Below are 60,604 nucleotides of genomic sequence, written 5' to 3' on the forward strand. Positions count from 1 at the left end.
ATGTTTTTCTACAGCATTTATGTCGAACAGTATTAACATTGGCAACAGGGAAAAATATACAGGTCTTTCTAATAATTCTATAAACTTTCTATACTCTATTATAACATCCATGGATACCATATTTATATAGACTATGCTGAAAAGCTCTCTTCATTTACAGTAAATCTAATATAACAGGGAAATCACTACCCCTTGGAGGACTTAAAGCAACTCTCATTTTAAAGAGTCAGATGAAAGCCAGGAAACATAAAAAGGTCAACCCACTACATCTGCCATCACACCCAATCCATACTAACAGTATACTTTAAATCTCTCACTTGGGATTGGGAATGAGGCTAGACAGAGGTAAAGGAATGTCAGGTTGGAGAAGATGGGGCATGGATGAGGCTTCATGGAGCAGTGTGTGATCACTCAGGACCAGGCATGAGGGATAAGAGGCTTGAAACAACTGCATCTCAAATTATGAGCCCTATAACTTGTCTGCATGAGATTTTCACACATTTTAAACCTGACACTTTACTGACCATGTGGGAAAGTGAAAAAAGGCCCTGAAAAGGCAAGAATTACGCACCGCAGAAACTCTACTAACATCATTCCTGCAGTCCTATGGATTGTACCTGCCGCTGACTGGATTCATAATCACACATACACAGATCGAATCTACAGCAGTTAGTGAAGGGACTGAAGAGCAGTATAATGTGAGCCGGTAGTGTCAGAAGGCCATTTCCACTCCCCTGCCCTGCCCCGCCTGCTTTTGATGGTTGCACTAATCCACTTCTGGCCCCCAGGCACTCTCTATTAGTGAGAAGTGAACACATCAGACTTTTTCCCGGGAATTAAAGAGGAGAATTCCTGCATGCATTCCTCTCACTTTCTTCTAACTTCACATTCTAATAAATAAGGAATCCAGAACTCTCAGTTTAAATTGTCAGCCACTGCTTCAGCTGAAGTCCAGGAATTAGGTTTTATTTTGCCACACTTTGTCAGTGAGACAACATAACATGGCTAGAAGTTGAATTGCACTCCTACCAGATGAATGTGGAACTCATTTTGTTCAGTATAAGTATGTGTGGAATGTGATTGGTTCGCTATATTAGCTACAATCTATAAAGTGAAGCAAATTTACGGAATAATTTTAAGAACAGCATAACAAATGACCTATTTTTATTATTCATCACTACTGCATATGACTGAAACATTTGTGTAAGTACAAACCATTAGACAAAACAGATAGCTGGGCAACTACCCATTAAAATAACTTTACTTTAAAAATATAATCAACCCAAAGGGTCTAGAAATAAAGGTGGTCGACCACTAGTGCGAAGTGCAGGTGAAACATCTAAGTGACATTTTCTATCTCCTTTCACACAGTCAGTTACTTTGAGATTTTTTTGTTCTTCACAGCATACCAAGCAGCACTCCAGAAGTCACACCTGAGAAAGACCTTTAGCTGGCCAAAACATTGGTCTTTTGGTTTTTTCACTTTCCTGTGTACAAAGGAAACAAAAAGGTGAATCGCTAGAGGATCTGGTCTTTTCAAATATTATTTGACACTATATTTTACTTGGCAAAATAATTAGGTAACCTGGCAAATCTTCACTCACTCACTCTGTTCACACTGACTTATTTATACAATTGAACCTGGGGTCCATTTTAGGGTAATGGCCAACGTTAGTCCTACATAGAGTACATCCATTGAAATTAATGAAATGGCTCATCATTTGTAAAGTTGTTATAGTGGTTTTAAATGTATTTGCATTTTGCATATTTTTGTGGTTTTTATTTTTTGTATATTGTTTTTAAGTGTATTTATCTTATGTGAACTGCCCAGAGAGCTTCGGCTAGGGGATGGTATACAAATGCAATAAAATAAATAAATAAATAAAATAAAATAAAATGAGTAACAACTAACTAAAGTCCAATTCATTTCAATGGGTCTTCTCTATGTAGGACTAACATTGGACACTACCCTTAGTAATCAATTTAAGAATAATTCTAAATAAGAATCATCCTAATGCGAACACATTTTCAAAGTTTTGTATCAACAGGTGTGAACAGCATTAGCTCTGGGGCCACTGAACAATCAAGTGTTTTTGCTTTTGTATTCTTACAGCATGTCGCCGCCTTCTTTTGGGCTGGATGCACTCTTGTCTGTAGGAGGGCCACTGGAATCCTTTGGGAGCCACTTGGCTATTGTCATGCTCCACCTCCTCTGAATCAGAGTCATCTTGCTGTACCAAGGAGAACTGCTTCTCTGGGTAAATTTCTTTAAGCTTGCTTTCAAAAAATATTTCCAGGCATCGTCCAGCCTCAGCAACCTCTGAATCAGGCTACAAGAAAAAAAGCATTGTACTTTGTTGTGATAGCATGCCATTCACCTAATAAGACCAGCTCTTTCTGTTGCTAGGATTATGAGCCTCTCATTTTTTTTAAAAAAATCTTTCCTTTTTAATTTTAAGGGCTTTTTTTCAAAATTAATACAATTTACACTTCGAAAGAAAACAGTTAATAATTCCATCACATAAGATCAAAGCAGTAGCTTGTCAAAATAAAGAATACTATGCACTGCATAATGTTGCCTTTCCAAAATGATAAATGAACCAAGGGGAGGTGGTGCACATGCAAAGGATGCATTCCTGTTAACATAAGAAATAAACAGAAACTACACACTGAAAAGGGGATTGGGTGTAACCACATCTCTAGAGAACTGAGAGCAGTGGGTTAATACTCCCAAGAGGGCAAGATACCAGACTCTACTGAAGCAGTTTTGTAGACTACAAGGATCTAAGGACAAGCCAAATAATCCTCAAAAGCCCTAGCCTAAGGGGTAGATTTTCAAGGTAGGTCATCACTGTTTTGTCGAACGGACAAAAGCCAAAAGAGAAAAGAAAGGCAAGTAAATACTCAAGGATCAGACAATGTGAGACAATGCTAATGGTCAAGAAGGAGACTAAATCAGTTGTCTTTTTTGTTTGAAATAGTAACCTTCAAAGTGGAGGCTCTTGCAGATAGACACACACATTCAAGCAAGAAGGATGCAAAATCACAAGGAGAAAGTGGCTACTTCTCTCTTCATCTCCATCCAAAATTATTGCAGACTCCATTTTTAGAATCAGAATATTCACTCCAAAAACATTACCAGTGTTTGTCCTATAAGCATCTTTTCCCCCCCGTCTAATGAGAAGCCACCCTCAGTTACTATCCAGTTGATATCTTACCCCTCTTCAGCCCTTTATTTGGGACATTCAGGGTCAGATTAAAGAACCAAGTTTCAAATAAAAATATTCATGGCAAGAAAAAATAACCACAGCCCAAGTTCCTTCCATGGGAGCTAGAGTGCACTGCTCTCTGGATCACAAGTACTTACATAGTTGAATGTTGCACAGTTCCAGAACATGAGGCGCACATCAGCTACCAGCTCCTCAGAGGTGGAATAATGCAATTTGTCATTTTTCTGCAGCTTTTTCCGGATGATGGACAAATCCATGGGCCTTTTGATGATCTGATAATAATGGCGAGCCTGTAAAGAACCTCACTGGCATAAGATCTTCGATAAATCACAATAATTCTTTAAACCTAAAGATATTCCTATCAAATAGCCAAGTATTTTCTGCACCTTGCATATAAGGCAGACACTCAGTTTGGATGATTAAACAACCCACGGTTTGTTTACCATGGGTTGTTTCCGAGTGGTCAAGTGTATGCTGGCTCCAGCCTGATTCTGCTTTACTTAACAACCCATGAATTTCCTGTTCCTGGCTTGTTCATCGTGACATCTGAATGGGTTGTTGTTGGGTTAAAACTCTGAGTTGCTTTTCCTTCAACAATCCGGACTTCCAGGTTTGGACATAAGAAAACCCAGGAAAGTTCCTGGGTTGTTTAGCAAAGCGGAAGCAGGCTTGCTCGCTTCCACACACTTAAAAAGCGGGTCAATGAGATAAACTTTAAAGGACAACGAGAAGATGGGACTATAACTGAATTAAGAAAAAAAATAGTGTCCTCTGCTCCTTGTAAGGGAAAATTAAAAGAGCCCAGCCTGTTTTGCTTAGAAAACAAGAGACTAAAAGGGATATGATAATACTCCACAAAAATATAAAAGGGGCAACTCTAATCATGATTATAGTCACAGGACAAGAGATGTGAGAGCACTCCTGGGAAAGAAGACTGCAAGGTAGGAAGTACCCTACCATCTGAGATCACACTTGTAACTACACAAGGCTTCCTTTTTCATATCTTGTGCATTTTGTATTTAGAGTGAATTGTATCTAAAAATTTCAGCTCTCTCAACTCTGGGGTTAGATTATTTTCTGGCATGATGGATGATACTGGCCATTCTGAACATTTAGGGCATGTCTACACCATACGGTGTAGAGGGAGGGAGGTGGGACGATCCTGGACTTACATGCTTCCGGGATCGTCACAGGGTGTCAAGACGCGGCGCATGACGTCCTGGGAGGATGAGGACGTCGCACCCGCCTTTTTGTTTTTTATCAGAAAAGAGTGCAGGAGCACTCCTACAAAAAAGTAAGTTTTAAAAAAAAATACTCCCACTTCCCCCACCCCACCCTCCTCAGGAGCTCCATGCCCTGGTCCTCGCATTTATTTGTGAGGAGCCAGCACGAAAACGGGATGCCTGGCCACACATCCCGTGGTCTCGGGATCATCCCAGTACCGCGGGAAAAGTTGGGATAGAACGGTAGGGCGATATCCCAGGGAAAGGGAGGGATCATCCCTCCCTGCCCCTGGGATCCCCTGTGCGTCATGTGGACACACAGGGATGATCCCGGGGAAATCCCCGGGATATTGCCCCATCTAGCCATGCCCTTTGTTGAAATAGCCTTTTTCATTGCAAAGGATAAGGTAAGGCCTGCCAATAGGATTGTTGAACAGAAATACTGCAGAGATTGCACACTGGAAAAGGTGATAAAAAGATGTGCAAGTAAAGCAAATATCCCCAGAGAGGTAATTTGAGTTTGTATAACACTTACCAAGGGGCTGACTGGTTCATGGAATGGAAGACTCAGGTTATTGCAGAACAGTGAAAGTACCAGTTTCTCACACTTCTGTAAAATGTGAGTTCACAATTACTTTTTGTTTATGAAAGAGCTGCATGGATATCTGCATTAATGTCTGCCATCAGTTAAGAGCTTTTGCACAGATATTTTATTTCTTGGTATTCCTACCCACCCACAATTCTAAACTAAGTATCCCGATCTGCAACAGAACACATAAACTCTTGGTGAATTCCCACTAAACATATAGCACCGTTATGAAAAGTGTGGGTTTCTTTTCCACATTGATTGTAAAGATCCATGTTATATCTACAATATGATTGCCATATAAATCTTTCTACATGAAACTATGCACATTTTTATTTTTTGCTTTCATTCACAAACTTACACAACATAATGACAGAGGGGAAATCACAGTAAGATAAAAACTGCTTTCCTAATCCAAGCTAAAATACAGCCCTTTAAAATGTCATTCGAATCAATGGAATGTAAAAGTGCCAAGATGACCTAGCTCCCGTCTTTACGGTGGCACTTTGGCGCTGTGAGGTGCCTCGCACCCGCACTTGCGTTCCTTCCCGGCATCTGCACGGGAAGGAAGGCAAGTGTGAATTTTCCAGCCCCGCACCTCTGAAAAAGTTTAAAAAACACAACAAAAGTGGGAGAAGAGGAATGGGACTGTTTCTCCCCCTTTTTTAATTTTATAAGCTTTATCTGCGGAGCTCTACATATACAAATAATAAAAATAAAAACGGGGGGGGGGAGGGACAAGGCAGCCAGAGGAGGATGCAAGAGGGACTGGGCGAACCATGTCTTCTCCCTCTGGCTGCCCATTCCTCCCCACCCACCCCCATTTCTTTTTATTTTTATTATCTGTATCTGCAGAGACCTACTCATTTTGGCTCTCCCCTCACCCCTGCACATAATGGGTCAGTGACTTGATCCTCCTGACTTGTGTTCAGTACAGATGGAGTCCACTCCATTTTATTTTTCATTTTCACTCCATGTAGTGTTCCTTCGGACATGTACACATACCCAAGAATCAATGTACGCTGTTGGAGAAGAAGAGAAGACCGGATGTTCCTTCTCTATATTCTTCTGTCGGTCCCTGGACTTACCTTCTGTTCATAGTCATCGAGGCCATAAAGTGCTCTTGCTGGTATGAGCGTGTTACTGTAGCTGAAACGAGTGTTTTCGCAGTCGTAGTCTACCTCTGGCTTCTCCATGTTGCGACAAAGTGTGCACACCCATTCACCTCTGAAGTAGAGAAGGAAAATGCATCATCAGATTGTTCTTGTTGATCACTGGGTCCCTGAATTAGTGACAGATGCTTTGACAAGCATTATGACGGGGAAGGAAAGCCTTGACAAGCAAAAGCCTTGACAAACATTATGTCAAGGAAGAATCCTCCTTTGCTGGCTGCCTCAAGCAAAAGAAGCCCCTTGTGATGGATGCTGCAGAAGCCTACGCAAGACGGTACATTCCTTAGGAATTAATGTGTTTAATCATTTAAGATATGGGGCGCAGGCATGGATGCAAGAAGCAAACAGCAGGGGCAGAGAAAAGAAGCTGTGATAAAGTTCTTTTTATCATTTGCCAGGTATGTAGAAAGCTGGACTATGGTAACATGAAAAAAAACACAAAAACAAACATCAGGTCTCTTCAGAGGCTCCTCCAACTTGTGATCTTCAATGTTTGCCTTGAAGATGACAAAAATTCTACTGAGAGTCTTCACACTGTGTTAGGTTCTTATGTATCTCATACCTAACTTGTATTAACATTCTTTGGTTTATTCAATCAAAATCCTCAAAAATACATTCTTATAAGAAAAATGCACAAGTCATACATATTTGTGTGTTCGGCATACAGCATAGGGGAAGGACTGTAGCTCAGTGGTAGAGCCCCTGCATTGCATGTAGAAGGTGATCCCAGGTTCAATCCCTGGCAACTCCAGGTAGGGCTGGAAAAAGCCTTGCTTGAAATATTGGAAAGCCTTTCCCAGTCAGTGTCCACAATCCTGAGCTAGATGGCCCTGTGGTCTGACTCAGTATAAGTCAGCTTCCTATGTTTGTTCCTGCGTTGGCACCAATTAGTCCAGAGTTTGGGTTAGGTTCTGCATGATGAATCTCATTGGTTTTAGTGACGCTCTGACAGGTACCAGTATTGTAAGATTAGATAGGACCAACCCACTCTTGTCTTTCGCCATTTCCCCCTACCTAAGATTGTTCTACCTACTTTTGCCTGAACTAAGGTCTCTCTGAAAAGGAGGGTGCACCTACTGTGGTGACACCACCACGAAGAAGTATCCACCAGTTGTTTGTTCCCTGTTTCCCAGTTGGCCTGTTGATCATCACATGAGCACTATCTGGCAGCAGGACCAATCCAAACGATAAGCATCTTTGAAAAGAACCGCTGAAGCCCTACACATAAAACTTGATGCAAAGAACTGGCCCTGAAGGTCTCGGATGTTTATACGTGAGCCAACCTGGAACAGATATGCCTTTGCTCCCTATATACTCACACAGGAAAGCTGAGCAATGCAGGAACGTGGCATGAGAGATGAAACACCTTTGGGCAGTAATCGCAGCACAGCAGCTCTCCTCCATTCAGACAAACAGCACAAAAATCCTCGTTCTCAATAGGGTGGTCTTCCTGGGTAAGCACCGATTTTTTCATACTGTTACTGAGCCTGTGATCTACCAATGGAAGCAGCAATTGCTCAGTCGGTTGGCTCATGGGGATCCTCCTTTCCTCCAGGTTCTCATGGCTAGGATTCAGCCTTTCAGATGGATTGCCTTGATTGACCTTGGATGGAAAATGAATTCTAAATTAAAGAAACGCTTCATTTTCAGCCCTGAAATACTGCTGAAGCTTAAATGCAGCGAATCAATGCCTCTGTGAAAGCAGCCTTAGCGCCTTCACGATGGAAGAACCCTATCTCACAGCTTCTCTGTAAGCCATAGCAGATTAAACATGGCCATTCCCTCAAATAATATGATATTGGGGAGCCATGCTGAGAGATGTCCCCAGTTACATTCATTAAAAATCATGCCTGAAGCTTTAATTGGTTTAATCAGTAAAGCTGAGATTCTGAAGCTTGAATGGCAGCATGCCCTTCAGAGCATCTGACCCCTCTTCCTGCTCCTCCTCCCTGTGCCAGATATATTGGAAAAGAAACTTTGGAATGTATTTTGCTTCCTGTTTGAGGATTTCATCTTTCGATATGAAAACACCCAAATGTATTTTATTTATTACATTTCTATACCACCCAATAGCCAAGGCTCTCAACACAGTTCACAAAAATTAAAACCTTAAAATACAACATAATAAAACATAATATTCCTTCTAACATTAAGAACCACATACAATTAAAATCAGTTGAAATTAATGGTGTTACCTCTTAAATCTGAATCTTCGACTGTACTGATGAAATCTGATCTGTTCATTTTTAAAGCCATTTTAGCTGTGATGTTTTGTTTTAACAGCATTTCTTTCCTATGCTCTAGATTCCCACAATAAGTGGGAACTTCTGTTTATTAAACTGTATGGTCTTGCACTTACGAAAAATTATCCCCTTCTTCTGGATCTTTGGCCCCTATATAAACCTTTCGCAAAAGTATTGATATTTAATCCATCAATCAGTTTAAAGCCAGATGGTTAATCAGCTTTAAAAGGTTTGAATTGGTTGGCCATAATCAATTTCCCAAGCAGTTTTCCTGAGACAAATGAAGTTTCTGGTTGCCAGTTCTTCTACTCCCATATGTTCAAAGACAATATCCCGTTGAATTCAGAAGATGGAAGTCGGGCTAACATTGTCCATCATCACGTGCTGTGCCAGAAGCATAGTTACAACAACTTCCTTTGGGAAAGGAAGAAAGCTTCCAGCTTTTGACCTACACACAACATTTGTTCCTTTAGATTTCCCAGGGTTAAAAGCAGCTTTGAGCAGGAGGAAAATGGGCATGAGGGGAAACGTTACCCCTATCCCCAGTATTGCTTTTCTGACCCTGTTCAGGGTCTTCTGTGGCTGCTTATAAGTAAACATAAAAACACTGAGAGATCTGATCATGGATCTTGCTTGTAGTTTGGCCCTAAGCATATCACCATACTCAAACCCACTGATCAACATCATCGGCTGGTCACTTCTTCCATGTCAGTATAGCCTGGAAGAAGTGACAAACTGCAACCGAGACAGTTGAATTGAGTTTACCTTAATAGCCATGCTTGAAGATTGAGAACCACATTCAATTATCAGCAGGAAAGTCCCATCATGTTCATCCTTCTGTGGCTGCAGTTTAAATACTGGAAGCTCTCCAGACTCCGATGTACATATCTTCAGTCGTTCCAGTCGCACGTAAGGGATTTTCACCTCTTTGGCACAAGCTCTAAAATCAATGTTAAATATTGGATTGACTTCATCAGTGTTATTAAGGATCATTCCTCCATTTTACCTTTATTGTTGCCATATAATTTGACAGGGTGAGTTGTTGTTTTTTATATGGCTAACCAGAATGCTGTAATAGAATTTTATTAATTAATGTGACACTTCAAGAACAACATTTCATACCTCATGATTTAGCACCAACAGATCCTCGTATACAACAATAGAAATTTCTGCAGAGACTGCTCCCTATACTGACTCTCCACTGGCCGCTGATGTCAGCCTTGGGTTGGGGAAAGGTAAAACAGTATCTACACTCAGTTCACACAACCTCGTAGTTGACAGTGTCCACCATATGCTGGACGGATGCACACATGTTTTCAATCCAGAAAGGTCACCGCATGCTTTGGATGCAGGATGGATTTCCAAAATTCATAAACCTATGCATGATACATATTTGTGGAGGTTGCCTTTGCTGGCTCATGGCAGTTATCTTCAGAATACTTAATTAGAGTACCATATTAATAAGATTCTGAAACTATATCTCAAGTTAATTAACAATCTTTACTATATAGCAATAGATGTGTACTAATTACACAGGCATCTACTATACCGCAATAATCCAAAAATGAAGGTGTTGAGCTTGGATATGGGATGATTGCTTTAGAAGTTACTGTATTTCAACCTCATAGAATCATAGAATCATAGAATAGCAGAGTTGGAAGGGGCCTACAAGGCCATCGAGTCCAACCCCCTGCTCAATGCAGGAATCCACCCTAAAGCATCCCTGACAGATGGTTGTCCAGCTGCCTCTTGAATGCCTCTAGTGTGGGAGAGCCCACAACCTCCCTAGGTAGCTGATTCCACTGTCGCACTGCTCTAACAGTCAGGAAGTTTTTCCTGATGTCCAGCCGGAATCTGGCTTCCTTTAACTTGAGCCCGTTATTCCGTGTCCTGCACTCTGGGAGAATCGAGAAGAGATCCTGGCCCTCCTCTGTGTGACAACCTTTTAAGTATTTGAAGAGTGCTATCATGTCTCCCCTCAATCTTCTCTTCTCCAGGCTAAACATGCCCAGTTCTTTCAGTCTCTCTTCATAGGGCTTTGTTTCTAGACCTCTGATCATCCTCGTTGCCCTCTTCTGAACACGCTCCAGCTTGTCTGCGTCCTTCTTGAATTGTGGAGCCCAGAACTGGACGCAATACTCTAGATGAGGCCTAACCAGGGCCGAATAGAGAGGAACCAGTACCTCACGTGATTTGGAAGCTATACTTCTATTAATGCAGCCCAAAATAGCATTTGCCTTTCTTGCAGCCATATCGCACTGTTGGCTCATATTCAGCTTGTGATCTACAACAATTCCAAGATCTTTCTCATTTGTAGTATTGCTGAGCCAAGTGTCCCCCATCTTGTAACTGTGCATTTGGTTTCTATTCCCTAAATAGGGAAGATTTAGGGAATAGACCTCAGGGTCCTAATCTGTATAATGGAAATATTTAAACACCAAAGTCACAGAGTTGTTATGGAAATGACTTTGGCTGCAAAGCATGTTACAGTTACACACCAAGGGTTGTATCCAATCCTGATTGTCCACCAGTGGAATGGAAACCACTGGCAGAACGGTCTTCCCTCCTCCCTTGTGGTTACCCGTATGCCCCTACCTCATCTGCTCCAGAGGATTGGGGGACCCTCCAGCGTAGATTTGGATGGCATACAGAGGGGTTCAGGGGGAAGCAACTGGAAGTCTGCTCACGCAGTGTTGGATTTAAGCCCAAATGCTTCACAGACAGCAATAATAATGTTTCTGCTTGTTGTTATATTGAGTTAGATACAACATGGTGCTAGTGGAAGTCCGCTAACATGATGGGACTTACTTCCTCTCTCCTCCTCTCTTAAGAACGCTTGTGGGGAGGGGGATAATTCCCCCCCCCATTCATTTTTGAAGTTATGCCTTAAATTTGTGTGTTCCGTGAGTTTTGATTACCTGTTGTTCTGATTACGTTTAATTTCCATTTCAAAACGTTCCTCTTCACAGTTATGGCAATCTACAAAAATAATAATAATGGGTAAAATACAGGTGAACGCATCCTGACAAACATTCATGATCTCCTTGATAGTTTAACAGACTAATCCTATGGGAAGGAGAGAGTCAATGGTAGAACAACCACCACTTCCTAAACCCTGCCAAGCTCATGCTGGCCTGGTTTGTCTTCTTCATATCTACCTTCGTGCCAGGGCATCCTAATATATTTGATTCTTTCTGGAAGAAAAAATGCAAATGATCTGTGTACTTGGAGGTTTCTTTGTTTTTCCTTCAATCTCAGAATCTAAATTATTCTCTTATGTTTTATTTTCTGGGGAAAGTTGCTAGCCTCATCAATAATTTTGTGTCTTATTTATTGTCATTATGTTAATCTCAGAATAAACATTTTTAATAAAATTTTATCATTTACAAAAAAAGTATACAGACATTAAAAATCTAGTTTCACATCTGTAATGATGTATATCTCTCTACCTTGAACAAAATGTCCTTTCTACTTGTGTCCTAATAATAATAATAACAACAACAACAACAACAACGAATTACAGATCCTACAAATTCATAAAGTTATTATCTGGGAGTGCAATCCTTTCCCCTTCCTGATGTTTATGGCTAAGGGTGGTTTAGGATTGTGCATTGGTGGCGCCTTGCAGTGCCCAGGCAATCAGTAAGCTCCCATTGGTGGCTCTCCTACCAGCAATAGTTGATGAAAAGCCAAAAAACAGGATGTCCTGAGAGTGGGAAGGTGCAGCCCCCATCTAAAGCAACTCTATTCCCTCGGATGGGCATAATCTGGATTTATCAGCTATGCCAGCCCTAGCATTGGGATAGCTAATTCCCCACCCCCATTGTTGTCATGGGCAAGGAGTGGGAGGTGGGAATAATGAAGGTGAAGATCCACAGGGGTGAAAGAGCCAGCAAAGCCACACGCATCTTCTACCCTGGCCAGTAGGAGCCAGCAAGGCTTGGGATACAGCAGGAGATCCACTACTCTGTCTTTCCCTCCAAAGAACCCAAGGTAGCATACATAATTGTCCTCTTCTTCATTTTATCCTCACAACAACCCTGTAAGATAGGTTGGGCTGAGAGTCAGTGATTGGCCCAAAGTCATCCAGTGAGCTTCATGGCTGAGTGGGGACTAGAATCCCAGTCTCCCAAGTCCCAGTCCAACATCCTAACCATGACAACACACTGGTTCCCATAGGATTGCTCTGAATGTCATTAATATCTAGTACTTTCTTTAAAATAAATTATATCACTGGATTCTACTTTTCTAATACCCAGGGAGCTTCAGCTATTGGGCGGTATAAAAATGCAATCAATCAATAAATAAAAAATAAAGTTAACCATCTCCAATTGTTCCCATATTTTCCTAATTACTTCTGTCCTACTGGGATTTTTTAATGACTTTTCTACTTTTTTGCATATGAATTTAAGTAATTTAATAGGCACATCATAATTTATCTATTATGTAATTACAGATAAAATCAACTATTGTTTTGATTTTCTACTTAATTTAATAAGTACATCATTGGTTCAGCTTTGTTATTTGACTAACTATTTGTTTCCATTTTTCTTGAGCAATAATCTTGCATTAAGTCAGACCACAAAAGAGACCTTCCACACATGGAAAAACAACTCTGGATCCAACCTTTTGATTTCCTGCTAAGAATCTGGAAGCTGCATTTTGAAAGTATTGTAGTTTCTGAGCGGTCTTCAAACTGTCCCAGATAAAACACATTATAGCAGTCTAATCTGGATGTGACTGTTAAACAACTATATTGTTGCATGACATTGGAAGAAAAGTATAAAAGAAGGGCTGCATTACAAGCCATTTTTCATACTGTGAAAACTGGCCTCATGAAGTCTGTTGCTGGAATTCCCAGGATTGATTCATGACTTGTAAAACACATACAGTATGAAGATGAAGTGGTGCATATGCATAGTGCTTTTTCTCCTTTGGATCATAGTGACCAAATCTCCCCCTGCTGCCTCCTATTTTGGCAGTTCTATGACCCAATTGATGAAGTATAAAAGTGCCTCAAATCAGATTAATTAAATATCTTCTTTGGGCTCACTTGAAGCCACCTAAAAGCCCAAGATCTCTTGGTAAATATAAGGTGGATAGCCAACCAGCCCTGGACAGTCACATCAAATTTTTGCATCCCATTATTAATCAGGGAGTTGCTCCGTGTTTGCTATGGGCAAGTATAGTGGACATCAAAAATCAGCTCCAAATAGATAATTTTGTGATGTCAGAAGCAGAATGCATTACAGCAACAACAATCCTAAGATAACCACAATATGCAATGGAGAATGTTAGATGGTCCACAGAAAATAAAGAAAAATCTGATACCTTCAATATGTCTTGGGTTTGGACTAACTGACTGCATGCAGGAAGTGTTGCTGATAAGTATGGGAGGGGAGGCACAAGGCTGAGTCTTCTTCACCGAAAGATTAATAGGCTCTTCCAGAATATTGTGGATAGAAAGAGCTAACTCATTAATGTCTTTGGACTCAGCAGCGGCACAATCACTTCCAAGCGGGTAACTCATAGGGCCAAACTCTTCACTTTCCAGCTTGCAATTAAAAAAAAAAGACATTGAAATGTACAAATTGGTTTTTATATCGGTTTTGACAAAATAACCATAAAAGACCACATTGACATTATTGAACATTGTTGCTCTGACATGCACTATCACAGGAACCCAGAGGCGGGGATCCAAAGGGCTGAGATTCAAAAAGCCATTTTTGGCACGCTTGGTAGGACCTTTCACCCACCAACCCACATGCCACATCACAAACAATCTCTCTCTCTCTCTCTCTCTCTCTCTCTCTCTCTCTCTCTCACACACACACACACACACACACACACACACACACACACACACACATGGTCTTGCAAGACATTTCTATGTAGTATGGACAGTTGCTGTTCAAGAAACAGAAGTCCAACCCCACCTTGGGCACATGGAACTAATGACCCTATGGTTCTTTGAATCTATGCCTGAGATTTTGCAGAGGCAAACTATCATACATACACGTAGATCTGTTGCCTCCATCAAAGTCAGTGCTTAGTCCCTGCATGCAAAAATGGTCTGAGTCTGAATTGGGACTGCACAGTTTCCCAAAGATGTGTTCAGTCCATTTCTCATTGAAATAAATTGGACTTCTACAAAAGAATGGGAGTTTATGCATGTATGGGATTTTCACAACAGCATGAATGGGAGCTGCATAAGACAACCACCATGATCTTGCACAAGTACCATTCATTTCAATGGAGAGATTCCAGGCATACAGTGCATTATGACATTAATCAGAATTACCATTCTGATCATGCTTCCTGCCAATGAAACTGGTACATCAACAATTCTTACCTTGCACACTGCGCTGACCAGGGGCATGCCACCGGAAGCTAAGCGGTCAATATTGTCACAGCTCAGGTCATTTGTACTTCTGTCCAAAGCCAGGCTGTAACGAGGCACAGCTTCAGGAGGCACATCAGAGGTATTTGGCATACTCTGAGCCTGGCCAGAAATTACAGTGGAGATTTCTTTGGCCTGTGGGTCAGCTGACTTGGATACCCGTGTAGACGACAACTCCATTTCTAAAGCATTTGGAAAGCCCACAATGTTCAGTGAAGCTGACCGCTGAAAAAGAAGACAATGTGTAGTTCAGTGTGCATGCACATATAGGTGTTCTTTGGATAGGGAGACTATCATAATTTATTTGAGTTATTCTAGCATTATATGTTTATGTCGCCTTGTGATAGTTGATCTTGTTGCACATCATTTTGGATGCTTGTAAAAAGAGCTAGGTATAAATGTCTCTGTGATATTTAATCAAGTAAGGGTGGAATTCTATGTATGTTTAGACAGAAAAACGTCATACGACTCCTAGCATTCACCAGCCAGCCATCATAAGGAGTTGTAGGTTTTTTTCCTGTCTAAACATACATAGGATTGCACCCTAAAATATTCCAATTAACCAAAATGTTGCCCCTAATTATCAATAAGTAGATAAAAACAAATTAATACAAGTATTTTGAAAAAAAACTGTAACTGGCAAGTGCCATCATAGAATCATATAAGAGGCATTCTTTCTTCTCTGTCATAGAGGAGGGAATGCTTCTTCTAGGATTAGGCCTGCTCCAACCCAAGACTACTTCATCTAAAAACAAAGGAAGCATACCTTCTTCCATTCTAATTATTGTTTTGCATGCAGATTTAAAGGATAATTCTAGTCGATTAAAACACAGACAACTAATCTACTCCAATATATTTAACTGAGTGACAGCCCTACTTGCAAATATTACAACAGAGAGTGTCATCAGAGAAGTGTTTTAACACATGCTTACTACTGCCCACTTACGGATGTTCACACATCCTTTAAATGACGTCATCCGCCTCCTGTCCGCCTCCTGCTCTTTCCACTTGTTTTTCCATTGCAAAATAAACCCCTTTTAATCCGTCTTTTAAAAAAAACACCAAAAAAAGGGAATGTGATGCTATTTCCTGCTGTGTGCAGGAAAAGCGGTGCAATTAAAATGGCCCCTGAATGGGCCATGTGGTCGTTGCTGCTTCCTCTTTCTCTCCCCGGGTAAAGAGATCACAGGTATTGTGGGACAGCAGCAGGAGGCCATACCAACGGTAGGGAAATGCAAAAATCCACCCGTCTGCTGACGCTCAGAAAGAAAAAATACCCTTTAGGGCTTTTCACTACTTAATATGAGCAGAGGTTATTTTCCCATAATATGTACCTGTCGTTCACGTACAGCAATTTAGTGTCTATTTCTCAAACATCCCTTCCAGCTATATTTGACTTATACTGAGCCTTATATTCTCAGTCATCCAAGTCTTTCTATCCATTCAGCTACTTCCATAGTCTGCAAGCTTCTCTGGTGATTCTTTTCTCTCTTCATCTGCCACCCACTGATTTCAATGAGGAGGAAATTACCTAAAATGGCTCCTTACTGGCATAGTTAATGGGCCCAAACCTGGGACCTCTCAAAAGAATGAAGGTGCTTTGATCCGGTCTATCAGGGGAACAGAGGAGCTACTGGGCATCCACAATATTGACACATTAAACAAAGCATCAGGAAATGGATGTGCAAAGTTTTGTGTGGACCTCAGAGCAGAGATTCTATCCATTCCATAATATTTCTGAATCTAATAGCGAAAGCTTTGGATCATCAAAAGAATGATCCATCCTTAACTTCCAATATGGTTTATTAGAAAGGACAGGGTAAGTGGAAGGAAAGAGTGCTTCTGGACCAAATGCACAGTGTTCTTTTCTTGTTGCTGAGACACCACAGCTGGATCCCATATTTCTGGGGTCAGGAGGTGAGAGCTTCAAGATCCCAAAGAGTCAGAGTGCCAACAGTAGCAAAATTTGGGATGGCATCTAGAGATCCCATGCCAGCATCCCCAAAGCATGGCACTGTGTCATGACTGAGCCATTCACTGAGACCGATAAGATCTTGCTCCAAAAGACTCAACAGAAACACAGCTAGCAAGTTGCAGAGCTACAAAGCACAGGTCTTTGCAGGAATACCTGATATATTTGAAACAACTAATACCTTTAAAGAGATTAAGCTCTACAGAGAAGTGGGCTTCTATTTCCCCTTATTACTGCTCCAGTTACAGGAAGAGTGTGAAGAGAGTATAATAGACTACATCAGTCAGTATAAAACATTAATCTTACTAAAAAAAGGAAAGAAAGGAAAAATGAGGCCATCAAACTGCCATCTGTTTCTCCCTGGAGGCAAAAGTTAACTCTGTGGTTATTTTAATAATGAGGAAACATTATGATCTTTCAGTAAAAAATATATGTGTATATTAAAGCTTCTGGTAAGGAGTTGACACATTCTGCACTCTGATCCACAAAGCTGCTGTCAAGTGTGAAGTGAACAATGCGCTGGGAGTAAGGCTCATTAAGATCCTATTAATTCTCTCCCTAAAATAATCATTCCTTTTGCCATTAGCGGGCGGAGCGGGTGGGTGGGATTAGAGAGGCTCCTCGTCTCCCCTACTGGCTTCTGCTGTACTGGATAATGTGTTAGGATTCTTTTCTTTCTTTCTTTTCAATGGCTTAGAGTTGCCTAAAAAGCTTTGCCATTTCCTTCCTTGAACAAACATACATAACAAATGCTGTCACACTGCAACTACTGCTGCTGCTACTACTGCTGCTGTTGGGAAACCTTTCCATTTTGACATTGTAATATATAACGCTGCAAAAATGTCTATTTCTGCCATTGCATATCTTTGCTGTCTGCTCCCCACCCCCAACTCTCCCCTCCTTCATTTCTACTTCTTTATCAATTCTCCACAAGGCAAAAGGACCGTCTCACTTCTGCACAGCTCCTCCAAACACACTAAAATATTAGTTGCAACAGTCTAGTAATAATAATGATCTTGATTTAAAAAAAAAATTCTACCATTGCTGTCTCCTTTATCTCACCATATTATGCCTCAAAGTTACGGTAGTTGACACCTTGTTCACTGCCCTTACTCGGTACCTTTAACAGCAACCTGACATGCAGACATCTAGCAGACGGGTTGGTGATGGGAACACCTTCGACTCCTACCTTTCTCAGGGTGCTGTTAAAAGCACAGGAACAAGGCCAGTCTTTAAAAAATAAAAATTGCCAGCCCTATTTGTAATAATGAAAAAGAGTTAATATGCCCAAAATCAGAGTTAAAAATTAACTGCATACTTTAAACGGCTCCATGCAAGCATGCATTATAAACCACAGAGGAAGTTGGAGATGGAGATGCCTACCTTTAATAAAGTCTTGGCTTGGGATTTGTTAAGACTATACAGATTCTTTGCAATTGCAGAGAAATTACTCAGAGCAAATGGCTGCAAAGTAGCGAAGGCTGCTGCTAAGTGGAGCAATCCCCCTGGCAGCTCATTATGCTGCAAGGTTAAACAAATGCACTAATTCAAATCCAGTTAACTCAAGATTAACTCAGAACCCACCGATCGCCTACATATGTATTCCAAGCTTCTTCTTCTTTTTGCTTGGCTTTCCCAAACAGTGTCCCGGATCAAAAGCCCCTCCTGTGCAGCCAGGGAGAGGGGGGAGCAGCTCTGGTTAATGTAAAATTCCAACCCAGAAAACGGAGCTGGTTTTACAGCACAAGGAGTCGAAAGAGCCAGCAGAACAAGCAGCATCATGTATTATTTATCTTCCTTTTCAGGTCAAAGAAATAAGCTTTGCTAATCTAGAAGACACTGTGAAATATTTCTAATATCAGTGAATGTAAAATGTACTGGTAACCAACACCAACCCCATTGGTTTAGCTGAGCTTATCCAATGGTCCGGGATACCTGTCCGATGGGACCAGAGTCCAAAGGACCTGATCCTAATCATTTTCAACTGATCTATCTCCCTTTCCTAGTACAGTTACCTTTGTGCATCACTGGCATAATGCCACTGTCTCTGGCATTTAGGGTTGCCAACTGACCTTTAAAAAACAAACAAACAAACAAAAAGCCAGGCTTGATTTTGCAAAGTTCAGGACAACTACCGGTACAAATACAAAAACGGGAACATAAAAGGCTAGTTACCAGGCATGAGGCTGCATAATTGGACACTGTAACCTGGAGGCACTGATTTTGCAGAACTAATCTTCTACAGCAGCCTTCCCCCAACCTGGTGCTCTCCGGATGTTTCGCACATAAACTCCCATCACGCCCGGCCACCATGAACAATGGACAGGAATGCTGGGCGTTGAAAGCTGTCTTAGAGGCAAGTCAAGAGGGGCATCGGGGCTGAGTTTGGACATTCTTCCCTCCCCATCCTATGATCACTGTTGGCACTTAGGTGGAGTCTCCACACCATGATCAGTAGGCTGGTTTTGTTGACCCCCAACACGTAGAAAACCTAGTGAGTTTACACTGATGCAGCAGTCCGTAAGCTTCCATCTTAAGCAGAGCAGCAAATTTTAGGATTGGGTCACAAATTACTACAATGATCCACCAATTTAGAAATCTCTGGGCCCACAATTGTGTCTTGTAAATCCTGAGGTGTTGGAATGCTATAAATCTCGCCTCTCATCTTACAAAAATTGCATACTCAAGGGCAGATTTAAGAATCCTAAGAAACACAAGAAGAGTTTCTACTGAAGACTCTGGAAGTATAGCAGGTTGTGGAATTTTCAGTGGTTAATGATGACGACGACGATTCTACAGAGCCCCATTGACACAGTCCCAAACAGCTATTCCTTCACAGTGTCTCATTATCTCATTTTTACTTCCTTTCTGCGCTCCCAGTACGGATGAGAAAAATCCAAATTCTGCACAATGATCTTAAATACTAAAGCAAAGTAAAGTAGTCAGAGGCAGAGCATATATTTTACATTCAGGAGCCAAGTTCAAACCCTGTCATAGGATCTGCGCTGGGCAGAGGGACACTCTGCATGACAGCTAGGGGCTGTCTATGTGCCCTATTACCCCTGCGGTGGTGCTGCATCGGTTATACAACGACAACACCCAATCGCAGCCATTACGGGGCTTTTTCCCGAAGCTGGGCATTTTAAAAGTTGGGGACTTTCCCTGACTTTTTGCTTTGCTGGTTGGTTGCCACAATCTCCCCACTGTCTGTTGGTGGTGGCCTCACTTCAGCTTTGGCCTGAGGGCATTCTGGGAGTGGATCGCAACCACTGATAGGTCACTAGAAGAGCAGAAGGGCGGGCATAGGGTGGGCTCGACGAACCAAATGGCCACCAGAAAGCCTGTGCTCCCTCCTGCTGTGGGGATTAACTGTCCACATCCCACAGCTGCGATGCTGCTGAATTTTAAGGGAACATGGGGCCAAAGCAGCACTGTGAAGACACCCCCTGATATCATTCAGAATATTATCTCATGCAGGAGTAGGCAACCTGGTGTTCTCCAGATGCTTTGGACTACAACTCCCATAATACCTGCCCATTGGTCGTGCTGGCTGGAGTTCATGGGAGTTAAATACAAGAGATTTTGAGGGCACCATGTTGCCTTCCTCTGGTCTAATGAACTGTAGTATGAGGGCCATTGACCTGAATAAGTATACAGCAACACCTTTTTTCTTTTCCTTTTTAGTTCTTCTACTAAAACCATGTGCATGAATTCATTGCAATGTGACTAGTAATCACAATTCTCCCAAACAAATAACAGGGAGCATACAACTGACATGGAGACAGACCAAAAGAGAACAAAATTGCACGTTTTACTATGATTAAATCAGATTCCCTATCATGTTCCTATTACTTCACTCTACCTAAAAAAGATGCTTTTCCTAAATCCCACCATAGGAAAAACTAATATTATATCGTTACTGAGCTGCCTGTTCACTCACTTTTAGTAGAAATACCTCTCACTTTGACAGGTATAAAGATATACAGGTGTGCCATATGACATTTCTCAATGCCTGCTGCAAGTAATTATTTCAATAATCCATTTTCATAAGAGCTTTGAAAAACAAAACACCTTTGCCAAAATGTAAGAGACTTTTACTAGCACGCAAATGTTCTTTATTTGTTATTATGGTTTATTGTTTATAGTGGTGCCATCAATGTACATGGCGTTTGCCGAAATGGGAAGCATAACAAAATGATATGAACAAGGGTTCATAAAGATAGGGAGACATTTTTCTTCCTCTCTCAAAATACTAGAACCCAGGGCCATCCCATGAAGCTGATTGGTGGGAGATCCAGGACAAATAAAAGGAAGTACTTCTTCACACAGCACATAGTTAAATTCTGGGACTCACAAGATGTAGTGATGGCCACCAATTTGGATGGCTTTAAAAGGGGGGTGGATAAATTCCTGGAGGAGAGGGCTATCAATGGCTATTAGCCCTGATGGTTGTGTTCTATCTCCAGTATTAGAGTCGGCAACCCTGTGTGCCCCAGTTGCTGGGGAACATGGGTGGGAGGGTGCTGTTGCACCGTGTCCTGCTTTGTTGGTCCCTGGTCGACAGATGATTGGCCGCTGTGTGAACAGAGTGCTGGACTAGATGGACTCTTGGTGTGATCCAGCATCAGGGCTCTTCTTATGTTCTTAAGGGTTCAGAGCACAGCAATGTAGTGGTGTTCTTGGCCTCAGCTCATTTGGTGCATCAGACCCCTCGCAAGCCACAGAGCACCTGTACTCCACCTATACCATTTGTTTACCTATCAGCACAGCAAATGCAATGAAGTGCTGGTAGTCCGTTCATCTGGTCCCAAAGAGCCTTTTATTTATTTTATTTTTTTTTTTTTATTTAAGTATTTTTATGCCGCCATTCAGCCAAAAAAGGCTCTCATGGCGGCTTACAAAAGTATTTCTTGACAGTCCCTGCCCACAGGCTTACAATCTAAAAGACATGACACAAAAGGAAAGGGGATTGGGAGGGAGGAGGAGGAGGGGGAAAAGGAAAGCAAATTCAGGCACTACAATCTTAGTTGGAAAATCTTTTAGGCCCAATGTAGTTTTATGTACACTAAATGCATGTTTTATTCCTATATATTTTCCACATATAGGACTCCAGAGTGCTGTTTTCACTGCAGGAATATTTCCTTTCCTGAGCACTCCAAACACGGAATTGTGTACTTGGTTAAATTTGATGCTTCTCACAGATAGTACGTTCATTGCTGCTGTGATAGCCATGTGCAACCTTGCTGGCAACCTTTATGTAGTGTTTGTGCTCCTACCTGTGCCTACAACACTGTGGGCCTCTTTGCTATATGACTCCTGCACATGATCTAGCCATAGTTAAAAGGGGGGCAAACAGTAACATGGCTATAGCCCCATCTATTGGATGAGGATGGGACAGCCAAAAGTTGTCATGAAAGGTTCCTTCCTGGCGTTATCCAGCATTAGCCAAAATGCATGTGTACCATGGCTTCAGTGAATGTTTAGAACAGCCCTGCACTTACATGTTTGAATCTATACTACTGTAGCCCCACGTACCTCATGCCTCATCTGTCCATCTTAGCTTTTCTAACATGGATTTTCAAAGTCATGTTAGTTTGCAAACAATTATTCAAACCCACACACACAATCATTCAAACATACACACACAATATAAGAAGGTTTTAAAAAATACTGAAACAACTTAAACACACTGAAATTAAGGCACATATACAAAACAAAACAAAAGTGACCCATCAAATCCACAGATAATCCATGAATTCACATTTTAAAAAACCTGTTTCTCAAGGCTAAGTTGGCCACCTGAAAAATGAGGCAGGGGCAGCTTAAAAGTCAGAATTGGGGAGAGAACATATGTAAACACTCTTCTATTTGGAAATAACAATATGACCACTTGGCAAGAACACCATATACGTGATAAGAACCAAATCGCCATTGTACTTTTTTTTCTAGGTTAGATTTGTAGCCTGCAGAACCTGTCGTTTATATATAATTACCACAGAGGCTGGAACCAGGCCTGGGTAGACCGTTGGCATGGTGTAGCTAAAGCTGCTCCCAAGCCCCATCAACAGACCCCAAGCGCCATTATCCCCTGCCCCCTTCAACTATGTTCATACAGCCACAGCCACCCCCTCCTCCTCCAGGTAGACTGTTGCTATGGTGGTGAAAGCAATATAATTGGCTAGAGGTATTCAAGAGGCAGCTGGACAACCATCTGTCAGGGATGCTTTAAGGTGGATTCCTGCATTGAGCAGGGGGTTGGACTCGATGGCCTTGTAGGCCCCCTTCCAACTCTGCTATTCTGATTCTATGGCTGGAACTAAGGAGATGAACACCCACCACTTTTATGCCACATAAAGCAAGGCCTGGTAACAGGCCTCATATTGTGGGGCATAAAACATGGTGGGTGCTAGGGTCCCTTTTTCCAACTCCTTATGCGATTGCCACTGCAGCAGCCTGTTTGGAAGAAGAGGAAGTTGATTGCAAGTGCAGCTGCATAAATGTTATGACCTGGTAAATGAGCAAGCCAGCTTGCCAGATCAGTCGGAGGAGGTGGAGGCTGGCGACTAAAACAGCAGTGGTTTTGGCATCAGTAGGCCCTCCTGCAGGCTCTGGCTATTGGTAACTGGCTAACAGTGCCAACTCCTAATTCTGGATCTATTTTCCAGACCTTTTCCAATCATTTCTATCATTCTGTTGTGTCAGCAAGTCTTAACAAAGGAAACCAGGGCTGCTGTGTCAAGAAGACTGGCTATAAGGCCAACGTTTGGTTGAGAATGGATGCAACTAGTCTGCTGAATGGTTGAGCACAACCCACCACAATTCCCAGTTTGGCCACAACCCTTCCAATAGAACTGACTATATCTGGAGTTAAGTACCACCTGTTAAGGTCTTTAAATTAGGCTTCCTAGAATTTTATGCTAACAGACATGGAGGAGTAGATGCGTTGCCAAACATGAACATCTAAAGTTTGATTGAGAAAGTAGTGTATTTGAAAATATTAATATCTAGGAAGTTATGTTGATTCTACTTTCTTTAAGAGTTAATCGCAGGAGATTACGTTTTCTTCAACAAGTTAAGTTTGTCAGCCAATGTACTTTTGCTATTTTCCAGAAATAAAAGTCCTCAGGGTTGTTTTGAGTGATGAACTATGAAGTTATAGAACAAAGGGACCAGGACAGGAATGGGTTTTTTTTTTCTCCAATAGTCTCAGGTAAGTAGAGTATCTTTAATGAAGAGATGCTTAAAGTATTTGTTCCATTTGTGTCCACTGATGCTCTGAAGAGGGAGGCAACCATTCATGTAACAAATGCAGCTGAAACTCCATTTTGTGTTGACTGAGTGGAACTGTTTCAAATTTTTAAAAAAGGTTTCTCGATATTCCTTCATTGGCACAATTGCTGTTCTGGTGAGTCACAAAAAAATCATCAGAGGACCAGATTTGCAGAATTGATTGAAACATGAGGTAATCAGAGAGGTAAAAGAAAGTTTCCAAGATGATGCCATGGGTTGGTGGGCCAGACAAATTTATAATTTCTTTCCAGAGCAGCCTTGATTTCATAAATCAAGTTTATGTCAAGCCAACATTGGGTGGGAGATATCAGATAAATGCTTTATGCTCTGTTTGGTCACACCTGGATCAATTTGTGCATCTGCAGAGCTAAGGATTCCACTGTCAGGACATACAGCATACAGCTTTGTCTAAAACCTCTTTTGAGATGAAAGGGATAGAAGTCAAAATTGTTTACTGAAACCAGCCCATAGAGATGTTGGCAATTAGTCTAAATGGCCTTAGAAGAGTTAGGAATTCATCCTAAGAAGTAAATACTTGAGGTACAGCCATTCGACGCAATCAAAAGCTTTCTCAGCATTGAGGGCCAAGTTGGTTAAGAGGTGTTTTGTCTGCTCTTCTTCCCTTGTATACAACATCAAGCATGCAGAACACTTTGTCCATCAGGCAACATCATGGGATGAATTCCATTTGATCAGAGTGGAAGTACTGGGTGATGCTGTTGTCCAGTGTGTCAGTTAAGACAGCAGTAAAGTCCTTCGAGTCCTGATTGATTAAGGATATTGAGCAATAAGATGCAGGAACAGATGAGTTCTTTCCCTGTTTGGCAAATAGCCAATCTTTTCTACCACACACAAACTATTCAAAAATATGCAAGTCTTATTGCTAAGCTTTCAGAATTATTTGCAAAAATGCCTAATTGGCATTCACCCTTCTTATTGGATTGATTGATTGGCTTTTCTGGGGAAAGACTGTGGCCCATACAAGAACACTATGTGCATAGTAAGACTTCCTTGGGGATCCCTTCTGGCCATAGTCCATAGGATATGTATTAAAATTATTCAAATATTAGCCAGGATAACTAAATGCAATTTCCATGTAAAAAGAAAGGTATACCTATGATTACCGGATGCCAGGAATAAACAACAGGACGTTGCCAATTACCTTAACATTTCTTGGGGATTTCTAGAGATCTGATTGGCTCCCATCAAAAACAGAATCTGGAACCAGATGGCCCTTGAGCTGATCCAGCACAAAATTCTAATGTTCCCAAATTCAGCCTGGTTCTAGCAGACACCAAACAGTTCAAATTCATATAAATGCCATGTAGAAGCTTGCACCTCATGGTCAATCTAACCAGAATACTTCCATGTACATTCTCGGAAATCATGTAGAAACAGCCAAACAGCAGTGTCCAAGCAAAATGACCATGGCATATGAGTCAAGGCTAAATAAATTAGTCTAAAAATGCATCCTTTGAACCATGAGGAAATGTGGTCTACTTCCAGTTAGCTACATCCCCTACCCCATCAAAACATAAACTCCTTGAATCAACCCTTGCCTAATTTTGGCACCATGTCATGTGTAGTGACACCATAGTAAGACATGGGTGTGACTTGTGGTCAAAGTGGATGGAGCTTTTATTATGTTATATTCATATCCTGTCCTTCAACAGTGCCCAATCTGGTATACATGGGAGTCTGAATAGTTCTTCATTCAGAAAATAGCCAGGTCAGAATATGCTTCACTTCAGGGAGAGTATTACAGCGGCACCATTATCCCACTGGCTGTCCCAAAAAGGACGCATATTTTTCATTCTCCATCTATAAAATTGCCTAAGCCCATCTCCCAAACCAGCCCACAAAAGTTGCAGGCTAATAAAGATGTTTACCAACAGTATGCCCACACAGTCATTTGTACTCTGAAAGAGAAGAAGAACCCACTTTTGTAAAGCATCCCTGCCTGCCTTGTCACTTGGGAGTCCTTTCTTACTGACCACAGGCTGAGTGGCTTTACAAACAGGCCATAAGCTGCTCATCATGGAAAGAAGGACTGAGGTGGGCCAAGAGACTGCAAAGAGCTTGTGGCAAGTCTGGCACATCAGGAGCTCTGGCTGCAGTTCCAACCACAATATGAAATTAAGTAATCTACACAGTATGAAATTAAGTAATCTACACTACAGTCGAGGAGGAGGAAGGCTAAATGCAGGCATAGAAATCAACGATGCTCTAACAGCATAAACCAGCTTAAGTACTGCTTCACATATGACATTTTTCCTACATGTGTATACCAAAGAAGCACACCAGCCCATGTACATTCATATATCCCATTATGAGTGAAGATCAGAAATACTTCTATTTTATCTGTAAGGGCAGGAGGACTGCCTCTACTCCAGGAAGCTGTCCCACTGCCCCTACAGCTGTCCTCCAAGATTGAGTAATCCTCCTGAACATGTCATGTCCCTGCCTTTAGAATGCTGCCTTACACCAGATCAGACTGTTTGCCCATCTAACTCCAGTATTGTCTACTCCAGCCTTCCCCACCCTGGTGCCCTCCAGGTGCTTTGGACTACAACTCCCATCCTCCTTCGTCATGCTGGCTGGGGCTGATGAAAGTTGAAGTCCAGAACATCTGGAGGGCACCAGGTTGGAGAAGGCTACTTGACTCTGACTGGTTGCAACTCTGCAGGGTTTTAGGTAGAGAACGGTCTTTCCCACCACTTTCTACTTGATCCTTTCAACTACATCTGTGCTAAGAACGGAACCTGGCGTCTTCTGTATGCAAAACAACTGCTCTGCCACTAAGCTATGGTTCATCCCCTTGTGTGCGATCTCTCTTTCCACACAGCTAAAGTCTCATGATCCTTCCAAGCCCTGCGATAATCCATAACTACCACCCCTCACCATGACAACTGGGCTGTTGCTCCTTGGATCTCCAGGGCAACCTGTCCCCAGTACAACAGAGTCATTCTCCTGATTGGCTATAGGTCTCTGGTGTTGTCCCTGATGTTACTTGCCATGTTTACCAGCATCGCTGCCATTACTGCTTATAGTAGTTGGAAGCCGGTTTTCAAATTATGGCTTTGTACACAGAATAACAGGACTAATCTTCACACGTGATCAGGATGAGGATGATTTAATACTGGGATTTCTTTTCTAAATGCATGTAGAAAAAACTGTCATGTAGGAAACTGCCCTAAAAACATACCTCTTGTACCACTGCCTGGAAATCAATAAATCAGAATTCATGAAAGACTAAAGCAAACCAATGGCATTTTCATACATGAGGTTTAAAGTTTGTAATGGAAATGTAAAAGGTATCTTGGCCAGAAAGTTCATTTGCATGACAAATCCCTTTCTTCCAGATTCCTCTATTACATTAGCAATGAACAAACATGCATATAAATAGTCTGAAAAGCTCAAAGACTATTTAAGTGCATATATGGATACTTTCACTGTGTTCCAATAATATGTATTTCTACAGAGAACCATTTCCTCCAGAAAGTCGAAATTTTACTAAAAGCACTCTTGACCTTAATTCTTGTGAAAGCACAGAAAGGGACAGGCAATCTTCAAAGTGGCCATATAGAACTACGAAAACATTTTCTTTTATTAAAAAAAGAAAGAAGCTTCGTGTACCTTTCTGACTGGATTCAAAGTACTCTCTGGAGAGTGAATACTGACAATCGCTTCCTCTAATGGCTGTGACAGAGGTGGAATCACATTTCTATCAAGGGGAAGTGCTGGTTTTTGACCTTCTGACTCAACAGAATCTTCACCAACCTAGGATAAAATAAATAAATAAGCAGCACAGATTCATTAATGGCAATAAAATCACTTCCTCATTTTAATTACACACACACACACACACACACACACACACACACAGAGTTTGGAAGCTTCAGCCCATTTATTAACAAAAATACAGAGAGCTACAGAGAGCATATTCAATGTTAAATAGCTTGCCTTTGTTGCCTGTAAGCCTCCAGACCTGGTTCAAAGTGCTGGTTATGACCTTTAAATCCTTAAATGCCCTTAGCCCAGGATTTCTGTGGACACATCTCTTCCATTATGAGCCTCCCCATTCCTTCAGAACTGTTGGGAAGGGCCTGCTCTAAGACTCTTTGATGCATGTAGTAAAATCTGGTGCCGCTCAGCCTCAGGGCAAGGCTTTCTCAATATTGGCACCACAACTTTAGAACCAACTTCCCATGCCAATACGTTTGCAAAAATTCAGGTGCAGGCTGAAAACTCTTCACCCGTTTCCTCAGGCATTTAATTGGAAATTTAAAAATGGATGCTATTGATACTTCTGCTTTCTTTTTTATTGTGTTATACATACATACACACAAATTATATCAGTGAAAAGACTAAAATATTTATAAATAAATAAAGCTATTTTTAAACTAGTTTCATCCTTATTATTTAGTATTTAGACAGCAGCCCCACCCCGCTGTTATATTAAAGCAGGTGACAAATAAATGGTGATACAGGTCCCCTGAATAATAGACAAAATGCTTTTGATTGATATCTTTTCCAACATGCTGTGGTGAAGCTGCCATTTGCCCTGGGAGGAATAGTAGCTTCCCTCCCTGGCAGATACCTAAATATAAGCAGAGCTGTGCTGGATGAGACCAAAGGCCTACCTAGTCCAGAATTCTGCTTCCACAGTGGATATCCAGATGTCCATGGGAAGCTCACAAGCAGGACATGAGTGCCGTAGCAGTCTCTTGCTATCTGTACACTGTGTTCAACATCTAAGGTCTTTCTCCGAGTGCCTACTCTGAGGGAAACTCGGAGGATGGCAACAAGGGAGAGAGCCTTTTCAGTGGTGGCCCCCCAATTATGGAATGATCTCCCCGATGAGGCTCGCCTGGCGCCAACATTGTTATCTTTTCGGCGCCAGGTCAAGACTTTTCTCTTTTCCCAGGCATTTAACAATGCTAAGTTTGTTTGTTTTTTAACGGACCCCAGAACTGTTGTTTTTAAATGGATATTGTTGTTTTTATACTATTTATGATGGTTTTAATTTTTTATACTTTTTAATGTTCACTGTTTTTAACTTTTGTAAATCGTCAGAGAGCTTCAGTTATGGGGCGGTATATAAATGTAATAAATCAAATCAAATCAAATCTTGCCTGTGTTGCCTAGGAACTGGCATTCAGAGTTATACAGCCCTCATGACTAGTAGCCACTGATAGCTTTATCCTCCATGAGTTTGTCCAATCCCCTTCAAAAAGTGGGGGCGTGGTGGGATGTTGTCAGGACTACAGCACAGAGGGAAAGGGTTAAAACCCTGCTCTCCATTCACTGTGGAATGGGGAACAGTCAGGGGCTCCTATTTTTCAAACTACACATTCCATGTGAGTTTGACCCTGAAAGGCTAGACACAACCTGGCCCTTTCCTTTACCTGCTAGGCGCTTTGCTCTGCCCCACTAGGCCCCACTGCCTCATGGGCTATGCATTACCCTTAAGCTCTGCTGCTGCTCTGGTCCCTGAGCCTTAGGAGGTCTGAGCCTTAGAAGGCCTGGCAAACCCATCCAGTTCAAAAGAAAACCCCACCCAGTTCGCTGGGGACCAGATTAGCACCACACTATGCAACTGCATATATAGAACCTCCTTCACACATGCCTGCTTTCAATTGTCATTTTTGCATTAAAAGAAAATCGAAGTGGGGCAGGCAGGCGAAGGACTTATATTTCAGACAAGATTCTGAAATATCTAGCTAACAAGTCTACTTGCCTCAATTTGATTTTAAGAGGCTTAAAACAGGTTCGGTTTCTTAATATGGGCAATTGCAAAATGCTCTTCTTACCCATCTCCCACCGGCCCTATTTAGAGGTTAGATCACGGGTGTTGAAGCTCTTTCAGCCTGAAGGCCGGTTTCCATTTTAGTAAAGCTCTAGGAGGCCTAATTCCAGTGGTGGGCGGGGCCAAAAATAGCAACATATTTTAGCATAAAGCTCTTACTGCCAGTAATGAAGCCTTGGGAGAAAGGCATTTCCATGTTTTCAAATGAGAGGAAATGGCACAAAAGCCAACGATTGGTGGGTGGGGAAAAGAAGGCGGGGCATAGGGAAGTTGAAGGAGGAACCCTGGAGGGCTGGATTCAGCCCTCCAGTATGGTCGGATTTGGGCTGCAGGCCCATAATTCTGCATCCCTGGTTTCAATGTTCAAGAGCACAGATACCACCAAACGTAAAGGGCCATCATTTGTATTGGTTTCTGGAGACCAAAAAAAGAAGAAAAGTTCTAGAAAGCTCACTTGTTGTGCTTCCTCCTGGCTTTGCTGCTGAACTGAAGCCGGCTGCCTCACAATGTAGTTTATCTGTCCCACAATCGTTTGCTGAACATGCTGAGGCTGTTTGGCCGGATTCAGTTGCAGGCTCGGTTGCTGAGCCTGGAGGAGAAGCTCCAGATCTTTCTTCATTTCCTCCAGTTCAAACTGGTGGTGCATGATGTCCAGACTCTGCTGTAGCACTTGTTCGTGAGCCTTCTCGTTCTGACCCGGCGCAGGTGGCGATAGCTGTGGCGGCGGAGGCTGTTCCTGGGGCGGCGACGGAGGTGGCAAGTGATTCAGTTTGAGCTTCTGGAGAGGGCTGAGCTGAACTTGCAACGCTGGACTGTGCAGCACCGGTTGGGCAGGTAACTGCTGAGAATGGCCAGCCTGGCCTTGCTGGCCATCCTGTGGTGGAAGAGGATAAGCAGGATGCATTGGGTGGGGCATCGGCTGCTCTTGGGGATGCTTTGACGTCCTGGCAGGTGGGCTGTCATGCTCCTGATGAGACTTCTGCTCTGCACAGGGTTGCAGTATTTTCAAGGGTCTTGAGGTACAGCGCTGCTCTCTTTCATGCTGCTGCAGGCCATACTGCAGAGGGAAATGCTGCTGCTGCTGGTGGTGCTGCATTTCAAGGGGTTGCCGGAAAGACTGAGGGTGGCTCATGGTTTGATGAGGAAGCTGCGCTTTGTTCATGTGTGGGATGTTAAGGCAATGGGTGCAGCACACGGTTGTCGGGCAATGGACGGGAGTCTGGAATTGGTGGGGCTGGTTGTTGAGAGGGTCATGCTGTGGGGCAGGCGAATGATGGCCGTGATGATGGTGGTGGTGATACAAAGAGGGCTGCATTCCTTGCATGCTTCCGTAGGCTGGTACATCTGAGTGATGGATCAGTCCCCCCTCCAATGACAGGTGGCCTACAAGAAACAAACAAGAGATGAAATTAGAGGGCACCCCAACAAACAGGGGTAAAACAACAACAACAACAAATCACCAAGAGGAGGGGAGTTCAACACGTGTTTCAAAACAGGTTTACTGACAAAGCCCCTACATGGTTCAGTTAGCAGAACCTTCTCCAGGGGAATTGTCAAACCATTACTCAGGCAGAGCCGGGGGAAGGAGGTGTGGCCTTCTGGGGACCCCAGATTGGGACCGCAGGTGGGCCAGACATGTCTAACGGGCCTGAAGTTCAACATCTCTACCCTGGACCATTTGGGGTCTGAAGAAAAAGAGAGAGGATCTGGCTAACTTTTTCAAAATCCCTGTTAAAAATAGAGAAGAATTGGTGAGGAGATGGCCAGCCAAGAGGTGGTTGTACACCTTTTGCCCAAATGGTCATTCATAGGACTAATGGCGCTTCCATATAACACTCTGTAAGCAAACTTTCACTTCTCTTCTGAAGACTGTGTTGTCATTTTCCATGTGCAGAAATTCACTTTTTTTTTAAATTGACAGGAAGCCATGCTGGGAAGTCAATATACATACACATTTCCAACTTCATGCACATTTTGTGTTGCCTATGGACAGGTGTTCTGTCTGAAGTTACTACATGGTTAATACAATTACTACAGAGCTTAGCCACCAATAGAATTTTGTCTTCTTCATAATATATATCCACTTTCTCCCCATCACTGCCACTGCTCACCAGTGTTGTCAGATAATCCTGACCATATTTGAGGGACATCCCTGGCTTTAATACATTCCAGATGCCACTGGCATGTTTTATCATTTCTACAGTGAAAAGCCAGGGACGAAGCCTATGTGGAAGCTCTACCCTTTAGCTTGGAAGCCCTGCCTCCTGGATTCAAGATGTGTGGCATCAAGTTGGGGTTACAGGGGAAGTACCATATGTCAATGGTGCAGCATGTCCTTTGGATGCAGAAGGCCCCCAGTTCAATCCCTGGCTTCTCCAGGTAGAGCTAGGAAGGAATCCTGCCGAAACCCCTGAAGAGCTGTTCCCCATCAGTGTTGACAATGCTGGGCTAGATGGACCAATGGTCTGACTCAGTCTAAGGCAGTTTCCTATGTTCCTATGTATTCAACAGGGAGGTAGCACTCAGGACAAATGAAATCCTCAGAGACACTCTTAGGCCGTTGCTAGACCAAGGTTTAGCCCGGTGCAAGCCCCGGGCCGGCCCCTGTGCATCCAGATGACACACAGAGGATCCCAGGCTCAAGCAGGGGTAACCCTCCCTTGGCCCGGGATAACGGCACAGGTTGTGGCCCGGTATTTCCCGTGGTCTTGGGCTGAGTCCGAGACTGCGGGCGTGTAGCCCGTTCCGCTGTTTTTCCCAGCTACCGCATTTACTCACGAGTAGCCAGGAAAAGCAGCGGACAGAACGCTGCGGCCATCAGGGCAGGGTGGAGAGATGGGGGGGAATCGGAGATCGCGGGGGATGGGGGAATCGGAGCCTGGGGGAGCGAGGAACCCTTTTTTAAAAAAAACACCCTTACCTGACTCGGTGGTGTGCTCCTGCACATCCAGCTCCTTTAAACCTAAAAGAAAATGGCGGATGCGACGGGGCTTCTGTGCAGCCCGTCGCGTCTGATGTGTGGAAAGAAGAGAAAAGCCCGCACTACTTCTAGTGTGAGCTGGCTCTTCCTCCCACACAGATTCTCAGGTAGGTCTAGCAAAGCCCTTAGTCTATATAGGCATCACTGGGTAAAAAATTGACCATTTGCTCCAATTTGGCATAAAGCAGTTGACATCCTTACAGTGGTCAAACTAAGGCTGAACTGAAAGTTCTCTGCAGAGAACACTTCGTTGAATTTTGGGTGAGTGGCCAGAATCCTTGGCACTTCTAGGAAGTGGAGCAAAATGGGGTAGAGGAAAACTCACCAACCAACACTCAAGTTCTTCTTGGAAGCCACTAGCTGGTAGCTGCTGGATGTCATCCCCTGCCCCCAAAGTGGGCTACCCAATGACATGACACCCAACAGGAGCTCCAATAGAGGCAAGTTTGGGTGGGCTTTCTAAAAATTTGCCTCCACCCTGAAAATCTTTGGAAATGCCTTCTATTTCACTGCTTGTAAATGGGGCGGTGAAGTAGGAGGGACATTTAATGCCTGTAAATTTAGCAATGCTGGGGAAAGGGGTATTGCTGTGGGAAAGTAGTCTGCTGAATTAATTTTGTCTATTAAATTAATTTCTCCATTAATTCAATAGACAACCCAGCAATGTATTGAACTCCAGATCAACATATATGGGCCCAGCAATCCTACCTTAGACTTTAATGTTACCTTTCTCTCAATACAAGGTTTACAACAAGGTTGTAAAATACAAGGCTTACAACAAGGTGATTCATCCACAACTTTCAAACTAATATGTTCCAATTCATCATTTGGGAATCATTACTATAAGTTTAACTCAATATTTTTATTTCCTACGTAATGACCTTCTTCCATTTTTGATGCTCAGTAAACTGTTGGTGGTGTATGATCGTTTGTGTTCATAGCCAGTTTGATGTTGGTATTTCCTGCCGTATTTTCTAACATTACAAAAAACCCTCACACTGCGATCACATAACTGGTGGCATTTTCATAGGTTCAGCACTGGATGCAAACCATCGACCCTCTTAATGGCATGATCATATGCTCGTGGCCAATTCGCATAACCGCACTGGCATATTGAGAATATGGATTCTGATTCCATACTCAATTCTGCACTTACTGAAGGGCCTGTTGAGATTGCTTCAGCGTGTGGCTAAGGATCAACTTTTTTTTGCTATGGGAACAAGACGGTTGTTGTCCACTTGTGGCTCCATCCCATGCTGCTGCAGTGATGAAGGAATAATGAGGAAGGGGCAGCAGCACTGTCCCCCTTCTCCCAATCTGGCTTTTGATTCTGGCATGGTTCTTTATGTGATCTCATTGCACGTGTGTTTTTAATTTCCTATGCAACCAAAGCAGCATGGGATAGAGCCACAGGAAAGTGGCAACTACATCACTCACATCGTGCAAAGATCAGCTTTACACACAACTCAGTCTTTCTACCACACACAGAAAGTGTTCAAATTCTGTCAGTTTTTCAGGGGCGATGATAAATGTGATTTATGAAGAATTATCTCAGTAGTAGCAATGGAAAAAATAATTTTAATGATATTCTATATACATTTCACATGTACACATGTACGCACTAAGACTTTCCTCAAAGAAGCTTAAAGGAATCCTAAAATTGCATGCATTTTTTTTACCTAAATTGGAAAGTTGTTTAGTCCAGAAAGATGGGTCCCATGAGAATCTTAGTTTCCAAGGAGGACTAACATCTGTAGTACAGTTTGTTTCTAGCAAACGTTGAATCTGAAACACAATCTGGTAAGAAACCAAAGAAAAACTTCAATGAATATCTATGTGTTATACATTCAGAGCTGATTATGAAGTACAACTTTAAATGGACGACTGGCCCTACATTCTCATTATTGTTTGCCTTGACATGCATTATCCTGGGCTAATAACGCTTTAGCTTTTGACTTGCTTACATATTCAAGGGGAAAAACACAAGCTAAAGTGAACTAAAGGAGAGGAAAGGGATTCCTGTGGAAATCAGGGGCTCCTGGGTGATCCTTCATCATTGGAGAAATGATCTTGTATGTAGACAATAGCAGAATTGTATGACTGCTATGTAGACTTGGCTAGAGAACAGAATTACCTACAGATCTGTGTTGACCTGTAAATGGCCTGAAATAGCGAACAAGGGTGGATGCTACACTCTGGAATTCCTTGTCTGTGTAGATGGAAATTGTTAATTTATGTAACAATGCTGAGATAACAACTCCACAATACTTTACTGTGTAAAAAAAATGCTCAGTGTCTTGACCAATCTGCCAAAATCTTTTCCCCATAATCACAACAATATTTAAATGTGTTTTATCCAAATAAAATATCTTACAGAGATCAAACTAAAGCTACCTTCAGAAATTCAAAATGAGTATGGGCTCTCTATTTTACACAAGGCAGATCTGAAATATCATTAATTCTACTAAAGTGCCATCCCATGCATATTTACTCAGAGGTAACTCTGAGTTTAATAGGGGTTACTCCCAAGCAATTGTTCATAAGATTGCACAGCAAAGACACTCAGGTGTTCACTGTACAAAGATGTTTTAGGGGATCAGATAATTTATTTAGGGCATTTACTCTTTGCAGTTCACGTAACTTTTGTATTTTATTACTTGTTTTAACTGCTGTATAGTAATCTGATTTTTAGTTCTTATTGGTCATACTTTGTGTTGTCTGTCTTTTTGACAGAAAATTAATAAATCTTATAAAAAGACATAAGCAAAGGAATGCATGACTTAATAAATGTGCTGTATCAGTTCACACTGGTCCTACATTCAATGCAGTATAGATGAAAGCAGTGGTGGAACTAAACCAAACCATGTGGCCTGGGTACAAAATTCGTTCGCTTCACATTTGAGTATGAACCAACTTAAAACTGGAATGCAATTTTCCTTCAGTTTTTGCACTTCTCCAAATTTTGCAATGCAGTTCCCTGATCAAAAAAAGGCTTACAAATGTTTGAACGTTAGGGGAAATAGCATACAAAAATGTGTACAAATTTTTATGCACACAAAAAGGCAGACGAATTTTCATGCAGACTTTTTTTTTAAAAAAAGAAATTGCAAATAGATGCTGGAACAGGATGGAAGGAATTTGCATTTGGGAAAATGCGAACTTCTAGAAAGCAAAAGAGACAGATTCCTCCACATAGTGCCTCGATCCATACAGCAACTAGGGATGGGCAAATCAGTCTAGTCCTATTCAGTCATTCCAAAAGTGGCTTCTGGCCTGCCCCACCTCTTTCCCTTGTTGTTCCCTTGTTTCCTCCACTGTCTGAAGAGGAAAACCACCTCTATCACTTGAAAATCATGGCATACGGTGACTGCAACTGTACACAGTGGTCTAAGTGTGGTCGCTCATATATTTATATAAAGGCAATATGATACTGGCAGTTTTATTCACAATTCCCTTTCTAATTATGCCTAACATGTAGTTTGCATTCTTTACAGCAGCTGCACACTGGGTTGACGTTTTCATCGAGCTGTTCGCCACAACCCCAAGATCTCTTTCTTGGTCAGTCACTGCTAGTTCAGATCCCATCAGGTTACATTGGAAGTTGAGTGGTTTTGCCACAATGTGCATCAATTTATACTTGCTTACATTGAACTGCATTTGCCATTTGGATGCTCACTCTCCAGGATGGATAAAAATCAATTATTATTTTTTTAAAAAAATGGATTTTTTTTTATTTAAATTGGATTTTTTTTATAAAAAATATGCTTTTTGAGAAAAAATCTATCTAAAGATAGTTTTCTGTTTAAGATACATTATAGTCAAAAGTTATTCATCATGGAATAAGGATTCGTTTTTAATTATGTAGTATGAGGCTGTTTAAATTTTTTGGTAAATGAATTCCATTAATCCATTCACAATGTCATGCTCTTCCAGAGGTTTCTGTAAGATTATTTTTCTCCTTCCAATAAAGTACAGCAGAAAAGTTGTCCAAATATGAATGATTAACCTATTAAACTGGAGATAGTTCACCTCACAATAATTTCATAATTATCTATGATGCGTTTCTAATAGTATAACCAAATCAGTATTTTTTGATATAACTGTAAAATTAATCTGAAATGTTGCTATCCTAAAGATGAAACCTTCATCTGGTTGTAAATATTAAGATTGTACCAGCAAGAATGAGTTTTTGGTACCTCTGAGTTGTGTAAAATATAGCAAGGAAGAGTGCACTTTTGAGGTGGGGAAGTCACATGATTAAATCAAGTCTTTCTGAGTAGTGATTTAAATCAATTTGATTTAAATTAAAATCCACCCTGCCACTCCCCAGTTTGGAGAGAGCCTTTTATAGATCCTCACAATCCCTTTTTCCTTATCCTACTGCCTTATTTTCTTGGAGCTACTTTCCCCCTCACTTCTGGTTTGGCTTCTGGAATTGACATGTAGAAGCCCTCTTAAAGGTCTCAGATTATCAGTGCTGAAGAAGTCCTCCACATGTCTCCTTACCACACTCACTTCTTTGGAAAAGTGTTTTCTCAAATCTCGTTATGTCTCATTATTACAGTCAGTATGTATTCTTACCAGTTCCTTACTGAAGAGGAATGGAACACTATTTTTACTGCACACTGCCCAGCTGAGAAAGTTTTGCACATGTTCAAATTGCCTGTTTACCACCATGATGCCCTGAAGCTGTTGTTCCAATTTCTGCTTCCTTTCGCCAGTGATCCTCTGTCAACAATCAGAAACAGAAGAAACTACTAAATTTAGTTATTTTTTGCATCAGCCTATATTCAACATGAGACATGAAAAGCCACAATCTAGATGAGTATTTAATAAAATAATTATATTCTCACAACATCAAGCAGAAAATGAGAGTGGAATTACAATGGTTGCTAATGTAAATTAATCTGTGCTAGCGTAAGGGACCTGTTGTGCGACACTAGTAGGTTTTCTGGGGAATCCGGTTCCACCAGTTGACACTGCTGGCATTGTGCTTGAAGTCCCTTATGCTGGCACGACACAGTTATGTTAGTGCTCGTGCTGCATTGGATACTGCCCAGAGATCTCCTTTTACAACATCTTCTAGAATCAATGGCAGCTCTGAAGGCTGGCAGTGGGTTGCACAGAAACAGCACTGAGACTACATCAAATAGATGTTGAATTGTGGCCGCTAAAGTCCTACAGTTTGACAGTCAAAACCCTAAGGCCTCAGCAGTGTGTACAGGGATCGGGGTTGGGGTTAGATTTCATATATTCCCCTCCTCCAAATCAGTAACACTTCAACTGTGGTATGGAGTGGGGGGGTTCCTTTATTGGGGTCATGTAAGGAGTCCTATAGTGCAATGTGGAACTCTCTACCAAGAGAGGCTAGAATCGCTCCCTCTCTGCTGTTCTTCTGCCAGCAGGCAAATACTTTTTTATTCAAGCAGGTCTTCGCCATGTAAACAAAGGCCTAATGGGTTGGATGCCATTTTTGTTCTGTTATAGTTGTGGTTTTAATTATGTTTTAATGCATCAGATTGATTATTGTTTTAATCAAGTTTTATTTAAGATTGTAACCATCCTTGAATGCCATTTTCCTTGGTAGAAAGGCAGGGGACAAATCAATAAATAATAGGCATCATCCTCCAAACTCATGCAAAAGCCTGCGGTCGCGCTTCCTCCCAGGGCATCCCATTCACTGCCACTGACTGCTACATGGATTTCTCCTTCCATGCTTTCCCACTCCTGGCATCCCTTGGCCAGTGTTACCACATAAATAAATAAATGCCCTGGGTTTAATTATTTTAGGCTCTTTTGTATACATTATATTCTACCAATATGTCTTAGCTAGCAGAGCCAACTTACTTACCTCTAGTTGTTCGAGGAGAACATTTGCTCGCTTATTTATTTCACTGATCAGGACCATCTTGGCCATTTTGATCTGATTTTCCACCTTCCTTTGCAGGTGTTTTACTTCAAACAATCTGTAGAGAAGGAGCCATTAACTACTTCACTATGTGTACACATGTATGAAAATGTTTGATAGATATCACTCTTGTGAATTTTCAAAAAATATCCCATAGATTGTAGTGATGAAGCTATCACAATGAAGTACTGAGCATTAGGAGTAATTTGTGTATCTATTTTCATTCCTTTAAAAAAATCCTTTCCAACTGCTTCAGTATTAAGCATATCCACTGTCAAGTCCTAAGCAGGCAATATTTTTACTGTATTATTTGTATGCCATTAAGTTGTTCAAAGCAATTGTTTAGCTTCACAATGTTTTTAAGACTTCCCCAAACCCAGGCCTTCCAAATGTGTTGGACTACAACCCCCATCATTCCCAGCCAGCATGGCCAAAAGATAGCATAGCTGAGCTTAGGTTTGAACCAGTAGAGGCTGGTCACTCCGATGTCAGTGGGGCAATGGATTTGCTCTGGTTTTCATTCAGAACCTGCCAGAACTCTAAGGGAGCTATCTAAAGTGTGAAGTTCTGACGGGTTCTGACTGAAATCCGGAGCAGATTCACCACTCCACTGACATCAGAGCCACCAGCCTCCACTGGTTTGAACCTAATTTTCCTACATTTTAACCCTAACACATCTTAACCCAAATACCTTAGCCATTATACTAAAGTCCTCCTCTAAGGCCACAATCCTATGCACACTTACCAAGGAATAAGCCCTATAGACCTCTGTGGGACATTGTTCTGAATGACCATGAATAGGAACCGATGGTAAATTAAGTAAAAATGGCAACAGAAGTTCTCCCTCCCTCCTAGGTACAACTGTTGGCAAACTGGCCACTTATTCCACATATTCTGCATGCTTAGGCTAAGAGAACGTGGTGGTCGAGCTACTATCTCTTCAACGTGTTCATCTCCAAAAGCAAGCACACACCCTTCCCCCTTTCTGCCTGAGAGGCAAACGCACACAATTAGCACCACATACTTCTGTTCTGTGGAACCAAAGAAAAGGACATATGAGAAGAAGCAAGCATCAAGCTGCCCCCTTCTTCCTTCAAATGATCTGCCCTGGATCTTATTTTGATCCAGCTAACAAAACCATTGAGGATGGCTTTTAAAAAGAAAATGCAGATTGCTTATGACCTATACAAAGGTTTACTCATAAGGATTTAGACTACTGTTAGGTACACAACAGCAAAAGTGGCTTAAAAGTAGCCTCAGTGATAGCATATCCATGTGCTTTGGGCCCACACCGAAGGCGGCGTCATACTCAGTGGGTTCACATCTGCCAATTGCAATGCAGTCTGGGCTAAAAGTGGGTCACTGTTCCCTCCGTAGTCCTGTGAATTAGCCCTTACTACTGGTAATCAACACGCCAGGGAGAGAGGCCCTTACCAGAATTCACCTGCTTATGAAAGAGGTGCCTCCAAAGTTACCTGTCTTCAATCTGTTTGGCCGAGACCTGCACTCCATTTTTCTTCTCTTCCACTTTAGCTGATACATTTTCCAGGATGACTCTCTGGTTTTGCAAAGCTTCCTGGAGATGCCTGAATCTAGGAAAAGAAAAGAAGCCTCTTTCACTAATAGGGGGATAATCCTGGGTTCAAAACCTTGGCCAGAAGGATAGGGTGAATTTTCAGAATGGTTGGTCTCTGGGGAGCAGGTGTGGAGAACATCCAGCCCACGCAGTCTGTTGACCTCTCCTCCCAAGCCCCATGCCCTGCTTGGACCCTTTTCTCTGCTGCTCAGCTGTTTCCTACCTCCTCCGAGTGCCTACTCCGAGGGAAGCTCGGAGGATGGCAACAAGGGAGAGGGCCTTTTCAGTGGTTGCCCCCCGACTGTAGAATGATCTTCCCGATGAGGCTCGCCTGGCACCAACATTGTTATCTTTTTGGTGCCAGGTCAAGACTTTTCTCCCAGGCATTTTAACAGCATTTAACAATGTTAAGTTTGTTTTTAATGGACCCCAGAATTGTTGTTTTTAAATGGATACAGTTGTTTTTATACTGTTTTTATGTTTTTTAAAAATTTTGTATATTTTTAATGTTTACTATTTTTAATTGTTGTAAACCGCCCAGAGAGCTTCGGCTGTGGGGCAGTATATAAATGTAATAAAATAAATAAATAAATAAATTGGCTGAGCAGTGCAGGGGAGCAAGATCTCCCCTCATTTAGCTGAAACGGTGGAGAGCAGTTAACTTCCCTTTCCCACAATCTCCCCCGCCATGTGTTGTTCAGTGGATTGATGGGAAGCAGAGCTGTGCATGAGATTGTGTGTGTGAGCTATGTATGTGTGAGCGATATATGTATGTGTGTGTGTGAATGGAGTATGCATGTGTAGGCAGATGGGTGTGCATAAATGGGGTGTGCATGTCTGAAAGTGAGCAGGGAGAGAGAAGGGTGTGATAGGACTCATCTACACCAAGCAGAATATTTATTTATTTATTTATTACATTTTTATACCGCCCAATAGCCGAAGCTCTCTGGGCGGTTCACTATCACATAGTGCAATATTGCACTATGAAAGCAGTATATGAAAGGCAGGAGCCACCCTACTGCTTTATAACGATATTGAAGTGCACTGACAACATTGACACATACCATATACCTCTTTCATAGTGCTATATCCTGCTTGGTATAGAGAGGCCATAGAGAACAGGAGAAAAAAAGGATGCAGCAGAGAGAGAAATGAGGGCCCCCTGCCCACTTTGGGCTTTGGCCCTATCTGTTTTTGGCTTTTGTCCCATCCACGACCACCGTTTTTGGCTTTTGTCCCCCCCCCCCACCATTTTTCATGGAAGAAATATGACAGCAGTTAGAGTCTTTGACTGGAACTCGGGAGACCTGGGTTCTATTCCCCCATCAGCCATGAAGGTCACTGGGTGACTTTGGGCAGTCACCTACTCTCACCTGAGCTACCTCAAGTGTTGTTCTTGTGAGGATAAAATGAAGAGGAGGAGGAACTGTGGGATATATACCGTATTTTCCGGTGTATAAGACGACTTTTTAACCCAGGAAAATCTTCTCAAAAGTTGGGGGTCGTCTTATACGCCGGGTGTCTAGGGCGGGTGCTGTAACTTCCAAACTTACTGTTTGGGGTCTGAGGGTGTCGGGGGTTGAGGCAGGCAAAGGGAGCGCGAGCTCCTGAGTTCTGTGTGTGTGTGTGAGAGAGAGAGAGAGAGAGAAAGCGAGCGAGCGAGAGAGAGCGAGGGAGGGAAGGAAGGAGGAGAGCGAGGGGGGGGCGAGCAACTCCTGATGGAGGTCTGTGTTCTGTGTGTGTGAGATCTGAGAGGCAGAGAAGGAGGTAATAGGATTAAAATCAAATCTGATGTTTTTTTAATTTTTATTTGGTGTGCGTTGGAAGAGGGGTAGTCTTATACGGCGAGTATATCCCAAACTCTATATTTTAACTGGAAAAGTTGGGGGTCGTCTTATACGCCCAGTCGTCTTATACGCCGGAAAATACGGAATATGAATCTCTGTCATGGTGGAGAGCAACAGAAAAGGGGGAAAACGCACATCGAAGGGATTCAAAAGTTGCGCAGTCAGTTGGAGGACTTGGAGGACATGGCAGCATTACTGATGCAGAAGCCAGTCTAGCAGCCTCATTTTCTGGCTTCGTGGGGGAAATCTCGGGCAGCAAGATGCGAAAGACAACAGGGCTCCTGCACCATTGAGAGTTGTATAGAAGAGGGGACTTCAGCTGGTGTACCTTGCATGAGAAGCTACAGCTGCTGAAATTCTCTCTTCTGTGCAGTTACTGAAGGCACAGGAGCTACATCATCTTCTGCATCGGATCACCCAGGCTGGAACTCAGTTAAGAACAAAGAGCCATGAATATTTAGTACCTGTGTTCCTTGTGCTCTGTCAGAAGGCAGAAGCGGCAAGTCAGGACATCGCAGGTCTCACAAAACACTTTGAGCATCTCCTGACTGTGCATTGGGCAAAACAAGGGAAATTCACTTGTTTCTCCTTCCGCTCCTAGAAGAAAGATGAAGTCAGGATTACTCCAGAGGCTTCTAAATGCTGTAGCATTTCTCTCTTCTAGCCTGAATGTCTTTTATCATCATCAAAACTGTTCCACTTCCCTGTTTTCAGCAACTCACACAGAAGATGAGTGCAAGCACAAATACATGAGTGTCTCCACTGTTTGTGAAAGTAAAAAAGCAAGTTTCTAGCCCTCAGGGTTTTACAGTGCCATCCTATATGTGCCTACTCAGAAGTAAGCCTCACTGAGACTTAATCCCAGATAAGTCAGTATAGCATTGCAGCCTTAGAGATACTTTTGCTCATAGAATAGTCCAAAGCCCCTGATGTAGGGGCTGTCTTCATAGCACCATATTGGCGCTGCCTCCCTCCAAAATACCAGTTTTACTTACCAGGACGGTGTCGGGTAATCCTGATGACAAGGAGGAAGCATGGGGTTTCTGGCAGTCATCCAGATACCAGAGCCACCCCTCCCCTTGCTGGTGGAAGGCAACCAATCACCTGTAGGCTTCCACCAGGACCAGGACCGGATCAGCCCCAGAGCGAGGACAGACAGCAAAAGAGCCATGCTGACTTTGCTCCTACTGAAAACGTTGCTGTAAATCTCTGACGTTTTCAAAGTGCAGCTTCGCAAGAAAGCCCAGCAGTGGCTGCAAATCTGTGGTTGGGTCATATAATGATGAAATTCAGATTTGCAGCCACTGCAGGACTTTCCCTGCGGGACTAGCCCCATACTTCAGTTTCTGAAGGTGAACAGGCCAGGGCCTCATCCGTACCTAAATGTTCCCAGGGCTGGATTTTGGGACAGGCAACCCAGGCAATTGCCTAGGTGCTAAGCTGGGGGAGGCTGCCCTTGACTATCTACTCAACAGCTGAAATAAATAGTAAAAACAGTTCAGATAGCACTAATACATACATATTGACAGATCCTAGCATGCAGATGTATCATGCATGCTAATAGCGCATCAAAGTCATGAAACAGGCTACAGATGCAATTTTAAAAACAAGACAGGAATGAAATGAAGACGCCACCCCTGGGATGGAGCAGATCAGAGAAAGGGAATGATATGGGGAAAACAATGTGGCTCTGCACAAGTCTGCAGAAAAGCAGCATCTTTCTTGGCCTGCCTTGCAGCGTGTTCGTCTGCCCAGCCATCTTCAGCGATGCTCTAGAATTTCTAGGCCACTTTTCAGCCAGACAAAATGGCAGCCAAGGTATAGAAAAAAGTCAATGTGGCTGTGTGGACTCACAGAGTACATTGTCTTCCCTAGCCATTCCCCCTGACAGCAGAAGTGGTGCTTGTGGGCTTCTCATAGCTATTATTTATTTATTTATTTAATTACATTTATATACCGCCCCACAGCCGAAGCTCTCTGGGCGGTTTACAACATTTAAACCGGCTATCTGGTTGGCCACCGGAGGGAACAGGATGCTGGATAGATCTTTGGCCTAATCCATCCAGGTAATTCTTGTTATGTTCTTAAGTGGCGCCAGACGTTCACATTTGGCGCCCCAGGGGTGAATTGGATGGAGGATGTGGAGGTGGGGGAAGAGAGAGAGAGAGAATGCAATGAGCATGTGGAAAGGTCCAGTATTTTAGGGGACAGAGTTTCTGTGCCCTCGAGAGTCTCTCCCCATGGCTTTAATTCATGTTCCCCTACACACATAACCCCTGCTACTGCTCACTTTTAATTCTCTTCTTTCTGGAATAGAGCTTGCAAGCTGAGCATTATGATGCAAAACAAACAAATTTCCATATATAGTTCATCTGCATAACCTATTCTAAGCACATCATCTGGGTCTTCTTGGCACACGGTGTAGGCATTTGTCAGCAAAGCAGGAAGAAGATAGCCTGTCCTAAGCATCCCCTTAATTTGCTTAATTCAACCACTAAACAATTCAGTCCTCAAAGCTCTGTACAAAATGCTTCTGTTTCTATGATATTATCCATATTTATCCATCCTCGGGCTTCAGTGCGCAGACTGTGAGGACGAAACTTTTCCCACATCAGTAGGTGTAGACGGTTTTCCCTTCCCCCCAGAACCGTGCCTAATAAATATTGATATGTGTGCGTGCATCAGATGCCTTAGCCCCTGATAGTTTGTTCTGATTCAATCACTTAATGCTAGCTTCAAAGGAAGGAAAACTACAGGGCACTAATGGAGGAGATTGGACATAAAGAGGCTCTTTTTTCTTTTTTCTTTTGTTACAGCCATGCCTGCCTCCCAGGACAACATAGCTCTGAACAGCTAAGTGGAAAGGCATTTACATTCTTCAGGCAACTTTCCAGCCAAGTTCCCATACTGAAGATTTGCTCCACCTCATTTCCACAAATACACAACCGTCTTTCACCCCGTCCAGATGTAATGTGCAATAAAGCATGTTGCATATTGTGTTAACTTGCCACTTGGACATAAGACTGCTACATATTTTATTGGGGGAATTGCATTTTTAACTTTGACGCCATGTTTTATTCTTGATGGACATGCAATTATCTGACATCTTCATTCTGTTGCCCTTATATGAGTTTTAAATAAATAGAATTAACAAATTATGGGGAAGCCGGGCTGTTCCAGAGGCATTTCCTGCATTGAGCAGGGGGTTGGACTCGATGGCCTTGTAGGCCCCTTCCAACTCTGCTATTCTATGATTCTATGATTCATTTTACATACTGAAGACTGAAACTTTGGGGTTTGATTCAACAAAACATTACCACTCTAACGGGTAGGAAATGCCCCCTGAGGGTAAAGGCCTTCCTTCAGAAGTGAATACCCCCCCCAAAAAATTAGGGGGCCTCTTCACATCTTCACTCCTTCGTCTAAGGGAAGAACATTTCATAGTGCCATTGGCTAAGATTTCCCCTCTGCATTACGTATATTTCTGATGAGATGGAGAGGAATCTGGGATCTGGTGCAGACTGGCTGGGGGATTGATTTTGCCTTCTAGTACATTTATAAGAATACTTCTCATGGACAACCAGTTCTACAGGAAAGCTCGTTTCTTTAACATGAACTCATTCTCGTATTTGTATCTGGCAGCCTTCATTAGAGCTAGCGTTATGCTTGGTACTGGGTCTGGCTTAGCCATGAAGTTCTTTAGCAAGCCTTCAGCAAGTAGCAGTCTTTTTTCTAACAAGGTGTTAATCTGCTATTAATCTGCTCTTCTTGTTGTTGTTTATTCGTTCAGTCGTTTCCGACTCTTCGTGACTTCATGGACCAGCCCACGCCAGAGCTTTCTGTCGGCTGTCGCCACCCCCAGCTTCCCCAAGGTCAAGTCTGTCACCTCCAGAATATCATCTGCTCTAGAGGCAAATTAATTCCACGTTTTTGTCACAGAATTGAGATCTCAGCACTACATGAGGAGTGTTTCCTTCCCTGCTTTTCCACTACATAATCTCTAGGTGGCACTATGGTATGGGAAGAGTGCAAACACACAAGAGAAAATCATGTTTTTTTTGGCTTTCACAATTAAATACTGCTCTAAAAAAACCTCACTGAAAGTCCTGGTTAGACACAAAAAGAAAACTGTAGGGTCACAATGTCGTCTAAAGAGCCCATACGACTGTGAGTGACAACTACACAATAAATGCCTTGTGTAGAAAAACCAGGGGTCGGCAACACTCACTCACACACACAAACACACACGCACAGAGAGTCTGTGACTGAAATGCAATATCGATTGTTCAGAATAAGGAAGAGAGAAAGACACCATGAGATTAGATTTCTACCTGAACATCCCTTCAATGCAATCGGCAGGAAATGTTCTCCTGTTTCCTTGATGTGACCGTGTTCTTCTGTACACAAGCTGCATAGCCATTTGTTGCAATTAGTACACAAACTGTGTGCAGGCCTCTTCTCTTTACATCCAGAACAATTCTAAAATAACAAAAACAACAAAGGTTTGGAGTTGAATAAACATATAATCAAATGTGGGGTGCCTTCCATTAGCTTGTAGAGATGCCTGATTTTAATGCAGATTTGGAAGCTAGTCTTGTAAGGATGGCACTTCTCTCACAATGTTGCAAGTCAATAGCACTTTGAGGCCCACCGAGCTGGAGTGAGTTGTAGTCCAAAGCATCTGGGGGGCATCAGGTCACCTACCCCTCCTTCAACCAATGGAACATGTGGATCGGAGTAGGAGGTTGCAAGAATCCAAAACAGAATCAGAAATGAACCAACATGTTGCATTTTCTCTATGATAATATTAACCCTGAAAATGTAATAGACTTTTAACTGATGCCAATCTTAACCTGCTTCTATGATGAAACTAGAGAAGAAGATGTAAATGTCTCTCAGGACATCGGACATTATGCAAAGTGCACTGAAGTTGGAAGAATACCTAATTACTCCATAGGTTTTATTGAAGTCAACAGTTGCTTCCCAACAACCTTTGTATGTATAATAATAATAATAATAATAATAATAATAATAATAACAACAATTTATTTCTTACCCGCCTCTCCCTCTGGATCGAGGCGAGGAACAACATTAAATACAACAATACAATACATAAAACTGGTTAAAAGAGCATATAAAACTGATACAATATTAAAATAACAATCACAACATCATAAAATTCTTAGGTTTAAAATCCATCTGGGTAGGCCTGCTGGAAAAGGCTAGTCTTTATGGGGTGCTCCCTCCCTGGCAGGATTTCCAACCCCTCCCTTTAAATTTTATTTTATCTTTCTTAGGAGAAAAATAGAAGCATGGAGCCTTGCTCCAAGATTAAAAAAACACCTCAGGGTAAGTACCCAACTTTTTTAATGTGGAGCTTTGGGCTTTGTCCCTGGATCGTTTTGGAGTGGCAGCTGTGTCATGTAGATCACCTGTCGCCACACCGAAGCTACTGCGGGGAAAAGCGCCTATGTAGACGAGCCCTTAAACTCAGAGAGGGAGTATTAAGCTATCAAATCTCTTCCAGCAGGCCATTCCACAGTTTGGGAGAGGCAGAAGAAAAGGTCCTCTGGATAACAGTTGTCAGCCTAGGTGTGGCTGACTGGAGTAAATTCTTCCCAGAGGACCTGAGTGTGCAGGGTGGATTGTACGGGAGAAGGCAATCCCGCAGGTAACCTAGACCCAAACCATGTAGGGCTTTAACCAACACTTTATACTTCACACGGAAACTAATTGGCAGCCAGTGAAGTGATTTTAAAGTTGGTGTAATATGGTGTACTGGTGACCAACTTGGCTGCTATATTTTGAAGTAGTTGAAGTCTGCTCCCAGGCACCACCTGCCTAACTTTAGAGATAGTGACGAGACTCAGAATATGCCCATGAAACAAGAGGGCTGAGGAAAAGTGCACATAAAGGACTTCTCTTGATCCGTAACCGTGATTAAACTGGAGCCCTCCCCAGGCATTCAGTTTGAATGCATGAAGACGCAAGTGAGAGGAATACATGGAGGCAACCCTACGATAGAGGTACAGAAACTTAGGTACAGGGCCCCAATCCCTTTCTTTGGGATTCCCCAGATTGCCACACCCTTTCCCCAGCCCCAGCCCCTTTCTCCCAATGGGCCTGTTCAGACAACACACTAAGCCATGCTTAGGCCACTAACCCTTTTGCAGCAAATGGTTAGTGAGCGTGTTTAAACCGTGGTTATGCAGCCACCATGGTTAGGAATGGTTCACACGACACGCTAAGTCATGGTTCATATGACACACTAAGCTGTAATGTTTAGCTCAAAATGCTTAACCACCATGGCTTAGTATGTGGTCTTAGCAGGGTCAATGATAGATTATTTATTGGTTTTCCAGCTATTATGCATTTTTACCCATTCTCAAAGCTTGACATTCCTCTCCTGAGGCTTAGGTACTGGTTATAAGAGTTTTAAAATAAAGTATGCCAGTATTATTGGCCCTGCCCCCTTGGCCCCACCTATCACTGGGCTGTGGCCCTGAGAGTTACTCCAAAATGGAATTTGGTCCTTGGGCCGAAACAGGCTCAGCACTTGTACCCTACGCGCACAGAGTGTTATCCCTTTCAGACTGAGCCAATCACAGAGCAGTGAGGGAACAGGACTGCCACATACACCTAAGGGGGCAGTTTTAACCCTATGTGCTCCTGCTTGCCCCTTCCTGCTTTCAAACTGAATGCCTGAAAAGAGCTATCGCATCAGTATAATCAACCTACATGTTTTGGAAAGATAAGACATAATTCCTCCTATTTCATCTTTTGCTACTTACACTATTGTGCTACTAGCAAATGTGCATATCAGTCTAAAACCCCTGTCCTATTTTTTGCTGTAAGGAGATGAACAGAAAGCAAACACTGCTGCATGTCAGAATATAAAAGATTCCAATCAAATGTTATAGTAAATCACCTATTGTGCCTGTTAAAAAAAAACTGATCAAATTATCTAGCAGGATCTCCTTTATTTTTTTGTTCCCAGGCAACACTGTTAGGGTGATCAACCCCTAGAGGGCCATTTGTGGAAAAACAAAACCAGCAGGCTCTTCCTGGAGGTGTTATTTTTAAGTAGACAGACCATCGCTAGTATTTTTGTCTTCAAAGCTCTTTAGAAATATGAATCCTCCTCACGAGGCTTTTCTGGAGCTGATGTTCCAGTTTTATACTTCCTCCCGGTTTCCTTGGTTCATCTTTTCAAAGCAGTGAAAAGGTGGCAAAGAACTGCTATTGTGAATAGTAAAACAGTGAGAAGCAAGAATCAAAGGCAGAATAGAGACTTTAAAAATTAGGGATGCTTTGGGAATTTGATCTTTGCGGATTGCAATACAATCTAGCCTGCTCCATACGTCTTGGGGTAATATGAAGATCAGAACATAGTTTTCCTTTGGATTCCCCATGTCTCTGTATTTTGTGATGCAATTCCTAGGTAAAAAATGTATCAAAGTGTGTGGTGTTATTGTTGTTGCTTTAAAAAATGTATTTTGAGATCAAGTATGTGTAAAAATGCCCATCTTGAGAGAAAATACATTCAAAAACATATTTAAATGCAAATTTGATCTACAGATGCTCCAAGCACTACGTCCTTCCATTCTTTATCCTAAAGTGGACCGTAGTCCACAAAAGCATATGCCATAATAGGACTCTAAGGAAGGGATGGGGAACCTCCAGCCGGATACAGACTGTGGGTGTTCCCCATACAGTCTGCCAGTGTCTTCCTCATGCCCTGACCCCTGTCTTAGAAGGGAAAAGCTCTTATCTCTAGCACGTTCCTCCTGCGCAGCAGGAAAAATCTCCCTAACAGCTTTTCCCTACAGGGGAGAGGGGGCGGAGCCTGGGGAGGAAGTTGCTGAGTGATTCAGTCCCCTGGGATGAAAAAGGTTCACTACTTCTCATTTAAAGTGCCACAAACTCTTACCTTGTTTTTGCTGCAAGCAATGTACAGCTTCTTCTCTGGAAACTGTGATAATGGCCTTGTTCAGAAGACACCTTAAACCACCATGGTTTAAGGTGTCTTCTGAACAGGGCCAATGTAGTTTATTTAGAGGACTCTATTAATTACATATGGTTCTGGTACAGGGTGCAAGCATACACACTTGAAAGTATTTCTTCTGTGATGGAATTCAAGACAGCATACACGGGTCTGCTATCCATGCACTGACAAGACCCACTTAAGCTTCAGCAAGGTTGCTGCCTTGAGACTATGCCCTTATAGCAAACAGCAACTAAACTGGGAAACACATCCAGAGTAAAAACACAGAAGATTGACAGTGAAGAGAGGCGAGACTCATATCCCTATCTATGAAATGGAAATCTCAATGCTGCAAAGTTTATTGAGTTCAAGCAAAATAGACTACTTTGCCAGCTGCGCCCCTTCCTAGAGTTAGAAGACCTAAAGACGGTAGTGCACGCACTGGCAACTTCAAGGCTCGACTTCTGCGATGCGCTCCACATAGGGCTGCCTTTGTGCCTAGTCCGGAAATTTCAACTAGTTCAAAATATGGCAACCTAGGCGTAACCATATCACACCAGTTTAAAAATCTCTTCACTGGCTGCCAATTAGTTTCCGAGCGAAGTATAAAGTGTTGGTTATTACCTTTAAAGCCCTACATGGTTAGGGTCCAGGCTACCTGCGGGATCGCCTTCTCCCGTACAATCCACCCTGCACACTCAGGTCCTCTGGGAAAAATTTACTTCAGCTAGCAAAAACTAGATTAACAACTGTTACCCAGAGGACCTTCTCTTCTGCTGCTCCCAGACTGTGGAATGGCCTGCCGGAGGAGACTCGTCAACTTAACAGTCTACTAGCATTCAAGAAAGCTATAAAGACTCATCTCTTCCGGCAGGCCTATCCAGTGGAATTTTAAGATGTTTTTAGAATGCTTTTAGGATGTTTTTAACAATGTATATTATGTTTTAATTCAGTTTTATGTATTTTATTGTTTATTGTTGTTCCCTGCTTCGATCAGAATGGAGAGGTGGGTAAGAAATAATAATAATAATAATAATAATAATAATAATAATAATAATAATAATAATAATAATATTGAAAGATTTCAGCTTTGCATGGTCTACTGATATTTTATCTAGAATTGGCTTCGGCTCGAGGTGGCTAATCTGGTCCCAAACCAGATTCTGGTAAAGGAGGCTGAATTGGCCCGCTTCAGGGTTTGGGACTGAGGCAGTGCACACCCCTAAATGAAACAATTAGGTTGAACAGAGACCTTGCAGACCACAGTAATCCTGTCTCCCTGAAGCCATGTTGCAGATGATGCCCTGGTGGACACATCTGAATAGCTCTCAGATGTACTGTTTCAGTACACCTGTTGCTCACAAAAATGGTATTGTTGCGGCTGATGTTGGAAACTGCACAGCAGTTACTAATCTGTTTACCAACTGTATATACTACGGTTCAAAGTATTTTCTACTTACCCTTGCCATATCTGGGTTTATTGTAGCAAAATTCTCCAAGAAATCAATGTTCAGCTACATTCCTTGGTAAATAGAATTGTTTGCAAATCAGGGCATGGGATGATACCTAAATAAAAAGATGGAAAAGAAGAGCACCACGATTCAGGAGATAAATTTAACTAGACAATAAGGTATTTTTTTAAGAAGTACACTGAAAATATTTTGTGTGTACATCTAGGCATAATATGTGCACACAATGATGGAGATACGCCTCCTGGTCTGGGACTGGCCATTGTTCCCTGCTGAATGTAGATATATACAATTTGTTATGTGTCCTTGCAGAAGACTAAAGAAGGTCCAAGGGTCCCAGGTTCAATCCCTCACATCTCCAAATAGGGCTGATAAAGACTCCAGTCTGAAAATCCAGAAAGCCACTGCCAGTCCATGTAGACAATGCCAAGCCAGATGGATGAATGGTTTGACTCACTGGGCCTGTTCAGACAACATGCTAAGCCACTGTTGTTTTTATACTGTTGTCTTTATGTTTTTAATGGTTTTAAATTTTGTATACTTTTTTTAATATTTACTGTTTTTAACTTTTGTAAACCGCCCAGAGAGCTTCGGCTACGGGGCGGTATATAAATGTAATAAATAAATAAACAAAAATAAATAAATGGATAGGCTGCTCACCTTTTTGCAGCAAGTGATTAGTGAGCATGTTTAAACCGTGGTTATGTAGTCACCATGGTTAGGAACACAACACGCTAAGTCATGGTTCACACAACATGCTAAGCCATAATGTTTACTTCAAAATGCTTAACCATCATGGTTCAGCATGTTGTCTGAACAGGGCTAGTAGAAGGCACTTTCCTTTTTAAGAACAGCCTGTTTTTCATTTTACCAAAACGTTTTCAGAAAATGTGAAGTTTCATCTCCAAACTAGTTTTTAAATGATGGATTGTCATGGACCAGCAACTCCCTCTTTTGTGAGTGGAAAGGAAAATGGGCAAAGTACTGTACCCCCACTACTTTTTGCCCTGCCCTTCCTGTTATCTCTTCCACCTTCACCAGGTGGAAATCTTTTGTTTTTTTCTTGGCTGCCTCCACCAAATCAGCCTTGAAATTCTCTGGATCTCCAGTAACTACTTTAGGTCGTGGGGTGGGGGTTGGTTGTTAGACATGTGGTGAGTGGCCCAAAAAGATACATTACCACAACATTTCAAATAACAAAGTAGACTTTTTTATTTACTAAAGAACAATGTTAATAGGAAAAGGTTCTAAAATCTGAATGTATGCATACACATACATATATACATACACACTCACACTCCACAAACAAAACCATACAAGCAATAGGGAAATAAAACAACCATGGACAAAGAGCACCCAACTAACTGAACTAGATTGTGTTCTTATTTTATCCAGGTCCTTATACAAGCAATATCTTACTGTCATTGGTACAGTTTGCTCAACCAGTTCTCCAGTTCCAGCAGGTCTGACTCTTGCTTTCAGCTGGAACACTGGTCTTCTTTCTTTCCTTCTGTCTATCAGTCAATCAATCAATCAATCAGGAGAATATGTTGTTCATTTCTGCAAACTAAGTTTCTGTTTCCTGAGTTTAATTTTCTTTCTCTCTCTTCCTCTGACCTTCTGTTGAACTTTATAATCCCCTGTTCCAATGAATGCAAATTCCTGGACTCCACATTCTTACTAAAGTTTTGATCTCTAACCTTTACACTGAAACAGACTAGCATGCGCACACACAGAGGGAGATTTAACCCAATAATATCCTAAAACCAAACTAAAGTCAGAAATGGAGGATAGATTTGTTCCATCAAATGGACAATTAAAAAAGGAAGGAAAGAAGAACATGAATATCATCTATTTGTTATACACAGGAATGGGTGATGTGGCCATTGATTATTCATTTTTTGAAAGTTACTTCAACCAAACGTTCACATGTCATTATGCTCCTCAAATTTGTCCAGTTGCATTCATTTCAGATCCCTGGATGTTTTCCTACAAAATTGCTTTCAGCTAGGGCAGCAACATATGCTGATAATGGCTCCCAAAAGTTTGAAAGTTAGCTGGAAATAGCTAGAGACAATTGTACGCTGGCTTCCTTTTAGTGTTGACATGCCTACTACAGCAAGACGCTGCTACATAGAAGCAGAAATGTAGAAGGGTATTCTCAGGAGATGTGGCTAGTATTTGTTCTGAATGAGTCACATGAACAACAAAATGGACCAGAGAATACCTTTGCCTCTGTGTGGCTGTAACCCACCATGAAGCCTTCAATATGGTGAGATTATGATTCTGAATATATTCCACCACCACCACCACCCAAAAAAATACTGCAACACAATATAGAATACTGCAGGTCTATGAACTGCAAATGAATAGCTGCTTTTGTTAATCCAAGATCTCTTGGGAGTAACACATAATCACATCCTTAGTTCAGCTGAAACTTGCAAAATCTCAACTGAACTGTCATCTTCAGAGCAATATACCCAAGAATATGACATGCCATGCTGGATCAGATCAAAGGCCTACCTAAGCCAGGATTCTCTTCCCACAGTGGAAGCCCACAAACAGTACATAAATTCAACAGCGCCCTCTTGCTCATGTTAGGAACTGATACTTAGGGGAATAATGCTTCTGTTATTGGAGGCAATATATAGCCATCATAACTAGTAACCTCTGATTACCAGATGCTAAACGCAAAGAGGAGGTGGTTAACTATGTTCCAGACCACGCTGCTGGCTAATGCTGAAGACAGAATGGTGGATTGCATGGATGTTTAGTCCAACCAAGCAAAACAATGTTTAAGTAACTCAAAGATCAAAGGACTTCATTGCTCAACACATCTGTTTTAATCTCCTCCCTTGTGTTTCAAGTGAAAACAGAACTTCAGAGCTGTACAACCATCACCCTATATATATTTCCCTCTGATCAATTCATCTTAGCATTAGGCAACATGTTTTTCAGGTCTAAATTTGGTAAACCTATTTAAAATTATATATCTAGAAATATGGTCATGTATAACTCCAGATGACATTGACATCTTATTATAAGCTCACTTTCATATCACAAATGCTCTGTAGAATAGTCAACTATTAACTTGTCTATTACTCGTATGACTAATTAGATTTGTGTCAGTGATTCTCCAAGGCGGGATGTTTCTAGTTGCTAAGTATTCACTGACCTTCGATGCATAGTAAGCTCTGGACCCCAGAGAGGGAAAAATGGAGGGCTGAGGGGAATGAGTAGCAGTGGAAAAGCCAAGGGTGGGGACAGGGAAGCCATGTGTCCTACTTTACTGCAGACTGTCCTTTATTTGAATGCATCTTCAATTTGGACTGTGCAGATTAGAACCATAAAAAGGGAGAGTAGGGGCTTTGAACCTGGTCATCAAGAGTTAGCACCTGGACATCAGACTGAGCAGGTACACAGGTCACTTGTCATAGTCTTGCCCACAATGTTAGGCTGTATTGTATTTCTATTTAAAATATTGGTATTTCTAAATTTGCATTTATAATCTAAATTAGCATAAGCAAATCTTATACAAATTGATGTCCCCTTTTGTTCTTTTTTTTTATGATGATGATGATGATGATGCATTCATTTTTTTTGGGTAATGTGTAAGTGGCCACCCTAGTGGAGGAAGGGTTAAGCATGCCCCTTCCCTCTTATTTTGGTCCAAATCACCTCTTCCTGCTGCCATTTTTCAATAAAATAAATAACCATTGGGGTTTAAATACACATGTCTGTGTATAACATGTTGTTTGACCCTAATTGCACATGCGTGGGCTACAGAACTCAAGCCGGCACAATAAATGAAAATGAAAATGCTGGCTTTTGCTAAACAATTTTTGGCTTTACTGAAACAAAATCTAGCAACTGTCTGGCTGTTCTTTATACCAACATATTTTGTCAACTGTCTCAAAATGTTTTCTTATAAGGCAGGATTATGTATTTTTCTTGGAAATTGGCAGCCAGAAATGAGTTGATAATACAGCCATAGTTATGACAGGGAGTAAAAAAAAGTAGCCACAACAAATTATCTTAAAATACACAGGTTTTTATGTTTTTAATCTTATGTATATAAGAGCAGCTTATGGAATTTTGCTGAGACTCTTTTTTCCTCCCACACCAACAAAATCTCTCTTTCGTTGTTAATTGTAACCTGAAATGGTGCTCCTGGCACTGTCATGTCCCAAAATTGGGCTAATGTGCATTTTCCCACATGCACATATATTTGGCAGCCAATGCATGCATGCTTGTACAGGCAAACAACAAAATATTACATGTGAAGCCATCAGAGGCATTTATTCAAAGTGCAAATGTTTTCCAAGCATGTAAACATCTGAATTTGTCTGTATATCTGAATCACTGAAGGTATTTCGATAACTGAAAGCTCAGGCACCTATGACCTTCAGGCCTCCTAGATAGTAGAGGGAGCCTCTCGAATAGAAAAAAATACAAAAAGCAAAAAAGTAGGTGCTAATAGCACAGATAACAGCAAATTGTAGGTCTATGCAGTTACTGCATTAGGCAGATTCCTCCTCTCCCCCCTCCATTTGTTCTTCTGCCTGAATATTGATAACATCTTGCTTTTGGTCCACAACAACTGTGTTTGCATCTTGCTGCCTGAATTCTTTAACCCCACAGGATATAACTGACCTTCAATTACCCTGGGTGGGTTAACCAAGCTCCACTTGGAAGACTTGGTAATTTTAAACCTGTACATTGTAGAAATGCACACTCTCCTCCTCACCCCCCCCACCCCCACTCCCCACTCCCCACTCCACCTCCCATCTCCAGTGCTTTTACCTTCAAAACCTTGATGACATTGCTGACGTTATCAACGCATTTTCCTTTGGAATGGCTATCCAAACTTAATCAGCATCACATGAAGCACGCCGGAAAAATAACCCTGCTGCCTGTTTACAGACAGTGAATCACAGCTGACAGACAGCTGTTCCGAATGGAAACGGGGAGTGCTTGTGCCAGCCTCCTTGCACACTGCCGCTAAGACTATGTTATTCATTCAGGGGTAGGGAAAAAAACACTTCTCATGTTGGCTTACCTGTTCTCTCTAGAAAGCAGCCACTTAAGAGAGATGCACAAGTAAGTGTCTCTTGGCTGAGGAAATGGGTTGTTACTAAGCAGAAGAGCATGCCCAGCGTAATCCCTGGAAACGGCGTTTACTGTACAGCGTCAGGAGTGCTGATGAGAGAAAATGACTAGACCTTCCCGTTGAGCATCTGGGACTCCTTTCTGTTTCTGCAAAGGCCACTTCAAAAACTCGGATCAGGGCACAGAGGTGTGCGATGCAGGGAACAATGCAGCGTGCCTTGTTTTCCTCCCTTACTTTTAGGCCTCCTGCACGTTTGCTGGGATTTTTTTCCTGAATAAAATGCAGTCCCACGGTGAGGCAGGAGTGAGAACAATTACTCTCTTTTTCATCCAGATCGCCTTTAAAGAAACTCCCAACTTGGCTTATAATAGATGTTCAGAAAGGGAGACTATAGTTGTGTCTCAGCATATCAACCCATATAGAAGAAATCACAAACAAATCAGAAACTGTTCACACGGTTTCAGCCTACTAGCCATCAAATCTGCTAAAGTTCAGACCTCAAAGCCATTTTTTTTAAAAAAAAGTATATTTCTTTCTGGAGCCTGCACTTTATAGAGACCTCTTTTAAATATATCATTATTATACCTCCGCTGATGGAGGAAAGAGTATTCAGCATCGCCCTAGAGATTCCCTGTTTGTACGTATAAAGAATGATGCAATCAGTGAATCTAGAAAGCAATCCAACATGGGATTGTACAACTCAAACAACAATGTCTGAAGTGAAGATCAATAGACCAAATTCAGTTCTGGTGTCATCACAAGATCCAAATCAGGATAACTTAATTTCTGCAAAAAGCAGCTCATCCACCTTGAAAAATACAACTGTCCCTTATACGGATTAATGCAACCAGCAGTCTTGACTGAAGGAGGCAGGGATATACACTAATAAACAGGATCCACTTCTTAAAGATTTACTGAGCCCAGTTGAGTTTTGGCTTGACTTCATAGCCTTCTACATATGATACAGCAGTGAAAGGTTGTAGAGATAGTCACAATATAACAAACGATTCTGACTTGAATTTACAAGAATCCTTAGACCATGTTCCCATGTGATACTTAAATTTGTTTTTATGTTTCCCATATCTGTAAACTGAACAAAACAGTGGCATGTCAAGAACAAGTGGCTTTTAAATGATGACCGATAGCACACTTAAAGGTCCCCAAAACAATGACAAAAAGAAAAAGGAAATGATAAAGCCCTTTTCCAGAGCAAGCAATTGCCAAAAGGCAAATTAAACTCTAAACTAAAAAAGTTGTACTGAAAGTGTGAGGTAAAGGGAAAACAGAAACAATACTATGCAAATGTTAGGTTTGTGTATGCCCATGCCAACTTTATAAAAATGCATATCCCACTCTTCTAGGATGATTGACAAAAATAGCAGAATAAAATAGAACAGGGTAAAACCTGAATACAGTTTGACTTTGAAAAGTAATGCTTTGACACACAAACATCTCAGGCACACAGAAGTGTGGCAATCTTTCCCCTTTACTTTACCTCATGGCTTCCAGCATGGTAGTTTGCTGCAGGAGATTGGTGGAGGTGTCAGTGGTCTCTGAAATGGAATTCTGAGCACCCAGGAGAGAAGTAAAGACTGTTAAGGGTGCAATCCTATACCCACTTCTCTGGGAGTAAGACTCATTGAATTCAATAGGACTTACTTAGGTTGCACTTTAAAACAATAAAGGCTGCAGTCCTGTGCACACTTACTTGGGAGTAAGCTAAACTGCCCTAAGTGGGAGTTACTTCTGAGTAAAACTGCATAGGATGTACAGAGTGACTTGCACTGTCAGGATTATCTGGTATACCAAGAAGTCACTTCAAAGTCAAGTACTCTGAATTGAGGTGGAGGATTAATTTATGTGGTGTTTTGATGACAAGTTCCATGTGAGATATACAACACCAAGGAAACAGCTTGCATTTTTAAAACATTCTTGAAAATGCATATTCAGGAATCCCCCGTGTTCTTTATTATTCACTGGCAAAAGAGCCAGATTGGACCAGACTAAAGGCCTACCTGTTTCTCACCATAGCTAAGCAGATGGCTCTGGGGAGCCCACAGGCAAGACATGGCACCAACAGCTGCATTCAGTTCTTTTACGCATGTCACGCATATGACTGCCATTTGCACATGACCACCACTTGCATAATTACCCACGTCATCTGAACCCAGCATGGTGCACACCAGGGCTAGCTTCTTACCCACCCTACAGCTTCTACAAATCATGGGTTGAAGGATCAGTAAATAAGCCGCCCAGAGAGCTTCGGCTATTGGGCGGTATAAAAATGTAATAAATAAATAAATAAGCCACCCCCACCATGCACCACTCCAGGTTTGGACAACAGGGCAACCCACACAGAATCATGCAAATAGATGTCATGTCCACAGCACATGCAGGAGTAGGGGAAGAAGACACAGTGGCTTCTCCCCCCTCCCCCCGATCATCTAAACTCAGTCAATAATTTCTCCCATATTTGTTCTCCACCAACTGGAATTGTTTCTCTTCCTTATGCAGAGTGCTTCTGAACCTACTGTAGCTATGGTTAAACCTATCCACTAGAAATAGGTTAAAGTCCAAGGTTCACAGTTAAAGCCTCACAGGACAAAACATATATATCCACTACAAATTTGGAGTTTCCCATATTTCCCACAATCATCATCACCTTCCCTGATTGAGAGTTTAAAAGCTCAGAAGCAATGTCTAGATTGTACACCAGTTTCTACGAATCACTGGCTGTTCCCTTATGCTGCTATTTACACAGGTGGAATTCGGGAGGGGCAAGGCCCTCCTAGCCTGCTCAGTTATTTAGGGTGACCATATGAAAAGGAGGACAGGGCTCCTGTATCTTTAACAGTTGCACAGAAAAGGAAATTTCAGCAGGTGTCATTTGTATATATGGAGAACCTGGTGAAATTCCTTCTTCATCATAACAGTTAAAAGTGCAGGAGCTTAACTGGAGTGACCAGATTTAAAAGAGGGCAGGGCACCTGCAGCTTTAACTGTTGTGATAGAGGAAATTTCACCAGGTTCCCCATATATACAAATGACACCTGCTGAAATTCCCTTTTCAATACAACTGTTAAAGATACAGGAGCCCTGTCCTCCTTTTCATATGGTCACCCTACAGTTATTTCAAAGTAGGGGTGGGCAACATGTGTCATGTGGGCCAAATGCAGCCCACAACTGGGCGGGATCTACACTACTGCTTATAATGGTTTATAATGGTTATGACAACTGTTCAGGCCCAGGCCACATTACATATACCGTTTTCATACCATTTTTAAAGTGTTATAGCCTGCTTGGTGTAGATCGGCCCTAATTTTGTAGCCCCTGCTGCTGCCCCACCACTGCATTTGCTGCTGAAATTCAGAGATGCAGCAACAGTGGCGGAAGAAACCACATGGGGGAGAGTGTGCCTTATTTTAAAGCAAAATAGCTCTCCTCCTAGAAGTGTCCAGGGAGCAGCTGAGTGCTCCTCGAGCACCTCATCTTAAATGGAAAAGTATGGAGTTTTACCCACCACCATGTCATCAAATTTCAGAATCAAATTTGGTGGCTTGACAGGGTGCAGCCCCCGGGAGAGGGGGAATTGGCCCTGCAAACTTCGGAAGTTGCCCACCCGTTTTAGAAGATGGGCCCAGCCTACCTAATTACCTTGGGGTCCCTTTACTTAAACTTTTACTTCTGTTAGGTTAACAGGAAACAAAAATTTAGAAAATTAGATTTTACTAGTGTACTCAGTCTGTAAAATGGGTGAAGTGTCTTCTAAAGTCAGGCTAGAAAAAAATTACCCATTTTATAAAAT

The 60,604-nt window shown here is 42.0% G+C and overlaps 1 protein-coding gene across 1 annotated transcript; it reads right to left on the reverse strand.

Annotated features, from left to right (window-relative positions):
* Positions 1–1,306: 1,306 nt before the first annotated feature.
* Positions 1,307–56,579, reverse strand: TRIM66 (tripartite motif containing 66). The gene is made up of 20 exons (XM_063117249.1): positions 56,493–56,579; positions 51,681–51,786; positions 46,568–46,715; positions 42,701–42,833; positions 40,289–40,405; positions 38,757–38,871; positions 37,487–37,633; positions 34,585–34,702; positions 30,380–31,308; positions 27,753–27,896; positions 14,807–15,079; positions 13,786–14,008; positions 11,373–11,433; positions 9,220–9,394; positions 7,531–7,814; positions 6,128–6,266; positions 4,989–5,063; positions 3,368–3,520; positions 2,112–2,330; positions 1,307–1,487 (listed from the first exon to the last, which is right to left on the reverse strand). The coding sequence occupies exons 2-20, from the start codon at positions 51,687–51,689 to the stop codon at positions 1,428–1,430; spliced, it is 3,522 nt and encodes a 1,173-aa protein (XP_062973319.1). The 5' UTR covers positions 51,690–51,786; positions 56,493–56,579; the 3' UTR covers positions 1,307–1,427.
* Positions 56,580–60,604: the final 4,025 nt, after the last annotated feature.

Source organism: Elgaria multicarinata, chromosome 2 (genome assembly GCF_023053635.1).
Source record: "Elgaria multicarinata webbii isolate HBS135686 ecotype San Diego chromosome 2, rElgMul1.1.pri, whole genome shotgun sequence".
NCBI classification, from domain to species: Eukaryota; Metazoa; Chordata; class Lepidosauria; order Squamata; family Anguidae; genus Elgaria; species Elgaria multicarinata.

Excerpts from the sequence above, each read along its gene's own strand:
- TRIM66 (XM_063117249.1), bottom strand. Across the intron at positions 42,834-46,567 it reads TGCATTGAAGGGATGTTCAG|GAGCGGAAGGAGAAACAAGT; the intron begins GTAGAAATCTAA and ends TCTTTCTTCTAG. Across the intron at positions 7,815-9,219 it reads CTTCAAGCATGGCTATTAAG|GTCAATCAAGGCAATCCATC; the intron begins GTAAACTCAATT and ends TTTCCATCCAAG.